The sequence below is a fragment of the Podarcis gaigeae genome (genome assembly GCF_964106915.1).
Source record: "Podarcis gaigeae genome assembly, chromosome: 1".
NCBI classification, from domain to species: domain Eukaryota; kingdom Metazoa; phylum Chordata; class Lepidosauria; order Squamata; family Lacertidae; genus Podarcis; species Podarcis gaigeae.
Genome location: NC_139678.1, coordinates 14,846,275 through 14,916,271, shown reverse-complemented (window position 1 = coordinate 14,916,271; position 69,997 = coordinate 14,846,275). Strand labels below are relative to the sequence as shown.

The 69,997-nt window shown below is 45.3% G+C and overlaps 1 protein-coding gene across 1 annotated transcript; it reads left to right on the top strand.

Moving 5' to 3' along the window:
• The first annotated feature begins 18,370 nt into the window (after window positions 1–18,370).
• Window positions 18,371–47,058, top strand: TNFAIP2 (TNF alpha induced protein 2). Its single transcript, XM_083733996.1, has 12 exons — window positions 18,371–18,496; window positions 23,778–24,156; window positions 26,581–27,220; window positions 30,251–30,365; window positions 32,252–32,374; window positions 34,741–34,841; window positions 35,407–35,505; window positions 37,158–37,278; window positions 39,005–39,127; window positions 41,013–41,168; window positions 43,151–43,272; window positions 45,737–47,058. Exons 2-12 carry the CDS (start codon window positions 23,787–23,789, stop codon window positions 45,873–45,875), a joined length of 2,109 nt encoding a protein of 702 aa, XP_083590122.1. The 5' UTR covers window positions 18,371–18,496; window positions 23,778–23,786; the 3' UTR covers window positions 45,876–47,058.
• The last annotated feature ends 22,939 nt before the right edge of the window (window positions 47,059–69,997 follow it).

Here is a 69,997-nt window from a genome sequence, read left to right as displayed (position 1 = left end):
GGAGGTTATTGCCGTGCAAACTTGTGTAGCAGTTGCACTCCACACAGCAAGCAGCTTTTAGAAATCCCTCTCCTTTGTTATAATAATAATAATAATACCGTATTTTTCGTCCAATAGGATGCACTGACCCATAGGACACACCTAGTTTTTTGGGGGGGAAATAAAGGAAAAAATGTTTTCCTTTATTCCCCCCCCCCAAACCAGGTCGGGGAATCCAAACCAGGTCGGGGAACAGCGGTATGGCGGCGCTCCGCCTCCCCGCTGTCCCCCGAGCTTGTGGGGCTGCCCGATGTCTGCCCGAAGCATGGGGCGCTCTGCTTCAGTCCACCCCGCGTTCCGTGCAGCAGGCTGCTATCTGCAGCCTAGGGAGCCCTGCGAGAACTCCCGCAGGGCTCTCCAGGCTGCAGATATCTGCCCAATGCGCGGGGCGCTCTGCTTCAGGGCACCTGCGCGCCGGACAACAGGCTGCTATCCGCAGCCTAGGGAGCCCTGCGGGAACTCCTGCGGGCTCCCCAGGCTTGCTGATAGCTTCCTGAAGCCTGGAGAGTGAGAGAGGTCGGTGCGCACCGACCCCTCTCGCTCTCCAAGCTTCAGCGAAAGCCTGCATTTGCCCCATAGGACACACACAGATTTCCCCTTCATTTTTGGAGGGGGAAAAGTGTGTCCTATAGGGCGAAAAATACGGTAATTTTTTATTTATACCCTGCCCTTCCCCGTTCAGAAAACCAGGCTCAGGGCAGCTAACAACAAATTTTAAACACTTAATTGATGCAACAAAAAACAGCATAAAATACAGTATAAAATGTGAATAACAATAAATTCAGAATTCAAAAATCAATTTAGGGGGGAAATCCATCCAATAAACATTAGATGATCACCAGGGCTAGCTGGCTAAATTAGTCCTATTTGGGCCAGCGAGGAGACCAGGGGAGAATTAGCTGTGGGATCCCAGAGTGGGTAATCTTCATAAAAAGAGGAGAGGGAGAGAAAGAAGGGGAATAAAAGATCAGGCTAAGTTCAAATTGAAAGCCATGTGGAATAGCTCTGTCTTACAGACCTGACAGAAGGAGGTTAAATCCTGCAGGACCCTGGTCTCATGGGACAGAGCATTCCACCAGGTCGGAGCCATCACTGAGAAGGCCCTGGCCCTGGTGGAGGATAATCTGATTTCCTTAGGGCCTGGGACCTCTAAACTATTATTATTCCTGGACCTTAAGGTCCTCTGCGGGGCATACCAGGAGAGGTGGTCCTCTCCTGTTGAACTCTGACTGTAGTCACACTCTGAAAGGTCTACCCTTGGAAGAGGGAGAGCCAATCTCAAAGATTCCCTCAGAGAGGGCGAAAGGAAAGTGTTTTTGGCGGGGGAGGGGGGACACACTGGGAGAGGATGTGGGCTCCCTGAATCCAAAGCCATCCTCTTCCTTCAAAATGCTTCCAAAATGGGGGACAAACCACATTAGCCCTGCAGCAATTGTTTCCCTCCTGCTGGACTCAACAAGATGGAAGGAATTAAAAAAATTCTGAACAGGAACGAAAAAAGGAAACCCGCTGTTGGAGTCAGCCAATTGTTGCATAGGTTCTTTTCCCATCCACTCTTGGTTTGGTTTGTTAGGTTTTCTTTCCCAATATGTGTCTTAATTCTGTAAACTGTGGAATGTGCTGATCCCATCTTGTTTCTCATTGGCCCTCACCAGCTAAGTTCGCTATTGGAGGAAGCGAGAATGAGGATTGTATATTTGCACCCATAACCCTTCTTCTCCCTGAACACTCTGAGCAGCTGACACAAACTCAGGAGGACAGGAAATGGGTATTACTGACTCCTCAGGAAAATTTGATTAGCCCTGGCAGCTACAGGGGAAGCCAACCCATTGACAAAGGGGAATGGAATAAACATAATTCTCCTTCTTGGCTGGCTGTGAGGGAACAAACATACAAAACAACTAGACTCCGGTTGTCAATTATATTCAGTGCTGTAAATGTCGGCTTTAAGAATGAGTTTAACTCAGTGCAATACCTTGCATAAATATGGCTGCGCTCCTTATTGTCTGTACTTGGGAAAATGGCATTTTGTGTAATAAACTTCATTTGTGATAAGTACTAAACTCCACGTCAAGTGTCAGAACCTAAGAAGAGATTGCATATTTTTTTGTGATGGCTTTGTCTAAAGATATAATATTTGTATGGTCCATCTTGTCCAGCATCCTGTGGTCAAACAGAGGCCCTTGGGAAACTGGCAAGCAGGATTCTTCCCTATTGTGGCTTCCAGCAACTGGTTTTTAGACACATTACTTCCTCTGACCATGGAAGCATGACACAGCCATCAAGGCTAGCAGCCATTGAGAGCCTTATCCTCTATGAATTTGTCCAATCTTCTGTTAAAGCCTCCCAACTTTCTGAGTCTGCCCATAAGATAGGCCTCTAGGCCTCCAAAAGTGACTCCCTGGTCTTGTTTCAAGGGGTTCTGCCAGCTGGCCTCTATCTCTCTGTCGCTCTGCTTTCTCCACCCTGCTCTCCATCATGTCAATGCCACCATCATGTCAATGTCTAAGGCCCAGCCCTGCAGTGGACTCTGTCTCCAGAGTGGCCTTCCTGTTGAAGTAGGAAGAGAGGAAGCTGCCTTATCCTGGTCCATCTAGATCTGTAATTAATATCCGCAGTCACTAGTAGAGGCTCTCCATGGTTTCAGAGCAGGAACACTCCCAGCCCTACTTCGAAATTTAACCCAGGGCCTGTCAGTTTGTATTTCTTAGTACAGAAAGTATTGATCTGATGTGTAGAGATCTTTTCTATTCTACTTAATTTAAGAGGGTTCTGGAAGCTTCTCTGTGTGAAAGAAACAAGCAGAAGGTTCATGATGTTTGGGTTATTCCTTCAGAGAAGCTGAGTACAGCTGGCTTAAACTGGTTGCGTTATCTCTTCTGTCAAGGTCATGCTGACTATAATAATAGGCCAGAAGGAGCCTAAGTTTCACATTTTCTGTTTCTATCTCTTTTCCATCTGGTGTGGTGTTCTGTACAGTGGAACCTCAGGTTGCGAACGTGATCCGTGTGGAAGGCACGTTCACAACCCGCAGCATTCACAACCCACAGCACCGTGTCTGCGCATGTGCGGGTCGCGATTTGGCGCTTCTGCGCATGCGCAAAGCACAATTTAGTGCTTCTGTGCATGCGTGAGCGCCGAAACCAGGAAGTAACCCATTCTGGTACTTCTGGGTTTGGCACAGTACGCATCTCCAAAACACGTAACCTGAAGCATCTGTAACCCAAGGTACCACTGTATGTAGTGTTAAGCTTTAGACTTATTATAAGTTATTGTAAGTTTAAGTTAAGTCTGCTGCAACTGGACTTCTTATGGGCAGTGCCAATCCTGACTGTCTTGGATTTGTGACCATTATGCTCATTTGCCTTCAGTAGCAGTAAAGCTCTGCTGGATGAAATATAATTACCCCTGGTCTATTTGGAGGGGGGATCCTGCAATGTGTTTAAGTTGTTACTCTGCTAACTATACATTAGAGTTCTGCTCTGAATCAATATTGAGTAGAATTCTAATGACAGGGCCTTCTTCATGAAAGGCCACTTCACCCGACCACTGAGTCCTTCCTCCAGTGTTATATACAGATCCAGACCCGGTCCAATATGACGGGCGCTTCAACTCCTTTAGATGGTCTGCCGTTTCAGGACCACGGCCAGGTGCATTTTCATTTCCGCAGGGTATGTGGTTTCCCACAGCACAAATGCAACGCTCTGTATAGAACAAGTCCATTTACACAGGACTCCACAAATGTATGTTATGAAGGAGCCCTCCGCCTCCTGCTCATTGCTAAGCGACTCTCTCATCTTTCCCAACCATCTTTCATCGCTCCCTCGCCGTCTTTCCCCCCTCCTCCTTCCCTTTTCTATTGTGATTCTCAAATCTCTAAAGGTCCAACACCTTTCTGCCAGGAATACTTTCTCGTGGATCTGGCGGGATTCCCCAGCCAAAGCTGTGTAGCCCAAACAGGATTCTGTGACCTTTTTGAATCAGCACTTGGTTTCTCTCAGCTCTAAATTTAGGTTTCCCTCACCACCACCATCCTCAGAATGCAGGCCGGGCTTTGATAGTTATATAAACAGCAGCATTTCGCCGTACATGTGTTTTGAATGTTCAAAGGCAGCAGGGGAAGTTACAGAGTGAAGTATGTCGCAATATTAAAATTAGCATTCAGTATTTAACATTCAAATTTGTCTCCGGCACAGGGGCAGGTGACTTGGGAAAGTTGAAAGTGAAATGGACTTTCCTGCATAACTATTTTCAGCAGGGTTTCAGGTAACATAGTGTCCTCAGTTGGGAGGGCAAATGCTTTCTAAACGGCAGCCGGAGAGCATAATTCTACTTAACATTTTGAAAGTGCTTTAGAACAGTCGAACTACATAATCTCAGTGACTATTACAACAGCCCTGCCAGGTAGTGCAGGGCTTCTGTAAAACCTACATTAAATTAACATAACTAACCCCCCAAAAAACAAGAACAACCAGGACTGGTGTTGACAACATTGTTTTTATTTTATGCATATAAGCGTTCATGCTCTTGAGTGATACGGCCATGGAGTGTTCAGCTTCTACAGATACATAGATTACTGGCTTTCTAACTAGCTAGGACAGCTAACAAACATTATATGTCTCAGGGGAAAAAACCGGATGACTTGTTTATAGAAAAGTGGAGTATCTTGGTGATGTATTAAGACTCAAGAAAATGTCCAACCATACTACTAAAGAGCAGTATCTGATATGGTTACACTTACTGTAAGTCTATATTTATTTATGCTTACACTTTGTTAGGTTTTCCTGCTACGAGATGACTTTTTATGCTGTGTTTGTTCTATATCTTGCATTTCTAAATAAAGAAATAAATTTTAAAAATGAGGAGAGAGGTTACTTGTTCCACTTGTGTTCATTGGCCACTTAGTTTTTGATTGGATTTGTTTTCAGTGCGAAACCCAGGTTTAAAGGGCACTCAAAGGTCTACCAAGACGCCTACTTCTTAGCAAGTGGAAGACACTTACGCAGTGGTGTTATCACAGGGGCAAGAGTCCATTGCCTCTTCTCCTCAAAGATGTCACAGTGACTAACCAACCGTTGCCAATACATTCGACACCACATTCCTCATCGGGTTGGGCAGAAGCAAGTGGTTGTGTGCCGAATTGGGGGGGGGGGCGGGTTGCAGCTTGAAAGGTTTCCACAAAACACTCCAGGCATGCACAAATGCCTGAAGGGTGATTGAGATCACAGAACAGTGAGAGGATGGGAAGAGGACCAGGCTAAAGGCCTTGTTTAGCACAGCATCCAGATTTCTACAATGACCAAACAAATAAATGCCTGCAGGAAGCCCTCAAGCAGAACTTGCAGCTGGCAATGGCACGCTTCCACCCCTGGCATTCTCTCAGAGTCAGGCTGCCTGCAGTCCTGGAAGCAGTATTTAGCCATCCCCAATAGTAATTATTATTATTATTATTATTATTATTATTATTATTATTATTATTTATTATTTATACCCCGCCCATCTGGCTGAGTTTCCCCAGCCACTCTGGGCGGCTTCCAATCAAGTTTTAAAAAGAATACAGCATTAAATATTTAAAAACTTTCCTAAACAGGGCTGCCTTCAGATGTCTTTTAAAGAGAAGATAGCTGCTTATTTCCTTCACATCTGAAGGAAGGGCGTTCCACAGGGTGGGCGCCACTACCGAGAAGGCCCTCTGTCTGGTTCCCTGTAACCTCACTTCTCGCAATGAGGGAACCGCCAGAAGGCCCTCAGCGCTGGATCTCAGTGTCCGGACTGAACGATGGGAGTGGAGATGCTCCTTCAGGTATACAGGACCGAGGCCGTTTACAAGCCATTGGCAGCTTTATCCCAAATGGAGTTGTCTCACCACCTCTTGAAATTGTGTAAGTTGGTGGTCATTTTGTAGAAGCAAGTGCTATCATTTGACTATGCAGCAGAGGCCAGCCTGAGGGGGGCAGATGGGGTTCTGCTCCACCAACCTCAGTTTGCCCACAGTCTCTCTCTACACACACACACACACACACACACACACACACACACACCAAAGGCATGGCATTGCTGCCAGACTCATCCACTTTCGTCTCAGTGTTCCCCTTGTAGAACTCAACCAATTGGAAGATGGGGACAAAACTTGAATTTAGTTGGTCTGTGGTCTAAGCCACTGGGCCTAGGGCTTGCTAATCAGAAGGTCAGGGGTTCAAATCCCCGCAACGGGGTGAGCTCCTGTTGTATCCTCCCAGCCCCTACCCACCTAGCAGTTCGAAAGCACACCAGTGCAAGTAGATAAATAGGTACTGCTCTGGCGGGAAGGTAAACGGCGTTTCTGTGTGCTGCTCTGGTTCGCCAGAAGCAGCTTAGTCATGCTGACCACATGACCTGGAAGCTGTCTGTGGACAGTTGCTGGCTCCCTCGGCCTATAGAGCGAGATGAGCACCGCAACCTCGGAGTCATCCACGACTGGACCTAATGGTTAGGGGTACCTTTACCTTTACTTGTCATAGGGGACACGGGTGGTGCTGTGGGTTAAACCACAGAGCCTATGACTTGCCGATCAGAAGGTTGGCGGTTCGAATCCCCACGACAGGGTGAGCTCCCGTTGCTCAGTCCCTGCTCCTGCCAACCTAGCAGTTCGAAAGCATGTCAAAGTGCAAGTAGATAAATAGGTACACTCCAGCAGGAAGGTAAATGGCGTTTCCGTGCACTGCTCTGGTTCGCCGGAAGCAGCTTAGTCCTGCTGGCCACATGACCCGGAAGCTGTACGTCAGCTCCCTTGGCCAATAAAGCGAGATGAGCACTGTAACCCCAGAGTCGGCCACGATTGGACCTAATGGTCAGGGGTCCCTTTTCCTTTACCTGCCATAGGCTCTGGTTCCAACTGCAGTTGGGCTCCCTGCCTTCTGCCCCACCAGCTCAAGGGGCATCATTTAGCAATGACGATACAGGCATCTCCCCCATTTGTACAGGGCTTGCCTTCCGGGTCATTGCGCACTTGCATGAAATTATGTGAAATTGGAAACCCATTGAAAAATCCTGCAAACACCCTGTCCTGCCCTTTTAATGATGTTTCAGTGATGTCCTTATGAGTCACTTCAGTGTTTGGCACTTTGCTTGTATGCGCAATTGTGCACATATCGGTTGTACCTAAAATGGGAGTTGCCTGTTATGAAGAAGTACTTTCTTTAGTGTGTCCTGTATCCTCCAGTAATCACCTTCATTGAATGATGTCAGGTTCTAGGACTGTAAGAAAGGAAGAATCCTTCTCCCTGTTCATAATTTTATTCACCTCCCTGCAGTCACCCTTTCCCTGCCTTTCCCTCCTAAACTAAAAAGCAGTTGCTACAACCCCATAAAATTATCTTCAAGCAACAAAATATATCTATACACCCAAAGTTCAAAGCAGACTACCATAAATACCGTGTGCCTCCTATTGTAAGAACTTCCTTGTTTTGTACTGGAAACCTTGCACACTATTTGGTGACGTTTCGTTTGGCCTAATAAAAGCATTATTGCCGTAATACGCGTTTTGGAATTTTCCTTATTTGAGGGACAAGGGAAGGCTGAGAAATGTCTACCCATTTTCCTGTGATGGGCCTTTGCTCCCTTCCGGATGAAACCAGCATCTGCATCCCAGATCATTATCAGGCCTCCCAAGGGGGAAGAGAAAAAGCATAAATCCTTTCCTTTGTTAGCAGATATCTACACACCCAAGGTACTCAAGCGCCAGCCCGCTCCACGGCAGCCAAGAAGCTTATTGTCAGATGGAAGGTGACATTTCCAGCACTGAAAGAAATTCTTTGTGCAAGTGTTTGCCGGGGGCTCTGCTGAGAGAGCCAACGCCATTAATCCAAGGCGTTGTGTTTCCCCCCCAGGCAAAATGGGCATGCTTAAGCAGTAGCACTTGGTTCTAGATTATTGATTCACAGTGACGTAACTGTCTGTATACAGTAGAGGGGGGAAGGTTAAGAGGGCTACTTTGGCAGGCAGCAAAGGATCGCATACCAACATTTCCCCCCATGCGTATGCACACATGCAGTACTAGACCCTCCAAGTGTCCTTATTTTCTGGGGACAGTCCTAGATTTACAAAAGCCATCCTGGTTTCTGATTTGATCCAAGAATGTCCTGTCTCTACAGTGGTACCTCTGTGAAATATACTCGGAGTCGAGAGTGGATTTCATGCTCTTTGTGGCGCTGTGGGGGACGCAGGTGGCGCTGTGGGTTAAAGCCTCAGCGCCTAGGACTTGCCGATTGAAAGGTCGCGGTTCGAATCCCTGCGGCGCGGTGCGCTCCCGCTGCTCGGTCCCAGCGCCTGCCAACCTAGCAGTTCGAAAGCACCTCCGGGTGCAAGTAGATAAATAGGGACCGCTTACCAGCGGGAAGGTAAACGGCGTTTCTGTGTGCGGCTCTGGCTCGCCAGATGCAGCTTTGTCACGCTGGCCACGTGACCCGGAAGTGTCTCCGGACAGCGCTGGCCCCTGGCCTCTTGAGTGAGATGGGCGCACAACCCCAGAGTCTGTCAAGACTGGCCCGTACGGGCAGGGGTACCTTTACCTTTACCTTTATTCAGCTCATAGTGGTGAGGAGGAATGGAAGTTCCCCCAGAATGTCTGCTTTATATACATTAGTTACACAATGGGCCCCACATGATTGGCTAATTCTGGGATTCTCCTGTAGGCCAATCAGGTTGCGGATTCACTTCCACCTGGAGCTGGATTGGGTGGCTCCTGTGGACCAATCAGACTGCTGCATTCTGAATCCTATTGTTCTAGGACTAATCAGACTGCTGCATTTTGGATCCTATTCAACTCAGTACATAACACTCTGGTTGCGAACGGGATCCATTCCGGAGCCCCGTTCGCAACCTGAAAGGAATGCACCCCACGTCTGCGCATGCATGGGTTGCGATTCACCACTTCTGCACATGCGTGCAACGTCATTTTGCGCATCCGCGCATGCGCAAGCGGCAAAAACCGGGAGTAACCCTTTCCGGTACTTCCGAGTCGCTGCGGGACACAACCTGAAAAGACATAACCAGAAGCTAACATAACAAGAGATATGACTGCATTTTCATCAGAGAAATGTTGCAGGGCATGCAGAACACACCCCTAAACTCATCAGACTCAGAATTTCTCTTTAAGGATATTTATGTATTAATAATATTCAGTGACTATAGATTCCATAATTTAAGATGTTATTATATGAAGCAGCATCCTTTGATTGCCCTGAACCCGCCAGAAATTTTACTGAATGAGTCTGATTCTGTTGAAGAATAGTGTCTCTTTTTTTTTACTGTTAATGATTTAATAAATGCCTGTTGTGTCTGTTGTCTTGTCCTGCATAACTAAAAGGGTGGCTGGGAGGAGGGGGCGGGACTCAACTTGTTTGGGGAATGGAAATCTATAGAAAGCTACTCTGAGATCCAGTTCCAAGGGCCTTCTGGCAGTTCCCTCATTGCAAGAAGTGAGGTTACAGGGAACCAGACAGAGGGCCTTCTTGGTAGTGGCACCCTCCCTGTGGAACGCCCTCCCTTCAGATGTGAAGGAAATAAGCAGCTATCTTCTCTTTAAAAGACATCTGAAGGCAGCCCTGTTTAGGGAAGTTTTGAATATTGAATGCTGTATTGTTTTTAACACTCAATTGGAAGCTGCCCAGAGTGGCTGGGAAACTCAGCCAGATGGGCGGGGTATAAATAAATTATTATTATTATTATTATTATTATTATTATTATTATTATTATTACTCTGATACTTGTTCTTTTATGCTTTCTTCTAATCAGTCCTATTCCAGTGTTATTTTTCTAGAAAAGGAAGTGCCGGAACTCACCATGAACATCTCTCTTATAATGGCAACAGTGGCCACCTGAGAGGTGCTGGAACTGAGTTTCATCGAGTTGTGGTTGAAGAAAAGCTCTGAACGGTGCCCTTCTCACCAAGCTGTGATTTAAAATAAGACATCTACCTAATCTGTCAGATGGGGTTAGGCACAAAGACTTCCAACACAGCTTAAATTGTTTCATAAAAATGAAACCGTTTAAACAGATTAGATAAACATATCAAAGATGATGAAGGAGCACAATAAAAACAATAAAACGATAGTAAAACCAACCATTTAAACAGCAGGAAAAACCTCAAACAAGCCATAAAACCAAAAGCAGTAAAACCAGCCAGACGGTTTTCCGTAGCATCCTAGCAGCCTCATACATGCTCAGAAATTCCAAGACGCCCAAAAAATCAATGCGGTTTTGAAACTGACGGCTAAAGCCATCAGTTTCGAAAGGTTCAATCCAACTTCTTGATTCAAAATGGTGTCCCACTGTATCCAAACATAGATGAAAAACCTGCTCGATGTCAGGAACCGTGATACAAAATTTATTTATAACATCTTAAGAGGTGTCCCAATTGACTAAGTGTACGTGGGTGGCGCTGTGGGTTAAATCAGAAGGTCGGCGGTTCAAATCCCCGCAATGGGGTGAGCTCCCATTGCTTGGTCCCTGCTCCTGCCCACCTAGCAGTTCGAAAGCATGTCAAAAGTGCAAGTTGATAAATAGATACTGCTCCAGTGGGAAGGTAAATGGCGTTTCCGTGCGCTGCTCTGGTTCGCCAGAAGTGGCTTAGTCATGCTGGCCACACGACCCAGAAGCTGTACGCCGGCTCTCTTGGCCAATAAAGCGAGATGAGCGCCGCAACCCTAGAGTCAGTCACGACTGGACCTCATGATCAGGAGTCCCTCTACCTTTTTATTTTATTTACAGATGTTGCTGAACCACATTGCCATCATCCTTGGCCTCTGTGGTTCAGCAATTTCTGGGGAGCCAAAGTTTCCCCACTCTTGATTTAAACTGGCTGGCAGCAGTTCCCAATGGTTTCAGGAGGAATCTTTCCCATCCCTGTCTAGAGATACCCAGGACTGAAGTCAAGACATTTTTGCCATTTGCATGCCAAGAATGTGTTCTACCACTAAGCTATGGCCCTTCCCTTTCTGCAGTTGGCTGGATACCCTCACCCTGAAATTTGTGTTGAAGGCGGTGCCCGTGTTTGTGGTTTAATCTCGTGCCCCTCTGCCATGAGTGTTTGTGAAATGCAAGGATGTGGTATTTGCGGGCAATGCACAACTAAGATATGCTATATGGAAGAGACAACCTTTTATGGAAGCTGTCAGCTGAACAACAACTTTTACACTGAGGTTCAAGAGGCGCCATGATTAGTCAAGTTATTCTGGAAGTTCTTTGCAGAGAAAGGTTGTGGTTACCTTCAAAAACAAAAGATTGCTAATTTCAGTGCTAGAAACAAAAATCACATTTGTTTAGAAGAGAATCACTGGGAATTGTTCTTTTTAAGTGTTTGTTGTTGTCGCTGTAGTTGTCTTGCTAGCTGCCCTGAACGTTTTAGGAAAAGCAGGATATTAATGTTTTAAAATCAATCAGCACACAGTACGATGTCCCTACAGACCACTTGAAAATGGCTGAGGGTCTTGGCAGGCCACTTCATGGCTTTTTTTCTGCTCGTTGTAACAATTATAAGGCATTGTGCTAAATGCTGTATGATTTTTTATTAATTTATTTCATAAACTTTATACATGGCTTGATTGGGGGGAAAAAACAGTTTATGAAAAGGTAAAACAAAATTACAGAAAAAAAATACAATACAATACCTTGGGTTACATATGCTTCAGGTTACAGACTCCACTAACCCAGAAATAATACCTCGGGTTAAGAACTTTGCTTCAGGATGAGAACAGAAATCGTGCAGCAGTGGCAGCTGGAGGCCCCATTAGCTAAAGTGGTGCTTGAGGTTAAGAACAGTTTCAGGTTAAGAACAGACCTCCGGAATGAATTAAGTTCTTAGCCCGAGGAACCACTGTACTTTAAAACACAAAAAAGTTAAAATATTAAAAACAGATTAAAATCCACATCCGCATTTCCAAGCATCTGGGTAGGCTTGCCTAAACAAGGATGTTTTCAGCAGGCACCAAAAAGAATACGGAGAAGGTGCCTGATTGATATCAATAGGCTGCGAGTTCGAAAGTGCAGGTGCTGCCACGTTAAACTATCAAGTTCTTGAGATTCCTGCATTGCATTGGGTTGGACTAGATGACCCTTGGGGTACCCTACCAATTCTACAGTTCTACGGTTTGATTTATTATACGTTGCATTTGATTGCATTGCAGCATGAACTCCATAGAACTGCAATACAAGAAAAAAGAAGTAATAGAAATACAATTAAAAACCAATAGGAATATTTTATTTATTTATTTATTTATTGGCATTTATATCCTGCCTTTCTTCCCTTTTCTTCATATAAATCCTCACCACAACCCTGTGAGGTAGGCTAGGCTGAGAGTTCTTAGACTGGTCCAAAGTCACCAAGTCTTCTCGTGATAATATTCCAGCAACTGCATCACACTGGCTCTCACTACACCAATCCAGGTCTCACACCACACAGGATGCCCCTATTGTGTTAAACAAAGTTCTTTGATGTTCAGTGTAATATTTGTCAGTTTGAGTCTGAGGTCAGATTCAGCATTCAAGACTTCAGAATGCCTTGAGCTCCTTTGGGAGGGAGGCTGGTATGTAAATATGAATGAATGAATGAATGAATGAATGAATGAATGAATGAATGAATGACTTGTGCCTGCCATTCACAGCTGCTGCTCCCCCCATTCCTCACACACCTGCCATGGACCACCTGCATGAAGCTTAAGGACCACAGGCAGCCCACAGACCACAGTTTGGGAACCCAATGCAGAGTACCTATTGTATTTATAATGACTTAAGTAGCAAAAACGAACAACCTTGCTCTGCTATTGAGCTACAAATTGACCTTGTTCCTGCAGTGAGTCAACCTGCGGATACATTCCATCAAGCTGGTGTAGACAGCAATGTGTCTCAGCAGCAATGAGTGGGAAAACAGGAATGTGTGGGATCTAACAGGTGAGGTGTGCATGTAGAAAAACTGGAATTAAAGACCCATTTGTGATACAGGATCCCAATCTGGAAGCACGCTAGATGAATTTGTAGAGAAGTCCTAAGAAGAAGAACCGTGGTGGATCATATCGAAGCATTCTCTTCTCACCGTCGTCCTCCAGAGTCCTATGAGAAACTAACAAGCAAAGCCCAACTCCTTTCCCCCTTTCCAGCTTTTTTTGAGCTTTGACCTCCCTGGACAAATGTATTTTCCACTTCTGTGTTCCATTGTTGTCCCTTCACTTCTCCATATTTACAGGAGTCAACAGTTCTAAAAAGGCATCTATAGTTTTAGCAAAACCAGGATGTTTTTAACTTACTCGTGGAAAACCCCAGACTGAAAAGAATAACCCTTCTTTGGAAAGTCCGAACAGCTAAACTAGTGTTGAAAACACAGTGAACAAAATCGGTTGAATGAACAGACACTTTGAATGAATGACAACTTGGAAGGAAGCACACCCTATAACAATAGGACATACATTACCAGACAACCTCATTTTGCCAAACCTGCTATGGAATTTATTTAAAGGACAATGCTAAATGAGAAAGGGGAGGTGTGCCTATTTCAATGGTGGTTTTCATCTTCTTGTTAAAAAGAAGTCACTTAGACTTAAAAAAAAGAAGTTCTGGAATATTAAAATGCACTTCCCCATACAGGGCTGAACGTCTTCCATGTGAAGGACCATGGAGAGAAGGACAGGCTACCAGACCCTAGGCCACAACAAAGGCATGTCTCCCCCAACCCAAAATGACAGCTATATGGATCAAGGTGACAACGTGACAAGGGAGATGGTTCCTGGGTACAGTTTCATGTGTGCAAGCTCTCTCTACCCAATTAAAAAACTGCACAATTATAGGTGTCGCCTTTCAGGTTTTGCTGGGAACACCTAGACACCAGATATGGGCAGTGGTTGAAGGCAGGACCAGCAGGTGAGGCCTCACTGCTCACAATACACCTGCGGGGCTGGGAGGAAGAAACAGGACTGTTCTTTGAACTCCACCCTTCATGCTGTGCATTTTCAAAAAAAGAAAAAGGATCTCGGTTTTGTTGTTGTTAAGATGTCCTCCACAACTCCTAGGCTCTACCAGCTAATCATCAAACTCTGGGCATCCTGTGGCATTACTCTGAAGTACCAATCACAAGAACAGAATTGCCAACTTGAATAAAATATTGGGGGGGGGAGGCAGGTGAGCCCTGCCCTGTATAATCAATCACATGACATGGCACCCACACACCATTTGAATAGCGGGAAGGTAAACGGTGTTTCCATGTGCTGCATTGGTGCTGGCTCGCCAGAGCAGCTTTGTCACGCTGGCCACGTGACCCAGAAGTGTCTGCAGACAGTGCTGGCCCCCAGCCTCTTAAGTGAGATGGGCGCACAACCCTAGAGTCGGACACGACTGGCCCGTACGGGCAGGGGTGCCTTTACCTTTAAAGGTAAAGGTACCCCTGAGAGTTAGGTCCAGTTGTGGACGACTCTGGGGTTGCGGTGCTCATCTAGCTTTATTGGCCGAGAGAGCCGGCATACAGCTTCCGGGTCATGTGACCAGCATGACTAAGCCGCTTCTTGCAAACCAGAGCAGCACACGGAAACACCGTTTACCTTCCCACCAGAGTGGTACCTATTTATCTACTTGCACTGGTGTGCTTTCAAACTGCTAGGTTGGCAGGAGCAGGAGCAACAGGAGCTCACCCCGTCGCAGGGATTCAAACCACCGACCTTCTGATAGGCAAGCCCTAGGCTCTGTGGTTTAACCCACAGCGCCACCCGCATCACTTTTGAATGACAGTGCCCATCCTCAAATATTTTATTGAGGGGGCCGAAGAGACCTCAGTGGCTAGGAGTTGGCTCCTGTGCATAAGAACAGAAGAAGAGTCTGCTGGATCAGGCCCATGGCCCATCTAGTCCAGCATCCTGTTCTCACAGTGGCCAACCAGATGCCTGCCTGAGACTCTCAAGCAAGACCTGAGCGCAAGAGTGACTCTCCCCTCCTGTGGTTTCCAGTAAGCACTATTCAGAAGCGTTGCATAGCCATTCATGGATCCTCCATGAATTTGTCCAGTCCTCTTTTATTTTATTTTTTATAATATTTTTTATTAGTTTTATGAAATACAGAAAAAAGAATAAAGAGCATATTATAAAAGTAGAAAAAGAAAGTTACAAATTTTCTTGTTCTTCTTTCCAAATCTACTGGACTTCCCCGCGTCCTCCCAACCCTGCATTCTCTGTGATACATAACATCTGCAATTTGTTAACTTGTTTCAATACTTATTGTATCTTCCATTTTATCATGTTACCCAATTTCAAATATATTATGACCCAAATCATGTACGTTTTCATTTTAACACAATAAAGTTGTTTCATTATTCTATCTCTGACTTCTTGTACCTTAATTTCCATTTCTTTAATTTAACATTACTGAAGCTAGAATTTCCTAAAAGGTGCGTTTTTTAACATTCATACAACTTATAATATTTTTCCAAATAGTCTTTAAATTTTTTCCAATCCTCCTCAATTGTTTCTTCTCCCAAGTCTCGGATTCTGCCAGTCATTTCAGCCAGTTCCATGTAGTCCATCAACTGCGTGTGCCATTCCTCCAGTGTGGGTAAATCTTGTGTCTTCCAATGTTTTGCAATCAGGATCCTTGCTGCTGTAGTAGCGTACATAAAAAAGGTTCTGTCCTTCTTAAGCACTCTCTGGTCCACCATGCCCAGGAGGAAGGCCTCTGGTTTCTTAGGTAAGGTAAATCTAAGTACCTTTTTTAGTTCATTATGAATCATTTCCCAAAAGGCCTTCACTTTCGGGCAGGTCCACCAGAGGTGAAAGAATGTCCCTTCCGCTTCTTTACATTTCCAGCATTTATTATCAGACCGGTGATATATCTTAGCAAGCTTGACTGGGGTCATGTACCACCGGTATATCATTTTCATAATGTTTTCCTTCAAGGCACTACATGCCGTAAATTTCATTCCGGTGTTCCATAACCTTTCCCAGTCTTCAAACATAATGTTATGCCCCAAATCCTGCGCCCACTTTATCATGGCGGATTTGACTGTCTCATCCTGAGTATTCCATTTAAGCAGCAGGTTATACATTCTCGAAAGTAGTTTACTTTTTGGTTCTAACAGTTCTGTCTCTAGTTTCAATTTTTCCACCTGGAATCCAACCTTCTTGTCTACTTTAAAGACCTCTTGAATTTGTGCATAATGCAACCAATCTCGCACCTTGTTTTTTAGTTTTTCCAAGCTCTGCAACCTCCAATTGTCTCCAATCTTTTCAATAATTTCCTCATATTTAGGCCAATTGGCTTCCATATTAGGTCTCTTACGTGCCTTGGCCTCCACAGGTGAGAGCCACCTCGGAGTCTTACTCTCCAATAAGTCTTTATATTTTGTCCAGACCATTAAAATTGCTCTCCTGACAATGTGGTTTTTAAACAGTTTGTGCACTTTAACCTTGTCATACCACAAATATGCATGCCACCCAAAAGCGTTGTCAAACCCTTCCAGATCTAGGACATCAGTGTTTTCCAGTAAGATCCAATCTTTCAACCAGCAGAAGGCTGCGGATTCATAATATAACCTCAAGTCTGGCAGGGCAAATCCCCCTCTTTCTTTCGCATCAGTTAATATCTTAAACTTTATTCGGGGCTTTTTGCCCTGCCAAACAAACTTAGAGATATCCTTCTGCCACCTTCCAAAGCATTCCACCTTGTCCACGATCTGTAGGGTCTGAAACAAAAATAACATTTTTGGCAATACATTCATCTTTATAGCTGCTATTCGGCCCAACAAGGAAAGTTTCAATCTTGACCACGTTTCCAAATCTCTTTTGATTTCTGACCAACATTTCTCGTAGTTGTCTTTAAACAGATTCAAATTTTTGGAGGTCAGATACGCCCCTAGGTATTTTACTTTTTTAACCACATTTAATTCTGTTTCTTTCACAAACTCATCTGTTTCTGTAATTGTCAAATTTTTTGCTAGAACCTTAGTTTTTTGCTTGTTCAACTTAAATCCCGCCACCCGACCAAAGTCCGAAATTAATTCTAACACTCTTTTAGTACTAGAGACAGGCTCCTGCAATGTTAATACCAGGTCATCTGCAAATGCTTTCAATTTATATTGTTTCACTCCGACCTCAATTCCCTGTACCAACCGGTCCTTTCTGTCCAGTCCTCTTTTAAAGCCATCCAAGTCTTGGGCTCCATGATCACTGCAGATGGTGACAGCAGCCACGAAAATAAAGACGCCTGCTTCTTGGGAGAAAAGCAATGACAAACCTAGACAGCATCTTAAAAAGCAGAGACATCACCTTGCCAACAAAGGTCCATATAGTTAAAGGTATGGTTTTCCTAGTAGTGATGTATGGAAGTGAGATCTGGACCATCAAGAAGGCTCAACGCCGAAGAATTGATGCCTTTGAATTATGGTGCTGGAGGAGACTCTTGAGAGTCCCATGGACTGCAAGAAGATCAAACCTCTCCATTCTTAAGGAAATCAGCCCCAAGTGCTCACTGGAAGGACAGATGCTGAAGCTGAGGCTCTAGTACTTTGGCCACCTCACGAGAAGAGAAGACTCTCTGGAAAAGACCCTGATGTTGGGAAAGATGGAGGGCACAAGGAGAAGGGGACGACAGAGGACGAGATGGTTGGACAGTGTTCTCGAAGCTACGAACATGAGTTTGACCAAACTGCGGGGGGCAGTGGAAGACAGGAGTGCCTGGCGTGCTCTGGTCCATGGGATCACGAAGAGTCAGACATGACTAAAAGACTAAACAACAACAACAAAGTTCCTGGGCGTAGCCAGGATTTATGTTAGGGGGTCGCGACAAAATCGAGCTACCTGCAAAGCGATTGGTCAGAGAGTTAAGTATTTTTATTCATTTACTTGATTTAGGGGGGCAGCTGCTCTCCCACCCACCACCCATCTTGGCTACGCCTTTCTGTTATCTGCCCTGACTCTCCCAGCATTCAGCTTCACTGAGCGCAACCAGAAAGGGACCAAAGCTGTTCCCTGCCCGCTCTCTCCATCCTGCCACGCATGATTTTTTTATAAACTTCCGTCGTGTCTCCTCTTCCTGGCTTTTTCTCCAAATAAATCCCTCGCTCTGAAAACCATTTGGCGCAGACCTCCTGCGATGCCTACCCCAGGCTTTTTGCTGCCATTGAGGAGAGTACAAGTCCTGATCATTTTCTTGCTCTGCCTTGACTTCTCTCCTTGCGCTCCTTCTGGAATTTCCTTGCGCATCTGTAACCACCTAACCTGATGCAAGTTAGACGGAATTTCCAAAGGCGCCCACGCGGGAGCGGGGGAAGGTGGCGGGCGTGGTAACTTCGCCTTTCCCCTCCTCTTCCTCCTCCTCCCTGCTTTATAACCGTGGGCGCTCTCTAGAAAATTAGAAACCGCGCTGCAGCCAGCCCAGGGAGAGGGACAGAAAGAGAGGAAGAGCAACCATCCCGTCATCCCCGATCCAAAGTCAACCAGAATCCGCTGTAAGTCCTTCTTGCCGCGCTCCCCAACTCCTGATCTCAGGGCTGGGTCCTTCTCTCCCTCCACGCGGCTGATCTCAGACCGCCTTAAGGGGGTCGCCAGCCCTCTTCCCCTTGCTGGTCGACTTCTGGATCCGCCTGCCTTGCGCTCTGCTGGGAGCCCTGAAGCTTGTTGTAAACCGAGCTCTCCCTTTGGTCTTGTGCAACGACAAACTCTCCAAGTGAGTCCAGCCAGGACTTGTTATTTTTCGCCCCTCTGGCTGATGCCCCCCGATGAACTGATGCCCTTCTAACTGCAGCCTTCACAGGCTCATCCAAAATTTGCCCCTGAAGCTCCCGGAAGAGGGAAGAGGGTGGCTGGCGTTCCGAGTGTTGTGTCACTTCGTTGCAGCAACAATGTGTGAAAATTAAGTTAAACCGGGCAGGGCTGGGTTTGGCAAGGTCTGTGGTGGTTTGCTGTGGAAGCCTAACCGTGTCTACTCAGAAGTAGAGCCCACTGACTTCAGTGGGGCTTACTCCCAGGTGAGCTTAGACTTGCAGCTGTAGGCAGTGATGGTCACAGCTTTGTTGTTGTTGTTGTTTAGTCGTTCAGTTGTGTCCGACTCTTCGTGACCCCATGGACCAGAGCACACCAGGCACTCCTGTCTTCCACTGCCTCCCGCAATTTGGTCAAACTCATGCTGGTAGCTTCGAGAACACTGTCCAACCATTTCGTCCTCTGTTGTCCCCTTCTCCTTGTGCCCTCCATCTTTCCCAACATCAGGGTCTTTTCCAGGGAGTCTTCTCTTCTCATGAGGTGGCCAAAGTCTTGGAGTCTCAGCTTCAGGATCTGTCCTTCCAGTGAGCACTCAGGGCTGATTTCCTTAAGAGTGGATAGGTGTGATCTTCTTGCAGTCCATGGGACACTCAAGAGTCTCCTCCAGCACAACTAGATGCTGCTTTGTATGTGTGACTTGGGCAGCTTGGGGTGGAGGACCTGTGACCCTCTTGATGTTGAACACCCATCAGCCCCAACCAGCATGGTCAGTGGGGGATGGTGGGAGTTGTAGTCCAGTTACATCAAGCGGGACACAGGTTTCCTACCCGTGGTGTAACTATTGCATCCTGCAAACCAGATGTTGATGCATCTGGATCTGGCATACAGCTCCTGATTATGGGACTCTGGTGGGACCTAAACTTTGAGATCCATTGACTAGCATTTCTGGGTTAGACTGTAACTCATGTCAGCAGAGCATGAGACTCTTGATCTCAGGGTCAAAGGTCCCTCCATTGCAGGGGGGGATGGACAAGATGACCCTCGTGGTCCCTTGCAGCTCTACAATTCTATGATTCTGTGATCCAGATTGGAACTCCTGCCCAACTCAGAATTGCACAGAATAGACAAGGGCACAGAGAAGTTTCCATGCAGTCTTTGAGCTTGTTGACGCTAGTTCACACTAATGTCAAATACTGTACCTCTTTCACACGTGACACGGACAAGCACATGTGAGACTCTCGCATGCTCTGTGTGTGGATGGTGTGACTGCAGTGTTGAATGTGGAATTCTGTAGTCTCACTGATCCTAAGCATTCTTACTCACAAGCAGACCTGGCCAATGTTTTATGTTTGCATTACTTTATTTAGTGTAAGCGAAGAGCAGTTTAAGCTTATCAGGAAAATGACTCAACAACAGGGAGTTTCTGCTATTGCACAGGCTTTAAAAAACATAATCTGCCTCAGCTCTTCCAAGCAAACCCAACGAAAAGACCTTGGGAGTCGTTGTTTTGCACTTGTTGAGAAGGAAAGGTTACTAAGAAAGAAAAAGTTGCACCCTTTGAATCCGGTTTGCTCACAGGAGAAGAGAGTGGGCTGGCATGCTTCTCTCAATACATGGCCAGGTCTCAGGAGCCTCTGACGCCTTGCTAAAATAAATGCAAAGCACCCAAAAGAAGACGCTGTTAATAGCTTTGGATTTACTAATCCGACAACCTAACCAAAGTAATAAGAGTCAAGCACAGTATAGAGGTTTTCCTGTTCCTAAAAAGCTCTTATGTAAATGGTGCATTCATTTCATGACTTGGAAATCAAAAGTGCTTTATCACACTCATGTCCTGCTTGTGGATTTCCTACTGTGAGAGCAGGATGAGGGACTTGTATAGAAGCAATCATATGGGGGGGAATCTGGATGGCTGTCTGTCTGGGATTCAGTAGTTGCAAGGTTCCTTTTCTGAGCAGGGATTCTGTGGTTGCAAGAGTCCCACAAGGAGTTTGACTACAGGACCCCCTAGATTTGCAGTGTCCAACTGGGTGATCGTGTGTGCTCCTACTTTTTATACTCTTTACTATGCAATCCCATACATATTATATGCTCAGAACCCTTTGAGTTCAATGCATCTCACTCCCAAGGAACTGTGAATAAAACTGGATTATCTTAAATCTGCAATGTACAGTGGTACCTCAGGTTACATACGCTTCAGGTTACAGACTCCGCTAACCCAGAAATAGTGCTTCAGGTTAAGAACTTTGCTTCAGGATAAGAACAGAAATCTTGCTCTGGCGGCGTAGTGGCAGCGGGAGGCCCCATTAGCTAAAGTAGTGCTTCAGGTTAAGAACAGTTTCAGGTTAAGAACGGACCTCTGGAACGAATTAAGTACTTAACCCGAGGTACCACTGTATAAGCAAAAGGCATTTCCTTTTCAGTTTAGGAAAGTAAATGCCGCCAGCTGTTTGCCTCAGAAAAGTTCCGTCTGTAATCAAATAAGTTGTCCCTAATCCAAAACAGATGACTCGCATGAGCAAAAGTTTTGGAATGGGAGCAATGGTGGGATTGAAACATGATTTAGGGGGAAACGGAAAACGAAACTGAAAGGAGCAGCACTGGAAAAAGTATACTGTATACTGTTAACATATCATAGCAGGTGCCAGGCTGGGCTCCTCTGGGAGGAAGAGCAGTCGACACATGAGATAATGATAATAAATAAATTTAATTGTACACTTAGCATGGACCATTATTTAGGAAATCTACGGTGTGCCATTGGGAAACCTGATTTTATTCTGATTCAAATCAACTGCTCCCTTTCTTTTTTATAATGATGTGTTTGCAAACTTTAAATCAGTGTGGTGTAGTGGTTAAGAGTGGTAGACTCGTAATCTGGTGAACCGAGTTCGCTTCTCCGCTCCTCCACATGCGGCTGCTGGGTGACCTTGGGCCAGTCACACTTCTTTCTCTGAAGTCTCTCAGCTCCACTCACCTCACAGGGTGTTTGTTGTGGGGAGGAAGGGAAAGGAGAATGTTAGCCACTTTGAGACTCCTTCAGGTAGTGATAAAGCGGGATATCAAATCCAAAATCTTCTCTTCATCAAGGCAATGCAGAGATTTTAAAACTAACTCACCCTGTACATAATCCTCTAATATAAACATGAAGTTTAATCAAGCAGCAGGTGGTATATTTAGTTGTCCACAGACATGCTTACATGCATCATTGTTTAGGAAATAAACGGTGTGCCATTGGGGGAACTTGATAATAATCAATTGTTCAAATCTGCTCCCCCCCCCTTTTTCTCATGATGTTTTTTTGAAAATAAATTGCTGTTTTGAATTGCCTTGATTTAAAGTTTTCAAACCAACTCACCCTGCTTTACAAGGTCCCCGTGCATAATCCTCTACAAAAAAACACTGAGATTCCTGCATTGCAGGGGGTGAAACTAGATGATCCTCAGGTTTCCTTCCAACTCTACAATCGTATTATTCTGTGATTCTAGCAAGTAATAATAAATATCATGTGAAACATTTTTTTTAAAGTTGTTTTAAAAAAAGGAATTCTGGAGTGCAGTTTAACAAAGGGAGAACTGCATGGTTTCCGCTATCCTTCTTGGGCAACATAAACTTGGAAAATTATACAGCCATTGTTTCCGAAATATAATTAGTGCTGCATCAAAGATGTATCCCTCCCTAGAGATGGCTGTCTAGCTTCCGTGTCACCACTAAAATAAACAAGAGAGTTTGCCTGTTTAAAAACACATTATTCCAGAAACCATGCCATGTGACCGTTCCAGTGGCAAGGCTGCTGTCACTCACATGTCCCTAAATCATTTCTTCTTCTTCTTCAAGTAATTGAACACTTTTTCCACTTCACTGGAAAATCTCAAAAGAGTAAAAGAAAGAAAGAAAAACTCTGTTGAAGTCAATGACAAATGTTCCATTGGGACCAATGAAACCAATTGGTGCTCACTGTGATTTTCCCATGAATTAGTGTGGGGGAGATTATGGGCATCATCATTGCACAGATGGACTTTCCCTTCCTCTCTCCCCACCCCTACCCCACATGCAGCCGCCATTCTCAAACTGTTCCAGAGCATGTTTTTTTTAGGGGGCACGGGAGCTGCAGAGAAGGTGAAACCCATTCTGCTAATAATGGTATCCATTCCACTGGCAGACCCCAAAGTATTTTGCACAAAAAACTCAAGAGGAAAGGTTAGCCTTATCTCACATTTCACAGTCCTCTCTATCTGAAGGGCTGCCTGGTCCATGTGCGGTTTAAAGATAAAGAATCGTGGGGAGGGAGAGCAGATGGGCTTTGGAGTTGGGTACCAGACTGGGCATGTACACAGCTCAGTTGGCCACACTCTTCTCCAATATGGTAAGATGTGATAAGATTTCCATGATAATAATTACTTCGAAATTTACATCTATATACAGTGGTACCTCTGGTTAAGAACCTAATTCGCTGTGGGTTAAACCCCGTCGCAGGGATCCAAACCACTGACCTTCTGATCGGCAAAGCCCTAGGCTCTGTGGTTTAACCCACAGCGCCACCCGCGTCCCATCTGAAAACATAACAACCATTAAACATTAAAAATACCGTTCAGATGTCTGCTAAATGTTGTATAGTGACTTATCTCCTTGGCTCGGGGGTTGCATAACTCCATACCCTCCAACATCTCTCCGATGAAAATAGGGACATCTTAAGGAAAAGCAGGACATTCCAGGATCAAATCAGAAACTTTGACGGCGTCTATAAATCCGGGACTGTCCCTGGAAAATAGGGACACTTGGAGGGTATGAGAACATCACTCAGATAAGTGAACTTGTATGTGTCGCAAATGACACGGTGTCCACTAAAAGTGCTATTGTGCTGCTAAATATTTAAATAAGTATCAGCTTTTTTCACTGTTTTGTTAAACACAGGAGCTGGTCACTGAACTCTTCTTCCTCTGTCTAACCTTTGACCATTGGCTGGTTTTCCTTTTTGGCTTCTTGAATGCAAATCCTGCAACCTGACAACTTCTTAATTGTGATTTGCAGGCTTAGAAGATGATGGGAATGAAAATGTTCACCATATTCTCTAGCGGTCTTGTAAAAGCTGAGGATTCAAAATCTAAGGTCCAAAGTGAGGCTCCCAAGCCTTCAACGTCTTCCGAATCAGAATTTGACTCCACGTCGATCGAATCCTCGACAGAAGAAGCTCCGCCGAAGGACAAGGTGGAAACTGAAAGTCAAGGGTTGCCTTCGAAAGACAATGCCACATGCCATTGTACTCCTGAGCAAAATAACAAGAAAAAGAAGAAAATGAAGAGGGGACTCATTGATGGTCTGAAGTACTTTGCACTTGGGGAAAACAGAATAAAACCCTTAAGAGCAGAGAAGGACCCTCCAAATGAAAAGGAAAGCAAACCAGTTACAGGTACAGTATGACCACCCCGAAGGACCACCTGCCCCCAACATAAATTTGTCCATCAATTAAGATTCTCTTCTGACCAAATTTATTGGTCTCTTAGAGCAGGGGCTTCCAACATGGTCTCATGGGCCCTTTTACATATGTTTCCAAATGTATAAAATACCGTATTTTTTGCTCTATAAGACTCACTTTTTCCCTCCTAAAAAGTAAGGGGAAATGTGTGTGCGTCTTATGGAGCGAATGCAGGCTGCGCAGCTATCCCAGAAGCTAGAACAGCAAGCGAAAAAAAAGTTTTATAAAAATGTTTTCTCATATAATAAAGAGAATGTATTCAAAAGCATGTACTTATTAAAAAAAGCATGTACTTATATACATATTTAAATATAGATTTTTCTGCAATTTTTTTAAAAAAACCTAAGATTGATGCGGAAAGAGGATAGAACAGAGTTATGAATGAACACACGTGAACTTGGCATGGGCTGATCCCTCCATCCCTGGGTATCAAGAGTATTGATCCTTCCTGTGTCACTGATCTAAAAATGCAAGAGGAGAAAGCAATAAAGCCCGTGCATGGCAAAAAGAAAGCTAGAACATTAGGGGAAATCTGCCATCTCAACCCTTTGCTTGCTTTGCTCATTTTCTACTTGCAGGGAATCATAGACTCAAGGGGAGTGAGGACTCATTAGGACCCGCAGCTCCAGGTGTTGAAGCTAGAGGCAGGAAGCAGTTTAGGGGTTTATGTGAACACCCCCTCCAAGATCTTGCAGCCTGCCACATTGAGCGTTTTTAAGTGCTTTACATAAATAAGCAAGGAACCACAAATGCGCTCGCCGCTGGAGAACACCACTTTTGCTCTGGGAGAACACAAAGAGAGACTCTTCCCTTCTCCCAGACCTGGAGAAGAGTGAGGGCTCTCCATGATGCCAGGCTTTCAGAAGCATAAGAGAATGGCACTACCAGTTTTGCTCTGAAGGCACTTGGAAGACTGTGAGACTCCTGGTTTGTGAAGGCATGTGCTCACAACATGAGCCGCAAGCCGCCTCTGTCATATAGTTTCTTGAGAAACACTTGTTTTGATGCATTCCCCCTAAAATCAGCTTCTATCCCATATGAAAACTTAAGGCATATGAAGCCATCCATGCCCTCTATCTGCCCACTGGTGTGGACGAAGAGTAGGCAACTTGTAAATACATCCAGCCACACTGAACATTATAATGATAAGCAGAAGTGATTTGAAATGCTGCAGCAGCATCGACTTTGCTGTGTTTTAAGCTAGTGATGTGTACACATCCTCAGTGTACACCAGAGTTTCCCAAACTTGGGTCTCCAGCTGTTTTTGGACTACAGCTCCCATCATCCCTAGCTAGCAGGTCCAGTGGTCAGGGATGATGGGAGCTGTAGTCCCAAAACAGCTGGAGACCCAAGTTTGGGAAACTCTGGTGTACGCTAAGGCAGGAACTCAAACACCCACCCCAACTCGGGCATGACAGTCCCGCGTTCACTGTCTTGAGCTCATTGTAATGTCTGAAGACTCCCTTGGCAGAGGAAGAGTCCTGGCAAGATCACATTCTCTCTGGCTACCAGTTACTGGAAACAATAACATAAATTGCTGGAAACAGGGACAAGACACCTATCGTTTCTATTCTCAAATTATGAGCTGTGCATACGTCTACGGCCTAGGACCCTCGTACCTACAGGACCGCCTCTCCCAGTATGCCCTACAGACAGTGGCGTAGCGTGGGTTGTCAGCACCCGGGGCAAGGCAAGTAATGTACGCCCTCTAACCCATGGATTTGCGCCCCCTAACCCGTAGATTTGCGCCCCCTAACCCTAACCCCAGGTGTTGCGCCCAGTGCAGCCGGCCCCCCTGCACCCCCCACGCTACGCCACTGCCTACAGAGAGCCTCAAGGTCCATAAATAGCAACACCCTAGTGGTCCCAGGTCCTAAGGAAGTTAGATTAGCTTCAACCAGAGCCAGGGCCTTTTCAACTCTGGCTCCAGCCTGGTGGAACGCTCTGCCTCATGAGACCAGGGCCTTGCAGGATCTGATTTCTTTCCGCAGGGCCTGTAAGACAGAGTTGTTCCGCCTGGCCTTTGGCTTGGAGCCAATTTGATTCCCTCCCCCACCTTATTTTTCTTTTCTCCTCCTGTGATGAGGCTTTTAATATTTTAATGTTTCAATATTTTAATGTTGTATTTTAATCTTGTTTTTAAGTTGCATTCATTCAACTTGTTTTTATTATTGCTTGTTAGCCGCCCTGAGCCCGGCCTTGGCTGGGGAGGGCGGGGTAAAAATAAAAATTATTATTATTATTATTATTATTATTATTATTATTATTACTGCAGGATGTAAGTTAAATGCATGGACAAATGAAATTTGAATCTCAGTGTTATTGGGTACCAAGTTGTTCTTCCTTCTGTTTTGCCAGCTGACCAAATCAGGGAGCTGATTAAAGATCAAAGATTCTTCGACGCCAGCCAACATCTCCTAGCCATGGAGAGGGAATGCAGCACTGACTCTGGCAGCAAGCGCAAAGAGGACAGCGTCGACCATCAGAGTGAAATTGAAGATCTGTTTGGACTTTTGAAGCAAGAGGTCCTCAGGATCATACGTTCGTCCGTTAGCATCGCGCAGGCTGAGCCAGAACTCCTGAGGGATGCAGTGAGGACAGTAGCAGAACAGGTGGAGGAGGACAGGAGATGCGTGTTGGAAGAAAAGGCATCTGGGAAAGCTGCGCATTGCCGTCCCAGAGGATGGAAAGACGAGTGGAGGAGTACAGTCCAGGAGTCCGTAACCGACAGAATGAAAGAGCCTCTGTTTGACAGCAACGAGGGCCTCTCGACAACCGCCCACAGCTTCCTGCACATGGGCAAGGCTATGAAAGATGACCTGATCACTGTGGTGAAATACATCAAGGCCCATTACCCGGAGGACTTCCAAGTGTGCAGCACCTATGCGCAGTTCTACCACAAGTGCTTCTCAGCTCAGCTTGAGATGGTTGCTCAGTTCGAACTGGGCAGGAAAGACACTTACCTCCTCCTCACCTGGGTGCAGAATATCTATCCAAAGTAAGTAGCGGTTTTGCCCTGCGTCTGGGTAATGCTGCAAGTCTGGCCAGCCCAAAAGCAGACAGTGTGCCTCTCTGTTCACTGGCTGAACCATTTCCTCTTTCCCACATCTCAACATCTACCATCCAAATTCTGCATCAAACAAACAGCTGGTTCATAAAGAGCCAGCCCATTAGTGCATCTAACTGTCAATTGCTCTCAGGGTTTCAGACAGAGATACAGTGGTACCTCGGGTTAAGAACTTAATTCGTTCTGGAGGTCCGTTCTTAACCTGAAACTGTTCTTAACCTGAAGCATCACTTTAGCTAATGGGGCCTCCTGCTGCTGCCACGCCGCCGGAGCACGATTTCTGTTCTCTTCCTGAAGCAAAGTTCTTAACCCAAGGTAATATTTCTGGGTTAGCGGAGTCTGTAACCTGAAGCGTATGTAACCCGAGGTACCACTGTATCAGGTCTACCTTTTGCAGGTCTACTACCAAGCTATTCTGGACCTTCCCCTTTACACTCTGCACTCAAAATGAGTTATGCTGAAGGAACACTGCAGAAAATGGAATTGAGGGATAAGATTCGAAAACATGTTTCGCATGTTTACTAGGGCTTTCGGGCCGCCTTTTCCCCATGGCAGGCTTTTGTCCCACACCCTTGAAAAATGCTGGTTCTGCAGAAGCAGAATTTCAACAATCCAGGCATCCAGTGAAATGTAGGCATGTTTCAGTGGGGGGGGGGGGTGTGTGTACAATGCAGGAGAGGCTGAGCCAGGGCAAACAGGAAGTGAGCAGAACAGCTTCCTGTGCATAGTCTGATCTAGTATATGAAACAGTCTCCTTTCTTCCGTTGATCAGAATGGGGAGACAGGGCTCAATTGACTGTGGCATGTTCTGCTGCTGCACATTTGGATGCTTTAATGGTGATGACAAAATATATACCGTATTTTTCCTTGTATAACACGCCACCGTGTATAACATGCCCCCTATTTTTGGGGACTCCAAATAAAGAAATCCCCCATATGCATTATCCGTGTCTAAGACGACCCCCCCAATTTTAAACTTGAAAAAAATAGGGGGAGGGGATATTGTCTTATACACGGAAAAATACGGGGTGGGTGTGTGGGTGGGTGTGTGGGTGTGTGTGTGTGTGTACACACACACACACACACACACACACATATCTATATATATTATGTCCATTCTGATTCTAATGGAAATCATTAAGCAACGGTTTGCAGCAGCATGGGGGTATGGCTAAACATTTCAAATATTTCTGGTAACCCAATTGCCACCAGGTCAGGTTTGAAATTCTTGTGTTGTAGCCTTATGAGGCTTTGCCCTCGGGTGGGAAAAATATTGTGCCTGGGAAAGGGAAGTGGGAGTCAAAAGACACTCAAGGAATAGTTTCGGAGAAAAGGCTTTTATTTCTACCATCCATGAACTGGTAGAAGGAGTAAGTGTGATAGCTCACAAAAAGCATGCACGAAATTCACAGTCATGTGCACAAGCATATATACCCCTTTCCAGTTCCCTCCTCCTTTCTCCTCCCTCAGGAGTCCTCTGAGCATGAACAGAAAGCTGTCTTGGGACTATTGGACTCTTCCCAGGAAAGGGGTTTCAGAGTGTTCAGATATGTTTCAATCTCTTGTTCTGGCATGGTTCCCAGACAGAAAGCAAGTTGCAATGTGGTTCTTTAGCAAGGCCAGAAGGCATGAGAAAGGCCTGAGAAACAATGGACTGTTCTCTACCTTTGTTACAGCAGAGCGGAATGTTTCTGATGCTTCGCTGCTGAGAAAATGATTTTGAAAAGCTTTGAGAAGCTTTGAGCCTGCTTTGGGGGGGTGACTTCAAGCCTAGCTGAGGTCACCTGTCCTCACATAACTTGGACCCAAAGTTCCTTGCAGACTGCCAGATTCTTTGTGTTCCACCCTGATCACTGGGGTCTTTTCATGGGGCACTTTTGGGGATCTCACATGCCCCTGAGATTTGGCTTCAGGGTGGCAGGCCCTGTTCCCACAGGCATCTGGTGGCCACTGTGAGAACAGGATGCTGAACTAGATGGGCCCTTGGCCTGATCCAGCAGGCTCGTCTTATGTCCTTATGACTACAGTGGTAAGTAAAGGTAAAGGTACCCCTGCCCGTACGGGCCAGTCTTGACAGACTCTGGGGTTGTGCGCCCATCTCACTTAAGAGGCCAGGGGCCAGCGCTGTCCGGAGACACTTCCGGGTCACGTGGCCAGCGTGACATCGCTGCTCTGGCGAGCCAGAGCCGCACACGGAAACGCCGTTTACCTTCCCGCTGGTAAGCGGTCCCTATTTATCTACTTGCACCCGGAGGTGCTTTCGAACTGCTAGGTTGGCAGGCGCTGGGACCGAGCAGCGGGAGCGCACCCCGCCGCAGGGATTCGAACCGCCGACCTTTCGATCGCCAAGTCCTAGGTACTGAGGCTTTAACCCACAGCGCCACAGTGGTACCTCGGGTTAAAAACCTAATTTATTCCAGAGGTCCGTTCTTAACCTGAAACCATTCTTAACCTGAGGTACCACATTAGCTAATGGGGCCTCCTGCTGCCGCCACTGCGCGATTTCTGTTCTCATCCTGAAGCAAAGTTCTTAACCTGAGGTACTATTTCTGGGCTAACGGAGTCTGTAACCTGAAGCGTCTGTAACCCGAGGTACCACTGTACTTCACTTGAACTCCAATTCCCTTTCAGATTTCTTGTGCGTTGAAAAGCAGTTCCATTCCGCTCTCTTAACGAGTCCTTTAAAATCCTTTCCCCACCACTGTTTCAGTGCCTCATGCAAAGTACTGTGCTTGAGTCCCAATAAATAATTTGCTGGATCAACTGTTTGCTCAAGGCTGTGAACAAGTCAGAAATGTAAAAACACTGGATATACAACATAGACCGGCTTCACATTGGAGCCAAGTATTCTGTGGCTATGCAGTCAAGTCTGCTTTCACATCTGCTGTTCTTTGGGAATTGGAATAAGTAGCTGCCATGAACTGCAAGGGATGTGAATGTGATCTTCTTTTGTCATTTCAGTGAAATCAGAAACCACCCCATTTTAGTGAAAGACTTAGACCAAGCCCATCTCGGAAGCCTTTTGCCGCTCAGGCAGATCAAACAGTTTGAAGTGGCATACCTGACTAACGAAGTGGTAAGAGGCCTGTTTGTTTTTTATTCGTAATCTGTCCAGGCACTGTTACGAAACAGTTTTTGTAGTCCACCCAATTTGTGTTTGAGCAAATAAGAGTGCCTTTTCACTTTCTTCTATGTTTATTGTAGCCCCTATTGTGTTGTAATAGGAGATCCCAAAGTAAGAGGGTGTGTCATGCAATACAGGAGTTGGCCGGGCCTCATTCAAGGCAGGCATAATTGTCCGCTGATGTGAGCTCGAGTCCGGCCATAGCTGGTGCTCAGGGTAGGCTCAGATTCCCTGCGCTAAAATAATGTGACTGCCTAGGACCCACGTTCCTACAGGACCACCTCTCCTGGTATGCCCCACCTTAAGGTCCACAAATGACAACATTTTGGAAGTCCCAGGTTGCAAGGTGGTTAGATTGGTCTCAACTAGGGCCAGAGCCTTTTCAGTACTGGCCCCGACTTGGTGGAACGCTCTGTCACAAGAGACTAGGGCCCTGCAGGACTTGACATCTTTCCGCAGAGCCTGCAAGACAGAACTGTTCCACCTGGCCTTTGGTTTGGACACAGTCTGACCCTTGTGTTTCCCTCCCCTTATAGTTTTGATCTATGGGCTACTTTTAAAATGAGGCTGCATTTTAAATTGCATTTTAACTTGTATTTTAAATTGGTGTCCCCCCCCCCATTATGTTTTTACTGTAATTTTAATGGTGTTAGCCGCCCTGAGCCTGGCTCTGGCCGGGGAGGGCGGGGTATAAATAAAATTTATTTTAATTTTTATTATTATTATTATTATTATTATTATTATTATTATTATTATCGTCATCATCATCTTGTATGTGAAATGAAAGTATGTGTTGCGGGGGAGGGATAATTGTGAGATGGACCATTTTGCAAAATGCCTTGCAAACCTTCTCCCAAGCACACAGGAGCTTAATTTGAAGCAAATCTCTCTCTCTTTCTTCTTTTTCCCAACTATCCATGTTCTATTTTTGTTAGTGGCTGTGGAAGCAGGGATTCTTTTTTATTATTCTTCTTTTTCTATGCCACTTTTTGTTCCAAAGCGGCTTACAAACAAAATAGAAAAATAACATAAATCGTATGGAATACTTAACAAATCATCAGTAAAACAATCCCAAATCCCAAATAAAACAATTACCATCTATGTAACACTATTAACAGAACAACTAAAAAATAATCACAGTTACACCAAAAATCATATTATAGGATTCACAAAGTACAACAGTATTCATATCTATAAAACAATATTAACAATATTAACAAAATAGCAACAAAACAAACAAAGTGCTGAATTTGTACATGTGCCATGACTCATAAACTTTCATTCTATTCAGTGCATCAAAATATACCTGCATACAAATGCCACCTTTCTATGTGAGAATTTGTGGTTGTTGTTGGAAGATATTTTTTTTAAATGGGGTTTATAATCTGCCCTTCACCATATATAGTTCCAGGCTAGGGAAACACACAATAAAACAGGAAATAACAACACTCTAAAATCAGTATTCAGTACATTAAATGATAATTATACAATCACAAACAACATTCCATGTGAGCAGACAAACAAATGACAGGTGAAACAGCTCATAGTGGCAAATCTCACTCCCTCCCAAAGGGGACAGCTGAACAGGTAAAGAGGAGGACAGGGCTCCTGGCCTTTTAATAGTTGTGTAGAAGCTACTTGTGCTGAAATGTCCCTTTCTATGCAACTAAATGTGTAGGAGTCCCGCCCTTTTCTGCATCTGGCCAACTTAAAGTTGAATCCTGGACCTTAAGACCCTTCAGACACTTTTGATTGGCCCTGCGATTGGTGGCAGAGTAACTGAAATGTGAACACTGCTGCTAATCTGTGTTTTGGTGTTTTCTTCTTTCCTTATAAAGGATGCTGCTAAACGCTCCCTGGCTAACTGTCTGCAACTGGAAGTCAAGAAATGGGCAGAGGGAAACGAGCCACCAAAACTAGCTGGTCACTATCACAGTGAACTTCATATAGATGCCATTCAGGTAATAAAATATGTGCATGCATGTATGTGTGTGTGCTATGTTGTTGTTGTTTAGTCGTTTAGTCGTGTCCGACTCTTCGTGACCCCATGGACCAGAGCACGCCAGGCACTCCTGTCTTCCACTGCCTCCCGCAGTTTGGTCAAACTCATGTTGGTAGCTTCAAGAACACTGTCCAACCATCTCGTCCTCTGTCGTCCCCTTCTCCTTGTGCCCTCCATCTTTCCCAACATCAGGGTCTTTTCCAGGGGGTCTTCTCTTCTCATGAGGTGGCCAAAGTATTGGAGCCTCAGCTTCAGGATCTGTCCTTCCAGTGAGCACTCAGGGCTGATTTCCTGAAGAATGGAGAGGTTTGATCTTCTTGCAGTCCATGGGACTCTCAAGAATCTTCTCCAGCACCATAATTCACAAGCATCCATTCTTCGGCGATCAGCCTTCTTTATGGTCCAGCTTTCACTTCCATACATCACTACTGGGAAAACCATAGCTTTTACTATACAGACCTTGTGTGTGATATACTGTATATGAAATACACACACAGAGAGAAATACACACCATCACTTGTTTAAAATAAATACTTTCCTTCATAGGGAACTTATCTCACTTGCCATTGCCTGAATTAAAATTTGGATTTAGTATTATGTCAATCAATCCCAACAGATCCTGGAAGTCAATAAAATTTGTCCCCTGAGATAGGAAAGCACACCCCCCCCCAAAAAAAAAACCCTCATCTTAGAAGGCCATATTCTACAAATTCTCTGCAACAAGAATAAATGCTATTTGGCTGTGCCACCTCAAATTTATCTGATTAATTTCTATTAAATTTGTCAGAGATCAGCTGAGGATATAAACTGCATGGTCAGGCTGGTGAGGTGACATATCTAGAACCAAGTGAAACAGAGTCCCACCTTTGATGGAAAATAGCAGTGCAGCAGGGGGCAGGAGTTCCCATCCTCTTCCCTTTTTGACCCTCCCTCCTTCCTGTCGCCATTTTCCTTTATCCCTTATGTGCTTATTATATTGCACAGCCACATTCCCTGATCCAATGCATAGCTGGATGCACTTGAGGAATGCTGGAATAGTGGATTGAGGACCTAAGATGTCCCTTCCAACTCTTACGATTCTAAATCCCGTTAAAATCAGTGGGAAGCTAAGCACAATTCTGTGTATGTTGAATGGCACTTACTACTTGCCACTCAACCATCTGAGTGTGCACTTAGAGGGAATGAGAAGGATAGCCGACCTAAGACCTTCAGATGAAGGGTGTTGTGCGTTGAGGTCCCCAAGCCACCCCAATAACTCACACATCACACATAATTTTGGCCACAACTTTATTAAAATACAGGCAATGTGAGTGGTTGCTTAGGCATTGGTTGCGACTATCTGACCCCGCACGGGGACAGACTGACATTTGCACGCCCGCGAAGTCAGAAAGGGAAAACATTTTGGGGAGAAATGAAGCTGGGCACCAGACCCTCACCTCTCCCCGCATGCTCCCAGAGCCCGATTCCAGGGACTTGGACAAAAGCATGGCAAGCCCCTGGATTCCTTTAACGGAATTCCCTTGCAACACCACCATTGGAGGGGTAGGCACTTACCCCTCCACCAACCAATTTTTTAACCAATGCCTAACCGCAAACCTTACAAGTTGTGATGATTTGCTACGCAGTAGGCAAAAACCAGATGACTCCCGCCAATCAGCCAAATGGACAAAATTCCTACCAGGCCCCTGCCCCAAGAGCAGGCGACCCTATGACAGGCATAGCAAGGTCAAGTGCAAAATCCCCAGTTCAGGGAGGGTGGGCGGGTGATCCGGTGCACGCAGCAAAAGAGAAAGCCCAAAGCTGGGTGCCCAATATTTAAAACTTTTGAGCCCAACCCACAAATTGGTAACATCAAAATCCTTCCAGAAACACAAGTACCCAATCACAGCCTGTGGCCATCCAAACAGATCTGCCCAGCAACAGTGGGGTGGCTTGCTAGACCCCACCACAACACGTGCTTTCTACTAAGGAGAACACGCTGTATACAAATTTAATAAATAAAGAATGATCATAGAATCAAGCAACTGAACACATGTTGCATGAAACCACAGGGGGGGAGGCTGCCACTGGTCCATCCATGCCTCTGTCTGTAGAGCGTGCAGCTCTCAATCTCAGGGTCGTGGATTCGAGCCCCATGTTGGGAAAAAAGATTCCTGCATTGAAGGGGGTTGATCACCCTCAAGGTCCTTCCCAACGCTGCAAATCTGTGGAATCTTTGGAATCCAGCCCACCACTGTTCTTATGTTCTTAACTATGGATTGCTGGATATTAAAGTAGGAGCTGCAGTGGTGACTCTTGGAATTTTGTTTATGTGTGTTTTTTTAGATTATCCACAACAAACAGAAAGAAGCTGAAGGCATTTCCGCAGAGCTTGGCAAGCAAATGTCAACGCTGGTTTTGGAAGAGCTCCTGACCTTTCTGCAAAGGTAGGATAGCAAGGTCACGAAGGAATGCGTTTCAGATCATGTCAGCGCAGGCTCTGAATCAGATGCCAGCTTTCTCAATAATAATTTTTATTAGTTTTTGATTAGGTAAAGGTAAAGGGACCCCTGACCATTAGGTCCAGTCGTGACCGACTCTGGGGTTGCGGCGCTCATCTCGCTTTATTGGCCGAGGAAGCCGGCATACAGCTTCCGGGTCATGTGGCCAGCATGACTAAGCCGCTTCTGGCGAACCAGAGAAGCGCACGGAAACGCCGTTTACCTTCCCGCCGGAGCAGTACCTATTTATCTACTTGCACTTTGACGTGCTTTCGAACTGCTAGGTTGGCAGGAGCAGGGACCGAGCAACAGGAGCTCACCCCGTCGCGGGGATTCGAACCACCGACCTTCTGATCAGCAAGTCCTAGGCTCTGTGATTTAGCCCACAGCACCACCCATGTCCCTAGTTTTCGATTACCATAACCCAATAATAGCCTCATTATATCAATGCCGAATTATATACAGATGCCAACTTTCTAACCCTTACCTCATTCCTTCGCTGCCTCTCTAGCTACAAGAAGGCACTGGACATTTTCATGAGGGAGAAGAAGAACAACCAATACTTTGAAGCGACGGTAGTTACAAACATGAACAGTTGCTTGGGTTTTCGGTAAGTAATGAATGGCAACGCTGTCGTTTTGCAATACGCATAGTGGGAGGGTCAGGTACATGGGAGCTGTGAGAACTGGGACTGATGGGAGTCGAAGTCCAAAACATCTGGTGGGCACCAGCTTGGCAAAGGCTGTCACAGAGGGTCCGCCAGTCTTAATTTAGGCCAGAATCCCATGTTTCCCCGTGGCCAGTACTGGGTGCCTCTGCAGACATATCAGTGACTACCATCTATAAAATGATTCATAATTCAGTTGTCCAACCCAGTTCCAGAAGACGGAAGCTTTGTTTATGTAATGAATATGGTCAAACGGATGAACTTCACCAATGGTACAGGTTCAGACTACATCCCTGCAGGGCAGGTTACAGTGTTTCAGTGGGGACCCAATTATATATATTTTTTAATTACTGTTTTGAATGCAAGTCAAACATGCAGCTCCCATGTACCATCTGAAAAAAGGCACAACCTTCCTTTCATAAATAGGAACACTTTCCCTAATGTGGTTTTCCACACCAGGCATTTTAAGGGTGCCCCTGAGCACAGGCAGAGTGATTTTATGTTGTTACATAAGTTACAGGGAAGCAGGCAGAGGGCCTTCTTGGTAGTGGCGCCCACCCTGTGGAACGCCCTCCCACTAGATGTCAAAGAGAAAAACAACTACCAGACTTTTAGAAGACATCTGAAGGCAGCCCTGTTTAGGGAAGCTTTTAATGTCTGATGGACTACTGTATTTTAATATTTTGTTGGAAGCTGCCCAGAGTGGCTGAGGAGACCCAGCCAGACGGGTGGGATATAAAATAATAATAATAATAATAATAATAATAATAATAATAATAATAATAATAATTTATGAGATGTATAATTTAGTTTGCTAGGCTTACATGACAAGGTCCTCCCACAGCGCAGGTGTCCCTTGCTCGGCTATAACAAAAAATAAGGGGCCCTGTGGCACTTTACAGGCAAGCAAACATAATTTGTTAATGCTGGGGGGGGGGGGTTGCACCATTGCTTAGGAATTTGATGCCACTGGGTTTATTTGCATTCTACCAGGATGGCTCAAGGGACGCAGATGGCGCTGTGGGTTAAACCACAGAGCCTAGGACTTGCTGATCAGAAGGTTGTTGGTTCGAATCCCTGCGACGGGGTGAGCTCCCGTTGCTCGGTCCCTGCTCCTGCCAACCTAGCAGTTCAAAGCACCTCAAAGTGCAAGTAGATAAATAGGCAGGAAGGTAAACGGCATTTCCGTGCGCTGCTCTGGTTCGCCAGAAGCGGCTTAGTCATGCTGGCCACATGACCCGGAAGCTGTACACCGGCTCCCTTGGCCAATAAAGCGAGATGAGCGCCGCAACCCCAGAGTCGGCCATGACTCGACCTAATGGTCAGGGGTCCCTTTACCTTTATCTTTACCAGGATGGCTCAGTTGGTAGAGCAGGGGACTCTTCATCTCAGGGTCGTGGGTTTGAGCCCCGTGTTGGGCAAAAGATTCCTGCATTGCAGGGGGTTGGACTAGATGACCCTCGGTGTCCCTTCCGACTATATCATTCTATGAGTTCATCAACTGCCGCTGCAAGAGCAGAGTTAAAGGCAGCAGGTGATGTCATGAAACAATGGCAGGACAAACCACAGCTTCTTTCTTCCTTCCTTCCTTTCAGGTCCCACACTGAAAAAACATCAGGACAGGATTATATCCGAGTGAAAATTGTTAATGCCCTTAGGGACATTGAGACCACTGGCTGTGATGTACTCGTTCAATGCGTGGTTCAGGAACTGCAGGTAACCCTACAGCTGCGTGATACACCTCTGGGTTTGCCCTGTGGATAGCTCAATCAGCAGAGCATGAGACTCTTAACCTCAAGGTTGTGGGTTCGAGCCCCACGTTGGGCAAAAGATTCCTACAAGGCAGGGGGTTGGACTAGATGACCCTGGTGGTCCCTTCCGACTCTACAATTCTGTGATTCTACTACAGTATATTGAAGGTGGCAGAACTGCCGCTCCTAGGACAACACCACTCAGCCAGTTAAAGGGTGTGCATAGAAAGAGGATTAAAAGAAATAACTCACCACTCTGGAAACGTATACAGAGGGCAGTATAAAAAATTACAAAACAAATTTTAACGAATAAAGCGTCCAAAAAGGGCAACAAGAACTTGGTTCTTGCTTTTCTCCTCCCTTCTGCCATTCAGGCATCAGGGCTGGGGCATCAACCGTTGCCCAATATTTTTTATTGTCTGAGGCAAGGGGCACTGAAATATACTCAGAGTCGAGTGTGGATTTCATGCTCTTTGTTCAGCTCATAGGAGTGAGGAATGGAAGTTCCCCCAAAACGTCTGCTTTATATACCTTATTTACATGATGGGCCCCACGTGATTGGCTAATTCCGGGATTCTCCTGTAGGCCAATCAGGTTGCGGATTCACTTCCACCTGGAGCTGGATGGGGTGGCTCCTGTGGACCAATCATACTGCTGCATTGTTCTAGGACCAATCAGACTGCTGCATTCTGGATCCTATTGTTCTAGGACCAATCAGACTGCTGCATTCTGAATCCTATTGTTCTAGGACCAATCAGACTGCTGCATTTTGGATCCTATTCAACTCAGTGCATAACAGGCATTGTGGCACCCTCTCCTTATTCCCACTGTACCAGTGGCTAAATCTTACTTCAGCCCTGACAGCACTTCAGAATAACATCCTCCACTCTACTGACAAGGCAGCTTAATCTCAGTCCTCCAACAGAGAGGAGCAGCCCTGGGGCTTAGGAGGAATAGCCGAGAGGCTGCTATTGCTGCCGTCCCCCAACATCTGCCGCCTAAGGCGGCTGCTTCACTTTGCCTAATGATGGGGCCGGCACTGCCCGCAAGCCTGGAGAAGGTCAGCCTGTTCTTGCCGTTCCTCTTCGCCACTGCAGCCGGCTTGCTCTGCTGCCTCTTGATCTGGTGAGGAAATGTGATGAGCAAGGAAACAACCGTACTGTATGGAAGTGAGAAGAAGCTTCCACTGCCTGCTTGCTCATTGTCTCTGTCTGGGAAGCAAGTTGTCGCAAGGTGAGGCAGAGGAGGAGGAGCTGGCAACAACAGAGTGATAGGGGAATAAGACGGAGGGTGGGGGTCTTCTTGCCCAAGGCCTCCACCCCAAATCTGGAGCCAGCATCACCAGGTGAAAAAGAGGAAGGGGTTCCTGGGCCTTTAATAGCACCTGCTAAAATTCCCTCTTCTGCACAACTGTGAACAGTGCAGGAGCCCTGTCCCCTCTTTGCATCTGGCCACCCTTGTTGCGATGGACCCAGCCTGGAAGGAGAAGGATCAGTGAGAATTGTCTGAGGTTACTGGTTGCCGTCACTGGTCACCAATCTTAGTAATGTAGCATACCATATTTTGAAAGACTTTTCAGTTCCTTTTTCCTATTGTGCAAAAGTAGCAAAATGCAAATGTAGGAAATTGCAAATGTAGGAAATTCTGTTCCAAAACCTGAACTGTTGCTCTTGTGTTGAACTTTCCCCCAGCCTATTTTTAGAAAGTTTACCCAGAGAAAATGGGTTTCCTGCACTGATATTATTGATGAAATCATAGCAACCGCCCTACATCATGTTTCTACGCTGAGAGCTCTCAAAGACCCTCTTCGCCAGGTAAGCTAATTAAAAGGAGGAAGTTTTATGTTTTTTCAAAGACTAGGATTAATCAGTTCCTGTAGCCTAAGGCTGAAAATGGGCAGTACAGTGGTACCTTGGTTTAAGAAGAGCTTAGTTTATGAACAACTTGGATTAAGAACGCTGCAAACCCAGAAGTAGGTGTTTTGGTTTGTGAACTTTGCCTTGGAAGCAGAACATGTTCCGCTTCCTGTTGAGTGTGTTCCATTCGTTAATTGAGTCCCCCGCTGCTATGAGAAAGCACACCTTGATTTAAGAACGCTTTGGTTTAAGAGTGGACTTCTGGAATGGATTAAGTTCGTAAACAAAGGTACCACTGTAGTTTATAAGAGAGTTTAAAACTGAGAAAGGCTTTGTTTTTGATGCTGTACGCACACATTTCCCTTATGTATGAGTGTATGCACCGTATAGTGTTGGAGAAATTTTAAAAGACTTCCTAGACTGGAGGAATCTCTCCCAGAAACCCAAAAGAAAAGGATGGAGGCTCTAGGTGAAAATATATTGAAATTCAGGGGAGACGTGAAAGGCTGGGGAAAGGGTTTAAACCACCCTTTGTTCATGTTCTGCAGGGATCCAGCATTCACAGTTCTAGACCTTCTGCCGAGTGTCTTACGTTTGGCTCAAAGAAGAGACCTCCTCAGTTTCAATTCCTTGGCCTACCAATTACAGATAGGTAGCCGTGTTGGTCTGCCATAGTCAAACCAAAAAAAATTCCTTCCAGTAGCACCTTAAAGACCAACTAAGTCAGTTCTTGGCATGAGCTTTCGTGTGCATGCACACGAAAGCTCATACCAAGAACTGACTTAGTTGGTCTTTAAGGTGCTACTGGAAGGAATTTTTTTTGGTTTGGCCTACCAAATCAGCTGCGCTCACTTATCCTTCTCTACTGCTCGTTGTCCTTGACCTTTTTTCAGTTTCAGAAGCTCAAGGGCTTGACCAAACCACAAGAGCCCTTTTTCTTTGAAAGCTTGCTTTTCATTCCCAAAAGCCAATGTAAACTCACAAGGGAAGGGTCATGCATTCAAATTTCCTACTTTTGTCTTCTTAAAATAATCTACCCAGCTAACGAAGTTAATTATGAGAGCCAACAGCAGATTGGGGTTTACTGGAAGATCTCCTAAGTGATCTGTACTGGATTGCAAATAATTTTTGTTCCCATTTGTTTAATGATAGCAGCAGCGAAACATCTCCTCTCTAAATTATATAGCTGAAATGCAGAAAACTTTTTTTTGGGGGGGGGTGTTATTGAACTGTAACCATGTTAGCTTACGGGCTTTCTTAATAGGCCATAATTTGTTCCAAAAAGACGTCAGAAAAAATAAAAATTGAGTGAGTTATGACCGCGAACAATGTACAAAGCATAAGAACTATCAGATGGGAACCATAAACTCCCCCCCCCCCCCCGAAGAGTTCCTGCTGCACGTTGACTGTTGGCTCTCATAATTAACTTTTATTTTTTCTGAAGTCTTTTTGGAACAAATTATGGCCTATTAAGAGAGCCAATAAGCAAACACGGTTACAGTTCAATAACACCCCCCCAAAAAAAAATGTTTTCTGCATTTCAGCTATATAATTTAGAGAGGAGATGTTTTGTTGCTGCTATCATTAAACAAATGGGAACAAAAATTATTTGCAATCCAGTACAGATCACTCAGGAGATCTTCCAGTAAACCCCAATCTGCCTTCTACCCATTCCTGCTCTAGATAATTATAAAAACCAGTTTGTTTTCAGAATAACCAGTTAGGCAAGTTTGGAAAGTCTTTCTCTTGGTATTTTGAGAATTCAAGCTATATTGATTTGTGTGTGTCTTCTCTCTCCTTCGTCTGATCGCAAAGGACTAACTACTTGCTTCTTTTGCTGTAGGCTGTCATTGAGAAAATCCACTTCTTTCTGGTCCAAGAGTACATTTCAAGGCTTATGAAGAAGAAGGTTAGCTTGAGGACCCCAGAACTGCAAAAGAACTTGTCTGAGCTTGTCCAACAGCACGCCTCTATTCTGTGCACATTTTGCTTAGAGAATGTAAGTCTTGTTTTTCAACATGGGCTTTTCGGTCTCAACATGCAGCCCCTGACATTTAACAAGCTACTGCTGCATGCTCTTAGGGATAATAAATAATAATAATAATAATAATAATAATAATAATATCCCGCCCTCCCCAGCCAAAGCCGGGCTCAGGGTGGCTAACAACAATAAGATAATACAACATTCTAAAATCATTTCATTAAAATAAATTAAACTCAAATTGATGGCAACCATTAGGCTAAAGTTCTGTGAAGTTTGCCAAAGGAGGGAGTCAGGCTGTGCCTTGGCCAAAGGCCTGGTGGAACAGCTCTGTCTTGCAGGCCCTGCGGAAAGATGTCAAGTCCCACAGGGCCCTGGTCTCTTGTGACAGAGCGTTCCACCAGATTGGAGCCACAGCCGAAAAAGCCCTGGTTCTAGTTGAGGCCAGCCTAACCTCTCTGTGGCCTGGGACCTTCAGGATGTTTTTGTTTGAAGACCGTAAGTTCCTCTGTGGGACATACCAGGAGAGGCAGTCCCATAGGTACGAGGGTCCTAGGCCGTATAGGGCCTTAAAGGATGAGAGAGAAATGTGATTCAGTTTGCATTTAAAGATGAACCTACCTTTTTTTCACTTTCTGAAATGAAGCACAGCCATCCTTCGAATCCTACCCTTCTCCAGATGTCGCCATGCAGTTCTCCAGCCACGCAATGTGTACAGAAATGCATGTACCCATGTCGTGTGTGCATAAGAATACACATCTTTGTGAAAATAATGTACAAAATTGCATTGCCTTGGGGAAGACTATTTGCAAAAATTACTGTGTTGGGCAAAATCGCTTACAAATCTATATATTCGGAGAAATTCACACCAGAGTGTCGGTGAATTTTTGTGAGGACATTTATATATATATATATATATATATATATAAAGTAATCACAAACTGATGGGCAAATGTGGAGAAGTGAAGATTAGAAAAAATCTAAATTGATAGTCACCCATCACTAGGTGCTATGAAGCATTTTTTGTGCATAATGCTCAGCACGTATGGTTGGGAATAAGCCTTGTTTGTCATCCTCATTTCCAAACAAGGGCAGGTCCAAATCATACATTTAAAGCACATCCAACACATATTTAAAGCAAATGCCTTCTCGAAAAGAATCCTGGGAACTGTCGTTCTCTGTACTCTTAACAAACTACAATTCCCAGGATTCTTTGGGAAAACCATTTACTTTAAATGTATGGTGTGGCTCATCCTGACACATGGGTTACCTGCTTCCCCAGCCAGGGCTGCCACATCCTGTCTCTTCCAGCCTCTGTGCCCTGGCCTCCACCCCCTCAGGTCATTCTCCGATTCCTCCTCCTCCATCTCAGCCTTCTGCTTCATCCTTGAGCCCAGCAATGTCTCGGCACTCACAACTCTTGGCTTCCAGTGAACAAATTTTAGCAAAACAGATCTTTGGCAAGATATATACCACATCACATCTGTATATTAGGCTGTTAAAATATTATTTAAGATGTATAATCTGGTATCATGGTTATAATGGAGCCAGATGTCTGTCTTCATAACCACATGTCTTCGGTGTGAAATGTAGACAAGTTAAGCTGGAGTGCCGCAGTCTAGAATTTCTGTGTACTTTTATTGGGCAGAGTATTGAGATGCAAGAAACATGAGCTGAAGAGGCGGGGACATTTTGAGGGTGCCAGATAGTCGACATCTGGCAAAAGTTGAAGTGTGTGTTTTGAAATGTTCTTTAAAAGAATAAATAAATAGCAACGTAGTTTTCAACCTGTTTGCCTTCGTGGGACGTGTTTCCAATATGGCTTGTCTGCCAAGAATCTCTAGAGCAGATTTCTTTGAATATGGTGGAGTCTCAGAGTCTCCATAGCAGTCTAGCCCTTTCCAGCCTTGTGATTCTATATTTTGAGTATATGGGTGGCCTAATTTTTATCTCGGGATCTGCATGTTGACTAACTCAATGTGGTCTTTATAACTTGATAGGGGTCCACTGCCAAATGGCTGGGTTATGCTCTCCCAAGCCTGGCTGAAATCATCAAACTCCAAGGTACAGATACTGTCATGGTTGAAGTTGGAATGCTTGCCAGTAAATATCCAGATATCAGGTAAGAGCAAAATAATTTACGACCTCACTTCTTGGGTTGCCAACACAGAGCCACCCTATGTAGGTCTCCTCAGACATAATTGGAGCTTACATAGAATTGCAGCCATTCATTCGGTTTCTTGGACAGGTTCCTCATCCCTGAGCCTCACTAGTTTGCCTTCTGTGAAATGGGTATTTTATTGTGCTTTGTGAGGTCCGGTGTGCATGTTGGGTTGGGTTTGCGTCCCATGGCAGCCATTTTGTGGTGGTGCCCAAATGTACCCAGGGGCCCCAAAAGGTTGGCAACTCCTGGGTCACTTGGAAACTTTGAGCCAGAGTGGCAGCAGTGCCACATTTAGGTAAGATAGCTGGTTGCTGACTTTGAGCCACTGCCTCAGCACCACCACCATGAAATAAGACACCACAGATTTGGTAAACTTGAGTAGTATAATCCAGCTAGGACGTTTTTGCAGCAGGCAGATATAACGGCTGATATAATCACATGCCTGCCATCTTCACATGGTCTAGAGCAGGCATAGGCAAACCCGGCCCTCCAGATGTTTTGAGACTACAATTCCCATCATCCCTGACCACTGGTCCTGTTAGCTAGGGATGATGGGAGTTGTAGTCCCAAAACATCTGGAGGTCTAGAGCAGTGAAAGCATGAGATTGCTCCCTCAACAAATGCTTCTCGCTTCTCCCAGACGTAGCCTGGCGAGGCCTAAATTAGGCCATATGCTCACTATAGCACCTTTAAAGCACAATCATACCTTTTTTTATATGTTTTTATTTATTTTTCATGATACAGGCGATACATTTTGAAAAAGCAATTGTTACAACAGTAAACAGCAAATAACTTGCCCTGATAAAATTACAGACTTTTGTCATGCTGTGTAATAAAGTTTCGTTTGATTGGTCTAAGAGATCACACCACATTTTCCCATGAGTGTTGGGTAGATTCCTGCCTCCATCTGAACAATTTACGTATTCAATAAACATTTGCCACATGTTATAAAAGGAAAAGGGGTTGTGTCTGCCCTTTGCCACTCTGGCCTAGCTTATTCATTTCTCAGTCAATGCTGTTGACCGTACTCTAGTATCTGTGTCCAGCCCAATGCCAGTTTTCCAACATCTAGCAGCAGTCATGGTTTCCCCCAAAGAATTCTGGGAGCTGAAGGTGCTGAGAGTTGCTAGGTGACCCCTATTACCTTCACAGAGGTACAATTCCCAGTTTAACAATCAATCCCTCTTCCCAGGGAACTCTGGGAATTGCAGCTCTGTGGAAGCCATGTCTATTTAAAGTGGTATCACAGAGCTTTAGCTGCAGGTTGGGAATCTGTTCCCACTTCAATGAAACAACACTTCCACACCTGGCATTTTGGTGGCGAATTGATACTCTAAATTAGAGTGCCAATCCCTCCCATCCCATGCATTAAAAGGGTGCCTCTCATACTGATTGCCACTAGTCCTCATGAGTACAGGAGCACAGGAGGCAGAGTTACTGTCAAGAGAACTGCAATGTTGGCTGTAAACTCCCCAGACTGGAAATACTTGTTGAACAACAAGGTCCTTCCTCTTTTAGTCACATCCCGTCACTTGCTGCCTTTCCTGCTAGGAAAGACATGTAGAAACACTATTCAATACGTGTATCTCTTAGTATTCTCATCTGCAGGGCGACCAAATTGATCAAGGGGGTAGATTAACTTCCCTATGAGGAAAAGTTGCAGAGTTCTGGTTTCCCCAGCCACTCTGGGCGGCTCCCAACAGAATATTAAAAACATGATGAAACAGCAAACATTAGAAACTTCCCAAAAGAGGGCTGCCTTCAGATATCTACTCAAAGTCAGATAGTTCTTTTTCCTTGACATCTGAAGATGGGGCACCACTACCAAGAAGGCCCTCTGCCTGGTTCCCTGCAACTGCACTTCACGTAGTGAGGGAACCACCAGACCTCAGGGTCCGGGCTGAATGATGGGGGTGGAGATGCTCCTTCAGGTATACTGGGCCGAGGCCGTTTAGAGCTTTGAAGGTCAGCACCAACACTTTGAATTGTGCTCGGAAACGTACTGGGAGTCAATGTAGGTCTTTCAAGACCGGTGTTATGTGGTCTCAGCGGCCGCCCCCAGTCACCAGTCTAGCTGCCGCGTTCAGCAGCAATGTCTGGGAAAACAGGAATGTGTGGGATCTAACAGGCCAAACGTGCCCAATGTAGGTCTTTCAGGACCGGTCTTATATGGTCTCGGCAGCCTACTTGCAAACTTACCACAGGTATCTTAGTCAGCCCCTGTGGGAACAGGATGCTGAACTAGATCGGCCATTGGCCTGATTCCTGCAGGCTCTTCTTAGGTTCTTAGATAAATCAGGGACAGTAGTCGAGTTCAGAGAGTTGGGAGTCCCAGATTTGCTCTCTTTTGTTGAATATTTCTACTGCCTCTGTGTTGCTGTATCCTTTCAAATTCTGACACTCCGTGTTTCCTCTTTGACAGCAAGGAGCACCTCTCCGCCATCTTGTACATCAAAGGAAACTTGTCCCGCAATGAAACCAGAAGCATCCTGAGTGTGCTGGACATCGGCGTAACAGCTACCTTGCCCCACAAACATTTGTTTTCAACAATCAGGGTGTGATGAGCTTGCCTGTTGCCTCTTGCTTGACTCAAACAGCTGCCATTCATGGGTGACCTGAATTCAGCTCCAGCCTCCTTCCAGACTCAGCCACATAGTTCAAAAACCAACCCCAGGTCCTAGTTTTGGGGAAAGCAGCTTGATCTTTATGCTGCTACCAGAATGCCAGGATAAAATGGAAGTTGGCTGAGAGGTCCCACCAGATTCAAGGGCCTGTGAAGTCTCCAGCATTTCCTCTGCTGCCTCGGTTTTCCCCATCTCGAAAATGGGATGGAATCTCTGTCAGGCTACCTCACCTGGGTGGTGCTGGTGTGATGCCAAAGGGAACCCTTCGTTTCCTGTTCCTTGTTAAAGCACTTGACGGGAAAGCGCAGTAGCTGTTTGCACATGTTTCTTCCTTGAAGGGGAATAGAAAGAATCCTATGTAAAATGGATGGAGGAAAATGGAAAAGTCCTCAAAATGTAAATAGCACTTGGAATGTGGTCTTTTTTTATTATTATTAAAACAAAGTGAAGTAGAAACTCCCAGAAGGTGCTTCTTCTGTGAAAAGCCCTTTTGGGCTCTAGGTAGATGACTGTGAAAACCACATGTAAAATTGCAATGTTTCGCTCGATAGCATGTATTGATAATGTATTAGCATCTTGATGACAGTCTGTGTGATATCAGGATTGCTGTTGGAGTGGCTTAGGGATTAGGTGCTACACTTGGACCTGGGTTCAAGTTTCTGCTTCGGCCACAAACGATGGTTTTCAGGCAAGACACTCTGTCCCAGCCTCTCTCTTTTTTTCTTTTCTTTTTTTGTATTTCATTTCTCTTTTTTTAACCTTTTTGTAAACCACTTTGATGGTGTCAGTCTGTGGAGCAGTTTGTAAATAAGACAAACAGCCAGCCTCACAGGGTTATTGTGATAAAATCAATGAAGTATTTTCATGTACGCTGCCTTGAGCTGCTTGGAACGAGCAGGATACAAATGTTAATAATAATAATATTAATAATAATATTGTTAATGTATCTATAAAATGATTGTAGATATGCCACTGTACAGATGTTGCTTCAGTGTTTGCTTGTGAGTCTCCTGGTCCATAGTTATTGTTTTGCTATCCAGTGGTTGTCAGGTTTTTTTAGTTAAAGCATCCCAAGTTACCATTGTATACCAAGTTGTATAAAATAAAGATGCACTTTATAGAACACCTGAGAAGTTGTCTAGCAATCCTTCCTGTCCTCTGCTCTTCCTGGCCTTTTCACATCCCTCTTGCAACAACTGCCTGTTGTGGCTCCAGTGAAAGAAATGTGTCAGGCAACAGAGTTGTTATATACTAAGTTGAATAGGATCCAAAATGCAGCAGTCTGATTGGTCCTAGAACAATAGGATTCAGAATGCAGCAGTCTGATTGGTCCTAGAACAATGCAGCAGTATGATTGGTCCACAGGAGCCACCCATTCCAGCTCCAGGTGGAAGTGAATCTGCAATCTGATTGGCCTACAGGAGAATCCTGGAATTAGCCAATCACGTGGGGCCCATTGTGTAAATAATGTATACTTTTGGGGGAACTTTCATTCCTCACTACTATGAGCTGAATAAAGAGCATGAAATCCACACTCGACTCCGAGTATATTTCAAGAGTGAAAAGCATAACTGTAGAAGGAGAACACATACTGCTGGGCCAGATAATATTTGTGTAACCGAGCCAGAGAGCTAACGAAGGCAAAGTGCCAGGGTCTATCACAGCAGCCGGCCTTAAGTGAGAAGAAAATGGACTTCCTGTAGAACGGCTGAGCTTTCAAAAGTGCTTCTCAGATGCCGAAAGCCATTTGGTGAGAAAGGATGGGGGTGGCTACTTTCCCCAAACATGAAAATATTGCTTCTGGAGCATCTTGAGAATACCTTGGACATGGCATGCAAACCCCAAATATGTGGATAAGCTGGATCAACTATGGAAAGTCACAATCAGGGTTTTTCAGGTCCAGACAAGGGCTGTTATGTCTAGGAGGGTCCCATGGAAGAGAACATCCCACCAGCAGCATCTTCTCCCACCGCTGCTGCTCATGGTTGGTGGATGAAGGAAGAACGAGGAGTCACATGATCCAGCTTTAGGATATAAAATAAACAAGAGTGGTGTGTGTCTGTTTACTTGCTTGTTTGTGTTTGTGTGTGTGATATCTTTTAGCTGTTTCTGTGTTTCCTATAAGGTAACTTGAGTCCCTGTCTGGAGGAAAAGCAGAATATGAGAGACAGAGAGAGAGAGAGAGAGAGAGAGAGAGAGAGAGAGAGAGAGAGAGAGAGAGAGTTAGAGAGTTTACAGGGCACAGTGCATGGCTAATGTGCTATATGTAGGAATGGGCAAATCAGTTACTCTCTGTTTCTCATTTTTCGTGCCTTAAGTTCTCCATGTTGGCTATTTGCAGTTTAGTTGCATTGCAGAAAGCTTGCTGGGGAGACCATGCATTACAAGGAACTCAAAAATAACTTTATCAAGGTTTTAATAACAAAAACAAAAACTCCTTTTACATTAAATATCTCAACAAGCGTGACCCATGCCCCAGGGTACTGAGAGAGCCAGGTGCTGCTCTTTATATACTATACCCAATTGCTGACACAGCTTAATTAACACAACTTAGCAGCACCTGCTATACTGTTTCACAGCTGTAAAACTGGGTCTCGTTATTTGCTCTGGCCCTTAAAGACATACACATCTTGTGGAACAATAATGAACCTTCAAATTTAAAGAGACCATTCAACACTCCACATTTCCACATCAGTTAGTGATTCATTTATTTCTTAAGTTCTCATGAAAGTTCATCAGCATTTTAGTGAGAATTTCTCATAACAGACACATTTCTGAATGCATTTTTTCCTAATGTATTACATTTTTGCAAAGCATATCTCCTAATGCAGTCCATTTCCCTACACAAATTTCACTTCACAACTATATACGTTTTTATCCACACTTTAATATATGCATTTATTTGTGTGGGGTTTGACTTTTGTTTTTTACACATTACTTGGCTAGAAAACTGCATTGCAAAATTCAGAGAAGTATGACTTTTGAAGAATGGCTGTGTTCTCATTCATTCATTGTTTCGGGAAATGTGAATTAGGTCGGTTTGCCTTTGAATACAAATTGAAATCCTTCCCTTACACATTCTTAGTTGGAGCTTTTGGGGCAGTAAGGACCTGTTTGGTTGGCTCTGTGGACAATTCCTTCTTGACCTCCATCCAAGTCCATGGTCTTATCCTCTGAAGATGAGGAATCGGACCCCATGATCATAAAAGGCGCACCATGTGGAATACCACTGAGCTAAAATAAAAATGAGAAAAACTGCAAGCAGATGGCCTGGCTACTTACAAAAATAAATTAGACCAAAAGGAGAGCTGTTTGCCTACAACTGAAGCATGATCTGGCCAGTCCTAAACAGAGGAGAAACAAGTTAGTTCCACTCCAACATGGTGCCCGTGACCTCAGTGGGAAACATATCGATGTCAGCAGAACATTGGATGGTTAATCTGGCATTTAGCATGCTAAAAAGCAGAGACATCACCTTGCCAACAAAGGTTCATATAGTTAAAGCTATGGTTTTCCCAGTAGTGATGTATGGAAGTGAGAGCTGGACCATAAAGAAGGCTGATCGCCGAAGAATTAATGCTTTTGAATTATGGTGCTGGAGGAGACTCTTGAGAATCCCATGGACTGCAAGAAGATCAAACCTATCCATTCTGAAAGAAATCAATACTTTGGCCACCTCATGAGAAGAGAAGACTCCCTGGAAAAGACCCTGATGTTGGGAAAGATTGAGGATACAAGGAGAAGGGGACAACAGAGGATGAGATGGTTGGACAGTGTTCTCGAAGCTACCAGCATGAGTCTGACCAAACTGCGGGAGGCAGTGGAAGACAGGAGAGCCTGGCGTGCTCTGGTCCATGAGGATGAAGAGTTGGACACGACTAAACGACTAAACAACAACAACAAAGTACTTGGGGAGAAGTCTTAGCTAGCGTGAACAAACAGAGGAGTTGCCCTACAGAAACAGGCCTGTGTAAGCAAATACCATATCACAGGAAGTGCTGCCTTCAGAGCGTTCTTCTTGTGTTTATTGCAGATTTTAAAACCTGTCTTTGTTCAGCTGCCTGATGGAGGCTCATTTATTCATCCACTTAAACTAAAACAGCAAATTAACACTGGGGAATGCATGAATCATGTAGCCCCATTTCCTCCCATCAGATGCTGATCTTAGATTTTACCCCCTCCACCACTCCCCTTGTAAATTTTCCCCAGAAGCTCAGGTTGTCTTTGCACAGGAAGTTCCACTCCTCCACCCTGGGTCACTGAATAAAGATCCATTTGTATACTGTGTTAGTTTAAGGCAAATTGACTTGGCATTTAGGAGCAGAAAGAAATTGCTGCTCTCAGCCCTCAACAGGTCTGGAACTTGGGGTTTAAGGACGTCGAGACGCCAGTGTCCCAACACAAGCAAGCCTTGCAGACAAAACCCACGCAAGGGAGTGCCCATTTTCTTGCCCAGTCCTGGGACTCTGGCTGCTTGCCACACTGGGCCCACCCCACTCTTCAAAAGGAAGGGGCAGGGGGGCATGTTGCCTATTGGATCAACATCTTAGCTTGTGCTTTTGCCCTGTGTCTATAACTCTTTAAGTACTCACTGCACCTTGCAACCTGTAAATATGGGACCTATATGTGTCCTAGAATTGAGCTGTGAAAAGAAGAAGAAGAAGTGTTTGGATTTGATATCCCGCTTTATCACTACCCTAAGGAGTCTCAAAGCGGCTAACATTCTCCTTTCTCTTCCTCCCCCACAACAAACACTCTGTGAGGTGAGTGGGGCTGAGAGACTTCAGAGAAGTGTGATTAGCCCAAGGTCACCCTGCAGCCGCATGTGGAGAAGCAGAGACGCGAACCTGGTTCACCAGTCTACCACTTTTCAAAATAAATTTGAAAAAAGAGCAGGTGAAAGGAACCCGAAGCCTCCGGAGCGCAGCGGGAACTCCCGCCGTGCTCTGGAGGCTTCAGGCTGCCTTCACTGAAGCCTGGAGAGTGAGAGGGGTCGGTGCGCACCGACCCCTCTCGCTCTCCAGGCTTCCAAGGTAGCCGCCTGAAGGCGACTGAACGCACCTTGAACGGCACCTTGTTTTAGAGGGGGAGAACAAGAAGAAAAATCTCTCCCTCTCTGTGCAGCACCTCCTGCCGCTTCGCTGAAGGGGCGCCGGGCAGAGAGGGGGAGAATTTTTTTTCCTTGTTCTCCCCCTCTAAAACAAGGTGCGTCCTATGGTTGGGTGCATCCTATAGAGCGAAAAATACGGTAACATGAATTTTACTATCTAACGAGACCATTGATCCATAAAATGAAAGCTATAAACAATGCAGTGCAGTCACACAATCAATCAATCAGTAGCTGAACTGGGCTCCACACAGACACAAAAACAAAACAAAAAAAGAGCCGCAAAAACCAAAAGAAAAAGCCAAAACAGACAGACCTCAGTGTAACACTCAAAACGGAGCACGTTCGGCTTCCGAAAAAAGTTCCAAACCAGAATACTTACTTCTGGGTTTGCAGTGTTTGGGTTCCAAGTTGTTTGAGTACCAAGGCATTTGAGAAACAAGCTACCACTGTATTATTACATCCAAAGAGAAGCAAATATGAGAACACACATCAAGAGAAAAAATGCTAGATAAATATACTTGCCTGATTAAATACTTTTCTCCTATGTTGGCAAGCAGTTCATTGACTGTGAAGGGTCATTGCACGTTACCTATGTGCCAAACTGATTTGTGCATTAAAGTATTTGGTAGATAGGGACCTAGGAATCTGCATTCTTCAGCAGAGGGGCAGGACAGACATGGGAGACATGCAGAGGGAAAGAGTGGGGAAGTCCCATTGCGCTAGAAAAAGCCCTTGCATGGGCTTCTGCTAGCAGGACTAGTTAGCTGAATCCTGCCAACATGGCTTTTCCATCTGGCTGAATATTGTCTACAATGACTGGCATGGAATCTCCTGAATTTCAGACAGGGGACATCCCACTTGAGATGTTGAGGACCCAACCAGGGACCATCTGTTGGCCAAACAGGTGCTCAGCCCATGGAGTCATTCTGGCTTTACGCTACCTCCAGCAAAGCTCAGAATACCAGCCTCTGGAAAACTAACAATCAGAGGGGTGCTACTGCGCTCATGCCCTGCTTGTGAGCTTTGTGGAGGCATCTGGCTGGCTACAGTGACAAACAGGAAGCTGGATAGATAGATCTTTGGATAGAGTCAGTGTGGTGTAGTGGTTAAGAGCGGTGGACTTGTAATCTGGGGAACCGGGTTCGCTTCCCTGCTCCTCCACATGCGGCTGCGACCACCTTGGGCTGGTCACACTTCTTTGAAGTCTCTCAGCCCCACTCACCTCACAGAGTGTTTGTTGTGTGGGAGTAAGGGAAAGGAGAATGTTAGCCGCTTGGGGACTCCTTAGGGTAGTGATAAAGCGGGATATCAAATCCAAACTCTTCTTCTTCTGATCTGGAAGAATTGTCTTAATTTGCAAGGAAAGTGCAGAATGAAGCATCTGGGCCACAGAAATTCATTTGCGAGAATAAGGGAGCTTTTACGAGCCAAAAGGCATTCTCTAAAATGGCACGTTATTCTTGCAAACCACAACACAAAATTCTTGCAGAAGCGTGGAAATTCCAAACTCAATGAAAAAAAGCAGCAGAGATACTAAACAGGGGAAAGAACAAATTGCATTCTAAAGAGGCAAGGCCTCTTTATTTACTCTTCGCAACAGTCAGTTTGCTTTGTTTATTCAGTAAGAATCACAAACCATTCTATGTATTCATCTGGCTCAACCAGTGTCATATGGGAATTCGGGTTTTCCCCCATTGAGTGGGCGGGCCAGGTTGTGTAAAGTTCGCCAATGCAACTTACATTAAGGGATTTTTCTTTCCCTTTCTTTCGGAGCGACTCTTACACCACTCAGATGCTCAGGCATGACCCCAAATCCATCAGCCGCAAATTATAGCATGTCCAGATGAGGATTTCAACATTCCAACTACTTGAGTTTCCTGGGATCCGTTTCTGTTGATGCTGCCCAGGGACAGGGACAATGCTGGATTTATGTATAAGCTAAACAAGCTATAGCTTAGGGCCCCACTCTCTTGGGGGGCCCCAAAAAAATTTAAAGGAAAAAAACACCTGGATGTACATTTCCAAAATATAAGACAAAAAACAAATAAAACCTACATACAGCAACAGTGTTTTGTATTGTGTAGGCTCCTATGATATAAGTAATTGGCCCCGCCTGCTAGCCTGCTCCCTAAAATATCACTGCTTTGCTCATTTCTATATATAGGGAGCCTACATTCTGCATGGACTGGCTGCATGGCAACATGTGCAAATGGCTTTAGATACCTATTAGGTCCATAAATCACCATATAGTAGATATTCAACACAAAAAAAGCGACAATTTGTTGTTGACAAAGGGCAGCTGGACACATATAAAGGACCCCATTACCTTCAGTAGCTTAGGGCCTTATCAAACCTAAATCCGGCCCTGGACCTGGAGAAGGTGCTTCTCAGTATGCAGCTGTCTGCATGCATTCTCAACCCTCGCCCTTCTTGACTGACACAGCACTTAAAGGTATATGGCTTGGGAATATTCCTAGGTCTATCCTTGTGACTGCAGGCACAGATCTCCTCAGTGGCCAAGACTACTTTTCTCCAGCTACATAGCTGCTCCTGGACAGAAATAGCTTGACTGGACTACTGCAATGCATTCTACATTGGGCTACCCTTGAGGTCAGTTCAGACACTGCAACTAGTGTAGGGTTGCCATATGTCTGGGAATTCCCAGATACATCCTCTTTTGGGGATCCTACAGGGATCTTTTAACAACTCTCAGCACCCTTAAGAAACTACAGTTCCCAGGTTTCTTTGAGGGAAGCCATAATGGCTTAAAAATGGGAACACATTGCTTTCAATGATGGTACTCCAGTCTTGACCTGAACTGAAGCACTGTTTAACCCCATAAAGGTAAAGAAAAACCCTTATGAGGAGAAATAGGAGGCTTCATATCTATGTGGGATAGCAGTTCTCAAGCACTTCAGTCTGTAACATGGGGATTTTACCTGCGTGCAAAGCCTGAAGGTCCAGAATGACAGCTGCAGAGATGCAAATGCTCTCTAGGGAAAAACCCATCTCTGCCAAGTGCGTGACTCAGAACTAGCTCTTGCCTCTATATTTTTGTCTGTGTGATTTGTAATTTGCAGCCTGCCTCACAGCTAAGAAAGGCAACAGCTTTCAAGAAACCATGTGATTTCCTAGAATGTTTTTCTTGAATTTCGGGTGTGTTTCAAACGTTTAACCACCACCTAGTTTGGTTGTCCTAGGGGATTTTAACATCCACGCCGACACGATCTTACAAGGGGCCGCTCGGGACTTCATGGAAAGCGTGGCCTCCACGGGGCTGTCCCTGAATAAGTCTGGCCCAACTCATAGCCACGGACATGCCTTAGACCTGGTGTTCACCTCTATGGATGTTGGTGATCTGAAAGAAGTGCCATGGTCAGATCACTTCCTGGTGCAACTTGACTTCTCCACGACCCTTCCCCTCTGCAGGGAGGTGGGACCGATTCGGATGGTCCGCCCCCGCCACTTAATGGATCCAAATGGTTTCCAGAGAGTGGTAGGGGATGCTTTATCCCATGTTGATGGCCTTTCAGCTGATTCCCTGGTGGCCCGCTGGAATGTGGAGTTAACCAGGGCTATTGACTGTTTGGCTCCAAAGCACCCTCTCCGATTCCATGGAGCCCAGACAGCCCTGTGATTTTCCATGGATCTGAGGGCAATGAAACAATTACTGAGATGGCTAGAGCGCTGGTGGCGGATAACTCATTCTGAATCTGACCAGACACAGGTTAGAGCTCAACGTCAAGCCTACCAAGTGGAGATAGCTAACCGCAGACTCCAACTAGGGTGCACTCCAAGCTCATCCGCACGTATCTTTTGCCCCACCCTTTCCAGGCATTTTGAAGTTCTGCGTCTAAGCGCTCTTTGCAGAAACACACACACTTTCCCCGGGAATACATTGATGCTGAATTAGAACAAATTTCGGTTTTCTGCAGATTTCCATTTGCTCCAATTCATTTTTTTTTTTTTTTGCAGGGAATGTGCCAGGGCAAAAAACAAACAAACCAAAAGTGCTCAGGCACTGTGCCTAGAAACATGTCACAAAAGGAAGTCAGGATGAGTGCCCCCCCTCTCTTGACCACCCAGTGTGTTGTTAAGTCATAGCGCTTCATTGGCATTTTAACTTTTTATTACCTAAAGGTTATCTGACGGCAATGCTAGAGCGGTATTTATTTATTTATACAATCAATAGGCCACCCCAGGGAGCCACACAGAGATGAAAACCAAACAAACAAAATCACAATAAAATAGCATCGCAACATCCAAAATCACTTTGAGACACAGGGAAAGAAGCCACACAAGAGCAGGGTAAAGACGGCAAGCAGAAAATTCAAGCTGAAAGAGTTTTGCCTGCATCCTGGAGCACCACCTAGTGGGAAACGTGCCATTTCATTTTGCTGTGCAGTCAACTGCATTGGGAGAAAGGTCACTTTGCAAGCTCACACAGGTAGCAGGTAAAGGTAAAGGGACCCCTGACCATTAGGTCCAGTCGCGGACAACTCTGGGGTTGAGGCACTCATCTTGCTTTACTGGCCGAGGGAGCTGGTGTACTGCTTCCAGGTCATGTGGCCAGCATGACTAAGCCGTTTCTGGCGAACCAGAGCAGCGCATGGAAACGGCGTTTACCTTCCCGCCTATTTATCTACTTGCATTTTGACATGCTTTCGAACTGCTGGGTTGGCAGGAGCTGGGACCAAGCAACGGGAGCTCACCCTGTCGCGGGGATTCGAACTGCTGACCTTCTGATCGGCAAGCCCTAGTGCTGGAACTTCTGGTGCTGGAACTTCTAAGAAGGTCTCCTCCTGGACCAAGATGCCCTCTGAATTCATAGCCTTTCCTTGCCAGAGATGCGGGAGTCTGAGCCTGTTAGCATTTGTACTGTATTTGTTTGAAAATGTATTTTACAAAGAATAAATTGTACTGGGGGGTGGGAAGAAGAATGTCTCAGACAGCAAAATGGCTTCTGGGGGCCATACGTCTGTATACAATGGGGGTTCACACATATGAATTGACATAGTTCCTGTCCCTGGAGCACGGTGAAATTCTCTTTGAGCCCACCAAACTGTTCGCTCGCTTTGCATATACAGTGGTACCTCGGGTTACAGATGCTTCAGGTTACAGACTGCGCTAACCCAGAAATAGTACCTCGGGTTAAGAACTTTGCTTCAGGATGAGAACAGAAATCGCAAGACGGCAGCACAACAGCAGCAGGAGGCCCCATTAGCTAAAGTGATACCTCAGGTTAAGAACAGTTTCAGGTTAAGAACGGACCTCCAGAACGAATTAAGTTCTTAACCTGAGGTACCACTGTATGGCCTCCCTTCCGAGAACCAAAACTGAAACCAGCCAGCTCTGGAAAGTACAGATGTTACCCTTTGCTAAATTTGGGGAAAGTCCTACGGAGAGTTAAAGGGCATCGTTTTTATGAAGCATCTTATAATCATCTCTTTAAAGAGCTGCAGATGTTTGTGAGAACCTCATGAAAGGCAACATCAGTCTTTCTTCTACTCGAACCATGACATAACCTCGGGGTCTTGTTCTTTTTTTAAGTAAATAAGCCAAGTGCTGTCAGGGCTGACCTTTTATTTGCACCACGAGGGATTATCTTTCACTGCTGTTCATGCCACTCTTTTCCCATGCTTTCAGTTTCAACTGTGCTCACACTGCAGCATGGCTGGGCAACGTTGAGCAAAATGTTTGGAAATGGCCCGATGTGCTGTATTTAGGAGGCAGGAGTTCATGCAGTGCCCTTGGTATAAGGCAGTTTGCTAGGTTTCTATAGCAGCATAAAGGTGAGAGCAGGATCTGAGGCCCCAGTGCGCAGGAACACAGGAAATTCCTTATACTGAGGCAGAAGATTGATCCATCTGGCTCATTATCTGTGTCAGTTACAGATAGGTAGCCGTGTTGGTCTGCCATAGTCAAAACAAAAAAAATCCCTTCCAGTAGCACCTTAAAGACCAACTAAGTTAGTTCTTGGTGTGAGCTTTCGTGTGCATGCACACTTCTTCAGATACACTGAAACAGAAGTCACCAGACCCTTCTATATAGTGAGAAGGTGGGGAGGGGTATTACTCAGAAGGGTGGTGGGAATGGGTGATTGGCAGATAGCTGTGATGAGCCTGTTGACGACTCTTAACGACTGCAATAGGTCTTACAGGAAAAAGCAAGGGGTGAAAAGGTGAAAAATGGCTTTGTCATGTATAATGAGATAAGAATCCAGTGTCTTTGTTCAGACCAGGTCTCTCCATGGTTTTAAGTTTGGTAATGAGTTGTAATTCAGGAGCTTCTCTTTCCAGTCTATTTCTGAAATTCCTTTGTAGTAAAACAGCTACTTTGAGATCTTGTATAGAATGTCCTGGGAGATTGAAGTGTTCTCCTACTGGTTTCTCTGTCTTGTGATTCCTGATGTCAGATTTATGTCCGTTTATTCTTTGGCGTAAGGTTTGGCCTGTTTGTCCAATATAGAGAGCTGAAGGACACTGTTGGCATTTGATGGCATACACAATGTTAGACGATGAGCAATTAAATAGTCCCGAGATGGTATGTGTGATGTTGTTGGGGCCAGTAATGGTGTTGTCCGGGTGTATGTGGCAGCAAAGTTGGCATCTGGGTTTATTGCAGGCTCTGGTGCCAGTGTCCGTGTTAAGTCTGGTTGTAGTATTATTGTGGGTTAGGAGTTGTTTTCACCTTCTCACCCCTTGCTTTTTCCTGTAAGACCTATTGCAGTCGTTAAGAGTCGTCAACAGGCTCATCACAGCTATCTGCCAATCACCCATTCCCACCACCCTTCTGAGTAATACCCCTCCCCACCTTCTCACTATATAGAAGGGTCTGGTGACTTCTGTTTCAGTGTATCTGAAGAAGTGTGCATGCACACGAAAGCTCATACCAAGAACTAACTTAGTTGGTCTTTAAGGTGCTACTGGAAGGGGGAAAAAATTGTATTATCTGTGTCGTTGCTCAGCAGGGCAGCCTGTCTTTGAAACAGGTTCCAGGCACTTTGGCTTTATTTAAGTCCAGTAGCCAGGGATCCCTGCTTACTCATAGAAGGACAGAATCATAAAACTCCAGAGTTGGAAGGGACCCCACGGGCCATCTAGTCCAACCCCCTGTGATGCAGAAATATCAGCTAAAGCATCCATGACAGATGGCCATCCAACCTCTGCTTGAAAACCTCCAAGGAAGTAGAGTCCACCACCTCCTGAGGGAGACCATTCTACTGTCGAACAGTTCTTCCTGTCAGAAAGTTCTTCCTGATGTTTAGTCGGAATCTCCTTCCTTGTAACTTGAAGCCATGAGTTCGAGTCCTACTGTCCAGAGCAGGAGATAACAAGCTTGCTCTCTCTTCCATGTGACAGCTCTTGAGATATTTGAAGATACTTATCATATCTCCTCTCAGTCTCCTCTTTTCAAGGCTAAACATACGCAGGCTTGGCTTCCAGACCCTTGTTCTTTTTTGTTAATAATAATTTTTATTTAAAATAATTTAAAATAATTTTAATAATGTTCAGGGAAGTTTTTAATATGTGACATTTTAGTGTATCTTTCATCTTTGTTGGAAGCCACCCAGAGTGGCTGGGGAAACCCAGCCAGATGGGCGGGGTACAAATAATAAATTATTATTATTATTATTATTATTATTATTGAGTTTACATTTTACCATAATCACATTCCATTACATAATCTCATAACCAAAAAACAATGCTCAAACTGAGCTTCGACTTCCCCCCATCCCACTCTCTGGCTTTCATAAATAATCCCTTACATCTTAGCATTTCTATAACCACTTATTTACCTTCTTTCTTTCTTCATAAAATTCACCTCATTAAATGTAAACCACCTCCCAATATTAACATTACAAAATATTTCAACTCAAACCTACAAATGTTTTCAAATGTTGCTTCCAGACCCTTGTTCATCTTGGTTGCCCTCCTCTGAACACAGTCCAATTTGTCAATATCCTTCTTGACTTGTGACACCCAGAACCGGGCATAGTATGGTGTGGTCCTCACCCTACGGAAACCACATTTGCTTCCTCCTCCCACACACTCCAAGAGGAAGTTCCCTCTTCAGGTATTTGCCCTTGACCCAGGAATTTGCTATATACATTTGGTTGTATACCCAGCATTTCTTGAACAGTGGGTCCAACAGACAGTCCATTATTCAATTACTGGCTCAACAGGAAGTGATATGACCATGACAAGGGACTGGTGTCAATTTCAGATCATCCTCTTCCTGCTCAGTTGAGAATGCAAGGTCCAGGATGTATTGTGAAATAATTTATAATGAATTGGGGGGGGGGGAATGTTTAAAAGTACTTTTCAAAAAAAACAAAAAACCACAGAGTCCATTTTGTTGGGGATAATTCAGATGGAAATTCCCAAGTGTCAAAAAAGGTTATTTATGTATGCCACTACTGCAGCCCGTGTTTTGTTAGCCCCAAAATGGAAAACAAGTGAGGTCCCAACCAAAGAAGAAAGGCAACTTAAACTGATGGAATATATGCAGCTTGCATATTTAACATATAAAATAAGAGAACACGGAGAACATACGTTTAAAGAAGATTGGAAAATGTTTATTGAATATATGGGTGGACATGTGTTTTTAATATGTAATGCAGTACTGTTTTTAACACTGATTGGGAGCCGCCCAGAGTGGCTGGGGAAACTCAGCCAGATGGGCGGGGTATAAATTATTATTATTATTATTATTATTATTATTATTATTATTAGTGTAAATTTAAAAATGCTGGCAGCATTAAGATCAAGTTTTCGCTAAGATCAAGTGTAGTATCTGTTCTTATCAGTTTAATATCTGATATGTCCTCTGTTTGAGGACTATATATTAAATGGATTTTTAGAGCTGGGAGATGGAATAGGGGCTTGCTCCATCCACTCCATGCATCAACCTGGTATTGCAGTATCTCCAGGAACGGTGCACAAAAAACAAAAAAACGGTGTCGATAAGTTTTGATGGATGTAATAATGAAATACTGAATGGTTTAGCTTATGTAAAATATGCAGGGATTTATGGTATGTATACTGATCCACGGAAGGAGAAGAAGGGAAGTCACTGATTGAAGGTTGTTTAAATGAATATTCTAAAATAGAAAATAGAAAAACTTACTAAAATTATACCAAAAAAAAGAGAAAGAGAAAGCAAGGTCCAGAGTGTGGTCAATGACGTGTTGAGACAGTTGAATAGTTGTCATGGTAGCCATGAATTCCTGAGCCAGTCACTTTGGCATAGATGTTGAAGTCCCCCAAAAGCAGCAGTCTGGGAGTCAGCAATCTCTTCTCTGAGACCAGCTCTGTCAGCTGAGCCAGGGAGACTGCTGGGCAGCAAGACCGGTGGTAAACCAGCAGAATACTTAATGTGTCCCCATTGCCCAGTGCCAGGAACACTGCAGAACATTGTCCACAATGTCGAGAAGGCTACCCCTGCAAAATGAAAGCACCAACTTTTCCGTTTCTTTCCTTCACCCTTGTATGCCTTTGTATCCCCACTAGATGGCACTTGGTGCATTTTCTCTGGATGTTTTCGCTCTCCTGCAGCTGACAGGATCCCTGTAAATACAGCCAACTTTCATAGAATCATAGAACTGTAGAGTTGGAAGGGACCCTAAGGGTCATCCGGTCCAGCCCCCCTGAAATACAGGAATCTCAACTAAAGCATCCATGAGAGGTGGCCACCCAGCCTCTGCTAAGAACCCTCCAAGGAAGGAGAGTCCACTTTAAATAGTCACAGCTTCCGGGGAACTCTAGTTTATTAAGGGTGCTGAGAGTTTTTAGGAGACCCCTGTTCCTCTCACAGAGCTACAGTTCCCTGATTGGTTTTTCAATCGATCCCTCTTCCCGGGAAAATCTGGAAAATGTAGCTCTGCGAAGGGAAAAGGTATTTCCCAACAACTCTCAGCGACCAGAACAAGCTACAGTTATAATTTATTTTATGGCAGTTGTAGGAAACTGTAGCCTGTGAGACAGAGGCTACTCTGTCTTCTCCTCAGGTTGCTCCTCACACCGTGTCCCTCACCAGTCTTTCTTCCTTGGAGGTGCATAGCACCAGGACTATGGAACTGAAAAGCTGTAACGTTGTGCATAGCTGTCAACTTACAGATTTGAAAATAAGGGACCGGCAGCCAAAATAAGGGATTTTCAGAGCACAGGTATGTTCAACTTCTGAGCCCCACCGAGCCAAAGGCAGAAAGCCCAGCCAGCAGCCAAATGAAGCCTCAAGCGGTGGTTCCCACAGCGCAGCAACCCGGCAAAGGGGATGCAGCAAGGAAAACCACCGTCACCTCTCTGCTGGGAAGCGCTGAGCAAAGGCGAGTCCCCAGGCAACACGGCCGATTTGATCGGCACAAGGCATGCAAGCTCCACCCCCCAGTCGTTCTTAGACTCCTTATTGGGTGAGCAACGCAGCCAAGCAACACAGTTGGAGCCTCCCTCCTCTGGCAGGGAGGGAGAGGAGCTGCTTCCTTTGAAACCCAGGAAATTTAAGGGACATCATCAATAAGGGACAGCAGCAGGACACAGCGCTGGGATAAGGGACTTACCCGCCAAATAATGTGATGTCTAACATGTTTTACATTCCAGGTCAAGAAGCCCAGCTGATGCAGCGTGGCTGTTCTGTTTCATGCTGTAAACAGAGTGAAACCATCCAGAAGAACGAAAGCGACACTATAAATGGCTTCTTCTTCTTACTCTGTTGTGATGTTAACATAGGGGGGGGAGGTTGGAGGGACATGTGATGTTATGTCTGATACCCATTCTTTTCATGCAGGATGTGTGCATGGGTCTTCCAGGTTGCTGATGTCTGACATAAAGATGGTCAGGTGTACCAGTGCTCAGGACAAAGCAAAAGCGGGAGGCAATATGGGTATCTTGCAAAGGCACCCTATTGGTGATGATGACAGTGACAAGATAAAACCCAGAAAAGCCAGGATGCCAATGGATGGGTCTGACATGTGGGTTGAGACGTCACGAGGCAGGAAGCATAGATTCTTCCTCGGGTATGGTGATGCCTGCTTGGAAAGTTTCCTTCAACTGTGATGATGTGAAATATACTCGGGGTTGAGAGTGGATTTCATGCTCTTTATTCAGCTCATAGTGGTGAAGAAGAATGGAAGTTCCCCCACAGTATCTGCTTTATATACATTATTTACACAATGGGCTGCACGTGATTGGCTAATTCTGGGATTCTCCTCTAGGCCAATCAGGTTGTAGATTCAATTCCATCTGGAGCTGGATTGGGTAGCTCCTGCGGACCAGTCATACTGCTGCATTGTTCTAGGACCAACCAGACTGCTGCATTCTGAATCCTATTGTTCTAGGACCAATCAGACTGCTGCATTTTGGATCCTATTGTTCTAGGACCAATCAGACTGCTGCATTTTAGATCCTATTCAGCTCAGTACATAACATGATGCTTTTTGCTTAACTGGATTGAGAGATTATAGGGGGCATGGAAACCTCTGGCTTCTGCAGAGCTGGAATGACACCCACTCTGTGTGTCATTGCATACGGCCCCTGGAAAGTTCCCTGCAAAGGAATGCGGCCCTTGTGCTGGAAAACATGCCCTGCCCCAGTTTTATGATGTCCCCCAGCCCATTATCAGGGTAGATGAAAAGTGGGCTGTAATTTCTTTCCATAATAAACAAGCAGACAGTTAAATCGCTACTGAGATGCTCCCATAACTGCGAGGCCCAAAGAGATGAAGGCCCAGCTGCTGCCATTGCACTTGACAGCTGAGTTGATAAAAAGGCAGGACAAGGAGAAAGACATTTTCTCCCTCCCCCCCCCCCCAGCAGGACAAAGCTGGCAACGACTGTGACCATCAGCTGTGCCCAATTTCCTTTCACTTGGAAGAGGTGAACCTGTGAATGGAAGGAGGTGATCATCCGGCAACGGGATGCTGTGGCACAATAACAAGGCAAGCTTGCTGAGTGGGAGATTGTGGCTTGAAGGCTGCTGATATCCATCGTCAGAAGCTGGCTGGTGCCTAGCGATGGACCTCATAGAAGCAGGCAGGAGTTGGTGGGTGGAAGCTGGTGGCGTTTGCGTTTGGAAGCCAGTGAATGCTGCAAAGCTGAAGCAAACTGATGTTTGTGGATCTCAGCTGGCTGAAGTTCAGAAGCCAGTCAACAGAAGCCGGTGGCTATATTTGTGGATTGAAGCCACAGACTCTCCTAGTGTCCCTGTTTTCCAAGGACAATCCCGGATTTACGGAAGCCGTCACAGTTTCTGATTTGATCCCACTTTTCCTTAGGATGTCCCCATTTTCATTGGGGAAATGTTGGAGCGTATGGAGCTATCTGACCCCCGAGACATGGAGATAAGTAACTATACAACCTTTAGAAGACATCTGAAGGCAGCCCTGTATAGGGAAGTTTTTTAAAATGTTGTATGTGTGAGGGCATGGGAGGCTTTGAGGTGACTGGTGTTTGCTGATGTGATACGTGAAAGACAAAACAGGGTGTGTGTGAAAGGAAACTGGTGAATATTCATGAATGGATAAAGTTAGCAGATGAAGTCACCAGGAAGAAGCCAAATAAGGTGTCTGAGCCAGATGATAGTTATCCCACTAATTGTCCCTGGGTTTTTTCCCCTTCCAGGTATGTCTGAAGCTGGAGAGATGTTCTGAAGATGACTGATGAAAGCAATGAAGAGAGCTGCAGGGCTTAAGCAAGCCCCTTTACATTTTTAGATAAATGTCCCACCCCCCACCCCCAAAAAATGTCCTTTTTAATTTACAACATGATATTCCTGGGCCTGTTGTCTTTGTCCATGGAGTTTTCTTGGCAGGGATACTGGAGTGGCTTTTCGGTTCCTGCTCCAGGTGGATCACATTTGGTCAAAACTCTCCACTATGACCTGTTCATCTTGGGTGCCCTGCTTGGCATAGTTCATAGCTTCTCTCTGAGTTATTCATGTGATCAGTGATCCATGAAGGTGTTGGAAGTGACTCTTGAGAGTCCCAAGGACTGCAAGAAGATCAAATCTATCCAGTCTTAAGGAAATCAGCCCTGGCCCGGACTTCCGGGTCGGCGCCATCGCCGAATGGCGGGCTCCCTCCGAGCTCCGGAGGGAGCCGGCTTGGCAGGGGCTGGGTCCTACCGCACCGGCGATGCGGGGACCCTTAAAAACCACTGCCAGAGTGAGGCCGTGGACATGGAGACTCGGCTGGCACCGTTAGCGCTCTCCCGACTCGTGAAGGAGCCTTTTTAAAGGCTACGGATCGGGTGCCGGGGAGAAGCGTGGTGCTTTGAGTTCTCTGCTATCCCTGCCGAGCGCAGCCGCATGCCATCCGGCGGAGAGCGCTGACTTCTTCTATTGAAAATTCGGCTCTAAAGAAGAACCCGTGAGTAATTGGAATATGGACTAAAAAAAAGGGGATAAATTTTTTAAAATTCGGAGCGAACGGGGGAGGTGGAAAAAAGGAAGTCAGCCCACCCCTAAATTGTAGAAGAGCCAAAACAAAGGACTGGACAACTAAGATCGAGTGTAACCTTATCTTGCCGAATCAGCAACTTCGCGAGGGAAAATTATAAGATTGAGCTGGAGGAGAAAAGTGGAATTGTTTTTTTTAAAAAAAAGTAACCCCCCCCGGAATCCCTGGAGCGTTTCGTGAAACTGCCTGGAGAAAAGTGATGGAGGTTTTGACAGCTGTCAAAGAGCTGTCAAAAAGGAAGATTAAAATAGAGACTTTGTTATGAGGACTTTGCCGGTTATATTTGTTATAAATTGAATACAAATTGTTTTAAATATCGGTCAACAAGTTACTTGGACTGGTGGATGTGACTCTGGAAGGGAACTTTGTTACTGCAATCCACCTAGAGGAGCTGAGGGATACTGCATGTGTTTTTCACAGGAAATCTGAACAGTTGAATGGAACTTTTAATCTCCTGGGAAACTGCAAGAATGGAACATTATTTTGTCTACAGAGGTCTACATACTACAGGAAACAATGGAACTATTTGTTGGAAAATGAAAGGAACATGATGCAATGCTTTGCTTCATGAATAACAAGCCTCTGCAGAGACACTAGAAACTTTTGGAAAAAGAACATTTCTGTGGGAGAACAGAGAAATAAAAAGGAGGAGAATGATTGACAAGAATAAGGAAATAACAAGAACTGGACAGAACTGGGGGAACATTTGGGATATTCAGGTTTGACAAGCTTATGGATATAAAATTGGAGTTTTTACTCCTGGATATAAAAACCTGGATAGAAGAAATGGGCCCTTATTTGATAGACTCCTTCTACGATTGGACATCCGTAATTAAAGACTGGCAAAGAACCTGAGGGACATAGTGTAATGTGGGAACTCCAGGAAGATGTTAGAAGTGGAGGGATAGGTGAAACGCAAAGGGGAAGGAGGGGAGGGAAAATTGGAATCCAAAGGCTGTAAAATTATTATTCATATTTATCTTATTTTCATCTGTATTATGTTTGAAAGGGGGAAACTCGTGGAAGGATATAGATCGATCTTAGGGGATGAGAATTTGGATAAATTGGGTTATTGATGATGAGTGTAATTTGGGGATAAGAACTTGTTGAATTTAATTGCTTATTTGGAAGATTTGGAACACAAGAGGGGGTAGGGAGGGGAAGTCCTAGTTATTGGCAAAAAGTTTATAGATTGGATTTAATTTGTTTTGATTTGTTTTAATTTGGAAAACCTTAATAAAAATTATTTAAAAAAAAAAAGGAAATCAGCCCTGAGTGCTCACTGGAAGGACAGATCCTGAAGCTGATACTCCAATACTTTGGCCACCTCATGAGAAGAGAAGACTCCCTGGAAAAGATCCTGATGTTGGGGAAGATGGAGGGCACAAGGAGAAGGGGACGACAGAGAATGAGATGGTTGGATAGTGTTCTTGAAGCTCCCAGCTTGAGTTTGACCAAACTGTGGGAGGCAGTGGAAGACAGGAGTGCCTGGCGTGCTCTTAAACGACTAAACAACAACAACATCACTGCCTACAGTTGCAAGTCTAAGCTTACTTACCTGGGAGTAAGCCCCACTGAATTCAGTGGGCTTTACTTCTGAGTAGACACGGTTAGGCTTCCTCAGCAAACCACCACAGACCTTGCCAAACCCAACTGTGGGAGGCAGTGGAAGACAGGAGTGCCTGGCCTGCTCTGGTCCATGGGGTCACGAAGAGTCGGACACGACTAATCGACTAAACAACAACAAATTCCTGGGCCCTTCTGTCTGAGATCCTTTCAACAGGCAATACTGAGCTAGCTGTGTTTCAGCTGAGAAAATATATATGCCCAAAAGCAATGTACACAAGTAATAGATCTACCATAACATTTTCAATTTTTCCATAGATGTTTGCTGGCATGTGCTTGTGTGAGTGAAAGGCAGCAGGTTAGGGAGGGCTGTTCTGCTCTGCATGCTGTGAGTTACCTTGCTTTCCTTTCATCTTTGCTGCTGGGGTTGCAAGAGATCCCAGTTGCACAACCCTGACCTTCATTCATTCATTCATTCCATTTCCTGGCTGCTTTTCATTTTAAAAATCCAAAAGGTTCAGCTCCAAGGGTCTTCTGGAAGTTCCCTCACTGCGAGAAGTGAGGTTACAGGGAACCAGGCAGAGGGCCTTCTCGGTAGTGGCGCCCACCCTGTGGAACACCCTCCCACCAGATGTCAAGGAAATAAACAACTACAGTGGTACCTTGGGTTATAAACTTAATTCATTCCGGAGGTCCGTTCTTAACCCAAAACCATTCTTAACCTGAGCCGCGCTTTCACTAATGGGGCCTCCCGCCACCAGTGCACTGCTGGCGCACGATTTTTGTTCTCATCCTGGGGCAAAGTTCATAACCCAAGTTACTACTTCTGGGCATAGCTGTCAACTTTTCCCTTTTCTTGTGAGGAATCCTATTCAGAATAAGGGAATTTCCCTTTAAAAAAAGAAAATGTTGACATCTATGCTTCTGGGTTAGCGGAGTTTGTAACCTGAAGCAGTTGTAACCCAAGGTACAAAGGTATCTGACTTATAGAAGACACCTGAAGGCAGCCCTGTTTAGGGAAGCTATTATTGCCTGATGTTTTATTGTGTTTTTAATATTCTGTTGGGAGCTGCCCAGAGTGGCTGGGGAGGCCCAACCAGATGGGTGAGGAATAAATAAATTATTATTATTATTATTATTATTATTATTATTATTATTATTATTATAAAAGCAGTTTACAGTGGAGAGCTACGCTTCTCAGAGTGGTTTAACAGTCAGTCCCTCACCCACAAAATTGTAGGCCTGCCACAAAGGAAGTGGCGAAAGTAGCAGCGTAGAGCTGACAGAAAGTTGTGGGGCAGATCAAAATGGTGTCACCTTATTGGTGGTAGGGCAGAGTTGCCTAGAAATGGCCTGGCAGGGTCAGGCAGGCTGGATTAGACCAGAGGTTCTCCACTAACAGGGTAAAACAGTATTTCAGGCACACTGTGTGGGCAGTGGATAAAGAGCCACATCAGTCGTGCCAATGCCTATTTGCCAGAGCACTGGTGCGTACACTGTGTGTGCAGAAGGCTCTCTTCTGCAAAGTCCTTTGGGGGATAAATCTTTTGTGACAAGCAGCCCTATGTAAATAAGTGTACAGTAGTCTGTCAGCAAATCTGTTGAGGCAATAACGTTGTTGGTTGGGGTTTTTTTTACAAAAATAAAAATTCAGCAAACTCCTGACAACCGTTCCAAAGTTTTGCCGCACAATATGACTGCTGCTATCATTAGGCATTAGCTTTGTTTTCTCTTGCTTTTCGGCTGCCCCAGTAAGCGTCTTGTGACTGCTAGATGGAAAATCCCATCCATGCATCTGTCTCCCTCTGTGCTTATCTGCCTGCAAACCCAACTCCCTGCTGTGCTGCCTCAAAGGGTGGCTGTGCTTCAGATCACATACCTCTTTCAGAAATTGAAAATTTGGTGGGTTCACCTTCTTCCCCCATACTTCCTTAACCCTGAAGCTTATGGGTTGAGCCTATGTATCTCAATAGCCAAAGAGGGTTCAGACTCATCTCTCAAGCAACTGGTCTCTATGGTTTTGTAAGGTATGGGCTCATACCAGAGGATCTGCCAGTCGGAGCCAGAAAACATATTCTCTGTGTCAGCTGAACAACTGAATGAACTGGTGGGTTCTTTTTCTTCTTCTTTCTGTTAGCAGGTAAATCTTTATTTTAAGTTACAGTGTCTCCGGGTGACGAGTAGGGGGTGGGGGGAGAAAAAGGAGCTGGAATGTAAACACGAGCTGGGAGCAGAGGCTCCCCTTGGAGAGCAAGGCCTGGGGTGGGTGTTTATTTCTTTAACATCTGATGGGAGGGCGTTCCACAGAGCAGGCGTCACTACCAAGAAGGCCCTCTGCCTGGTTCCCTGCAACCTCACTTCTCGCAGTGAGGGAACTGCCTGAAGGCCTTCGGCGCTGGACCTCAGTGTTGGGGCTGGACGATGGGGATGGATATGCTCCTTCAGGTATACTGGACCGAGGCCATTCAGGGCTTTAAAGGTCAGCAGCAACACTTTGAATTGTGCTCGGAAACGTACTGGGAGCCAATGTAGGCCTTTCAGGACCGGTTTTATATGGTCTTGGAAGCTACTCCCTGTCACCAGTGTAGCTGCTGCATTCTGGATTAGTTGTAGTTTCTGTGACACCTTGAAAGGTAGCCCCACGTAGAGCGCATTGCAGTAGTCCAAGTGGGAGATAGCTAGAGCATGCACTACTCTGGTGAGACAGTCGGTGGGCAGTTAGGGTCTCAGCCTGCGTACCAGATGGGGCACACATTCCAGTGATTTATAAGTAATCGCCAACCACCAAATCCCATACCTTGTTATCCACTATCACATGCAATCATACAAGCATAGAATCTTAGAGTTGGAAGGGACCCGGGGTCATCTAGTCCAACCCCCCTGCAATGCAGGAATCTCAGCTAAAGCGTCCATGACAGATGGCCACCCAACCTCTGATTAAAAACCTCCAAGGAAAGAAAGTCTACAACCTCCCAAGGGAGACCATCCCACTGCTGAACAGCTTGTGGAGACCTTACGTTTCTGGAAGTCCCGGAGGGTGAATTCGGCTGGCCTGAGTTTGGGACCCCCACAAGGGCACAGTTTCCTTAAGGTCCTTGTCAAAATTATGGCTAGAGTTGGACCTGTGTCCAGCTCCATGCGGCACAGGGCCCCCTCTACCTGTACCTCTACATGAATTTTCTCTGTGTTGTGGTGGGGCAACTGTGTGGTGAAACTGTGCGAGGCAGTGGTGTGGCAGGTGGCAGTGCTGCGGTGCTGTTTGTGGCGGTCAGCTCTGTGGGATCCCATCCTCATCGCCAGTGAAATATGCTCTGAGTCGAGAGTGGATTTCATGCTCTTTATTCAGCTCATAGTGGTGAGAAGGAATGGAAGTTCCCCCAGAATGTCTGCTTTATATACTTATTTACACAATGGGCCCCACATGATTGGCTTATTCCGGGATTCTCCTGTAGGAAAATCAGGTTGCGGATTCACTTCCACCTGGAGGTGGATTGGGTGGCTCCTGTGGACCAATCAGAATGCTGCATTCTGGATTCTATTGTTCTAGGACCAATCAGGCTGCTGCATTCTGAATCCTATTGTTCTAGGACCAATCAGACTTCTGCATTTTGGATCCTATTCAACTCAGTACATAACACTAGCACTTGCCGATCAGAAGGTTGGCGGTTTGAATCCCCTTGATGGGGTGAGCTCCTGTTGCTCGGTCCCTGCTCCTGCCAACCTAGCAGTTCAAAAGGACCTCAAAGTGCAAGTAGATAAATAGGTACCGCTCCGGAGGGAAGGTAAACGCTGTTTCCGTGCGCTACTCTGGACCCCTCTCATGTGATGAAACATATGCTGCATGAGTCCCAGCTGCAACTGACAAGGGTGGTCAAATGGCGCCCACTTGCTCAGCTCACCCCAAGCCACGTGCTGCAGTTTGCAAACTTTT

Coding starts and splice junctions, on each gene's coding strand:
- TNFAIP2 (XM_083733996.1), top strand. CDS start 23,787: ATGATGGGAATGAAAATGTTCACCATATTCTCTAGCGGTCTTGTAAAA. Junction 24,157..26,580: donor GGAAAGCAAACCAGTTACAG/GTACAGTATGAC, acceptor CTGTTTTGCCAG/CTGACCAAATCAGGGAGCTG. Junction 32,375..34,740: donor TTCATATAGATGCCATTCAG/GTAATAAAATAT, acceptor GTGTTTTTTTAG/ATTATCCACAACAAACAGAA.